General features: G+C 40.0%; 3 protein-coding genes across 11 annotated transcripts; 1 reads left to right on the forward strand and 2 right to left on the reverse strand.

The window, feature by feature from the left end:
- FAM221A (family with sequence similarity 221 member A) lies at positions 1–9,387 on the reverse strand. 2 transcript variants are annotated; one of them, XM_040073144.2, is made up of 7 exons: positions 9,296–9,387; positions 6,627–6,800; positions 5,971–6,161; positions 3,756–3,962; positions 2,836–2,946; positions 2,114–2,202; positions 1–415 (listed from the first exon to the last, which is right to left on the reverse strand). In XM_040073144.2, exons 1-7 carry the CDS (start codon positions 9,307–9,309, stop codon positions 353–355), a joined length of 849 nt encoding a protein of 282 aa, XP_039929078.1. In that variant the 5' UTR covers positions 9,310–9,387; the 3' UTR covers positions 1–352. The 2 variants fall into 2 exon arrangements, with proteins under 2 accessions (XP_039929078.1, XP_039929069.1); XM_040073135.2 differs by lacking the exon at positions 9,296–9,387 and adding an exon at positions 8,385–8,482.
- A 5,758-nt stretch (positions 9,388–15,145) lies between these two features.
- CCDC126 (coiled-coil domain containing 126) lies at positions 15,146–30,827 on the reverse strand. 2 transcript variants are annotated; one of them, XM_040084757.1, is made up of 4 exons: positions 30,769–30,827; positions 19,997–20,134; positions 18,978–19,381; positions 15,146–16,721 (listed from the first exon to the last, which is right to left on the reverse strand). In XM_040084757.1, the coding sequence occupies exons 3-4, from the start codon at positions 19,213–19,215 to the stop codon at positions 16,540–16,542; spliced, it is 420 nt and encodes a 139-aa protein (XP_039940691.1). In that variant the 5' UTR covers positions 19,216–19,381; positions 19,997–20,134; positions 30,769–30,827; the 3' UTR covers positions 15,146–16,539. The 2 variants fall into 2 exon arrangements, with proteins under 2 accessions (XP_039940691.1, XP_039940684.1); XM_040084750.2 differs by lacking the exon at positions 30,769–30,827 and adding an exon at positions 30,183–30,384.
- Positions 30,828–35,392: 4,565 nt separating this feature from the next.
- Positions 35,393–60,066, forward strand: TRA2A (transformer 2 alpha homolog). Of its 7 annotated transcripts, none has more exons than XM_040066607.2 (8): positions 35,393–35,618; positions 44,567–44,700; positions 46,264–46,429; positions 49,868–50,056; positions 57,438–57,553; positions 58,012–58,119; positions 58,829–58,896; positions 59,076–60,066. In XM_040066607.2, the coding sequence occupies exons 1-8, from the start codon at positions 35,583–35,585 to the stop codon at positions 59,084–59,086; spliced, it is 828 nt and encodes a 275-aa protein (XP_039922541.1). In that variant the 5' UTR covers positions 35,393–35,582; the 3' UTR covers positions 59,087–60,066. The 7 variants fall into 7 exon arrangements, with proteins under 7 accessions (XP_039922541.1, XP_039922613.1, XP_039922987.1 ...); XM_040066679.2 differs by having other exon boundaries at positions 58,015–58,119; XM_040067053.2 differs by having other exon boundaries at positions 35,400–35,618; positions 43,976–44,700.
- The last annotated feature ends 11,189 nt before the right edge of the window (positions 60,067–71,255 follow it).

Here is a 71,255-nt window from a genome sequence, read left to right on the forward strand (position 1 = left end):
ATAAAGAAAATGTATCATAAAAGTCTAAGAATAAGACACATCTTTTCTTTGTCCTCCTACAAGCTAATATTTAAATACAAGGTTATTCTCTCAGACTTAAACTCTCAGACATGCAACTCTCTAATTATGCTTCTCTGTTCTCAAAGAAATATCTGTGTAACAGTTCTGAAGATTAGAAACACATTGATTAATGAAACAATTTTATTACAATGAGATAATTAAAAATTAATTTCAGCAAAGGAACAAAACAACGGAAGAAATAAATTAATGAATACAAGTATGCGGGTAGGCACAGAGAAAAATACTCAATGCAATCATGAACAGTGTGCCAAACAATAAATATTTATTAATCTCATGGCTTCTTTGATGGCTCTGGATTCCTCTCTTTCCGTTTAGCAGCTTTCTCCATTTTCAGCTGTAACAAAAAAAGACACCAGCAGTGGTTCAAACGTTGACTTGTAAATCGGCTAACAATGCAATATTAAATTTCTACATCCAGTCACAAATTTACCAGGGAGAAAGGTACACAGCGTTATTATCCCAACCTAGCGCTGCTTACCTTTGCACCACAAGACAAAGGAGCACTTCCATGGTGCTGCAGCTCCTCCCCTGTGGAAACCAGGCTGCCTTATCTCTGCTAATGGCAATCCAGGTATTTAAGTATCCCTCAAGGCCAGTGTGCCTCGGGTTTATCTCTATGTCAATGAAAGGTGGAGCAGTTTTATAGCAGATGTCTAACAGGCACAGTTAGAGGAGCCAGCACACATAAAACCGCACAGGAATGGCGCTGAGCCTTCATCTCAGAGTCTCCCCACTGACCCACAAGGCCATGACTTCCTCCTGTAAGACTTTTTCTACACAACAGGCTCTTGCAATGTGGTAAAATTTATCAAAACACACATTTCACTCTGTCATTTTGTAGTAAAAATACTAATCCAAGCAAATATATCTGTTGGTTTTAGAAGGTACGATTTTTCTCAAGTACTGTTACACTGGTGAATAAAATCATATTTAGAGCAATTATATAAAAGGGATGCAAAGACTTTTGCATCCCACCTAACATTTATGCTGCTATTAAAAATGCCAGAAAAAAAGAATTAACGTGCTTTTTCCCATCATCAAACAATATCAAAAGGAAGCATGACCTCATTGGGATGTCTACAAATGACCCCACTGCTAAGCAAATGTTGTTGTCTACACAAAAATGCACTTAAAAACACTTTTCCCCCTTTGGAGGCTTGAGGTTTTTATCTAAAATTCCTACTACCTTTTGCAAAGAAAATAATTTTTTTGGGGGGAAAAAGAAACTGAGAAATTTGAATTTGGTGTTTTCTATGAACCAATGTAATATTTGTAACACCTGTCTGTATCTTGTGATAGTTTACAAAACAGAGAAAATTATTTTGAATTTCACAAAGGTAGAACAGCTTTCTCCTTAACAAACACTTTGTTGCAAGCCAGGAAGCAAAATAGCAGGACAGTTTAGATTTTAAAAGTTAATGATGCAGCATTGCCTTTGAAAAGAATTCATAAACAGTCGAGATATACTTCAGCTGAGATGGTGGAGCTAAGGGGTTAATGTGAGGAAAGAGCAGGTATCTAAACATGTGAATAACCTACACCACAGGTGTACACCGCCAAATTAAAAATAGTCACTGTGGTGGAGGAGGCACCTCTAAGTGAGTGATACAGATCATCTAAGAAAGACAGACCAAGTTTAGCCAAACTTAGACAGTCTTAAAAAAAACCCAAAATTATAAAATTTTTTTACTGAGGTAGCAAACACACAGTCCTAAATGTCACAGGGGAGTTTCTGTAATCTGTGTTGTTGTTTTGTTTTGTCTCACAGTAGAAGGTTTTGGTTTTCTGTAAAAGAGTTATCTCAATTAAAATCAGCCTGGTTAAGGTAAATGCCATCCCACACATGACTGACCTCTGAAGTCCTGTAGTAGCTCATAACTGTATTTTAAAATTTATGTGAAGAAGCTAGCTTTCTCAGGAATTGAGAAGGAATTATAATGCATTTATGCGCCATTTAAATCCTACATGTATGGGTTTTAGACATCCTCTTTTGAAAGTGAATTTAAATTAAGCAATAAATGTTGTAACTTGCCCGTTCTTGATAACGTTTTTCGAAGTAAGCCATGTCATCAGCTTCTGATTGTTTTCCATGAGAAACTTGCCCTGTGGCACTTGAACTACCTGAAAAACAAAACATAAACAAAAAACAAAAGCCCTTTTTTACTAATGATACTTGCTATTCCATTAGTTGTGTTTTACATTTGGCAAAACCCATTTGAAATGGGAGCTCACCTTTACAGACAAGTATAAAACCCAGCATTTGGAACCAAAGGGAAATATTTTTAGCCTAGGCTTGCACTTACTATAAATTGTCTTAAATGAGTTTAACAGTTATATTAATTGCTAAATTGTTGTACTAAATAAGGGACATAAAACAAGTGTAACTGATTCATATTCTACTGGCAGAAGGCAGCTTCACAGGATTGTGCTGAATATGCAAAAGCCATTCAGAATATGATGAGTTTCTAAGAGGAATTAAGAATTTTAAAAACTGATCCAATGAATATGTGACACCCTTGATGGGAAAGATAACAAACACTAAGAAAAAACCACTTAAGTTAAAAAATATATCACAAGCAAAAATAACAAGTATTAAGTTATTCTAAGCATTTGAAGTACATTAATGTCGTACTAATTTATCACACAGCAAAACTTCATTTTAACGCCCTGAGCATCCTTCAATTCATTAAAAAAATCAATTAATTTTATATTAAATTCTTTTTGTATAACATTATTATCCTACTTATACATCACCTGCCATTTGTGGCATGGTCTGAGCGGAACTCGAAGGCCCCTGAAATGCTTTTAGAAATGGATGATCCATGCTAGTAATGGGGGCTTCTAAAAGTTCAGCAGAAGGAGCACCTGTCAGAAAACAAGTTGAATGAAAACAATAATTAACTCCAGGAGATACGGTCCTAATACATATGCTGAGGTCAAAACAAGGTTACAGATTAATATCTACAACGGTTAGCGCAGACCCCATAAGCTGGAATTAACAAAAGCATTACAAGGATGGCTTCAAAAGGATTGAAAGGCTTTGTTTCTTCAACTAAAACAGTAATGTTTTAGTTTCTAAACTTCAGACAAATCCAGGAATCCAGATCAGAATTTAAAAAATAAATAATAAGTATATGGCAATAATAGATAAAACAGTATTTCGGGACAAAACGTGTGTTATTAATTGACACAAAATCACAGAGCAGAAACCAACTAACACGTCTGTTAAAAAGGTTTACCAATTACCTCTTTTTTTTATGCTGAACAGCTATTAACCTTGGAGTTTGGAAACAAAAATGCTATAAATATATAAACAAAGAAATACCTGGGCGACATTAGGCTAAAGCACCAACATAAATAGAACATGGACGTATTAGGTTACAGGAAGTATTATAAGTTACAGGTTCTCTCTAAAGGATATGCTGCATCTCAAGCAAAAGTAACCAGGTTGAACACCAGAATTGTTGAAAAATAGTTTTTTAATCAACTCACTATAGGGAGTAGGACAATGTGATCCCTTAACACCTTGAGGACAGCAGGAGAGGAACAGCCTTTCTGCAGTTCTATTCCTATTCATCCAATCTGCCTTCAAACTTTGAAACTCTATTTTGATTTCATGCTTCTCAAAACTTAGGTGGGGAATTAAAATTTCATCTCGGGTCAGCTGCACATACCTATTCCACTGTCATCGAGCCTCATGTAGCCTTCTGCTAGTGAACTGAAACCAGTGAGCCCTCCCATGGCAGCGTAAGGAACATCCTGCCCCACGGGCTTGCCCTGGGCTAAGCGCTCCTCTTTGGTCTCCACAACTGTTTCGTGAGCGTATGCTGGCTGACCACATGCACAGGTAAAGCAGCTGTGGAAGCCTGAACACTTGGTACCTAAGAAACAAATAAATGGGTGAGATGGTGATGGGATTTAAGCATCCAGCTGTATGAAAAGGCTGTACGAAAGAGAAAGGGTGACTCCTGGGATTAGATGATGGGGGCCATCCTGTCACAGGATATTACTGAGCCATCCTCTGAGGATGGAGATTCCACCTCTCTGAGCAGCCTGGACCAATGCTGCATCAGAAATTTCTTTTCTGATATCTAACTGTATTTCCAATGTTGCAACTTGTGTTCACTGTCATTAGCAACACGCCTCTCCATCCGCTTACAACGAATAAAAAGAGAGAAAGTTCTGACACTGGGTAAAGCTGACAACCTGCCATCATCTTGGCAGAATTCCCTTCAAAGGTGGATAGCATAGCTATATCAATGTTACAGGGCTAAGAAACTTCATATCACAATTTATTACACAAATCACAATTTAAATGTCTTTTAAAATTAGCAAAATTTTGTCAGTAGCAAATAGAGACTGTGGAAGCAACAAAATGGGTTCTACACAGGAGTATCATTAGAATGACTTTCAGAGGTTTTTTTAAGCTTACACAGCCTATGCAATTGAAATAGTTATACAAATGTTACGTGACATTCAGAAACTGTCTGCCCTAACTACATCTAAAACTGTCATCAAAGCCCCTCTGGAGCAATGATGTGACCAGGAAATTGAGGAAGTGATGTTGCAAATGTTTCATTATACAGATTACTCTGCTTCCAGCTCACAGTTCATTTCCTGGAGCCCCATGAAAGATTTCTTTAAGTCTTTTCTAATATGTTGATCACATTCTTGAAAATGTTAAAGGTTTTTTTCATACTATTTTGGGTGCTCCTCAGTAACATAACTCTATATTTGGACACAGAATACAGTATATGCAATATATACAGAGGAAAAAGCAGTTAAGTTCTTGTTATAACTTATCTTTCACGTTAGATTTATCAACACTGGACAAGACTAATATCATTACATTAAAATAAGACAAGTCCAAAATAGAAGCAATTCTTGGCACTTCACTACAAAATCTGTGAAGCCCTCAGAAGTGTCTGGTATGTTTGAGAAGCATTAAACAAAAGGCATTATATATATGAATATTGAAAACACTGTGTTCTATGGATTAACTCTGAATTATCCAGCTGCACATCTAAGATTTTCACATTACTTAGTGCAAATTCTTGAAAGAATTCTTGTCATATAGATATTTTATGGTTTATTCTATGGGATATGATTCTCAGCAAAAGCTGTTTATAGTTTTTTCTGTACAAAATAGAGACATTCCATGAAAGAAATTTAATAACAGCACAAAACTCCAGAAAAAAAAATCATCTTATATAACTTGAGGTTTCAAACATCTTTATGCATTATTTATTTCCTGTGGTCAATAATTACTCTGGTTTCACAACATTAACCTCAAACAACTGTAGCAAAAAGCTTCCTCTTAATCCCTTCTCAAAGTTCTTGCTGAAACTTCATTCCCACTCGCATTTCTGGACCCACAATCTCTATGTTCATGAAACACTTCGTTGGTGTGCTAGCAAGAGAATTACTTAGGAACAGAGTACTACTTCCTGCTGAGTTGAGAAAAGATATAGAGATATATAATGTTATAGTAGACTAGGCAATAGAGGAATGGAGTTCAACAGTTCTCTTTCTAGAACCACCAAGTTCAGGTAGAAAAGGCACGTGCGTGCAGCTGGAAGTGACAAATTGCAAGAGTGCTTTCACACTGTCCATCTTCAGGCATCTGTCTCCATAAGCACCACCAATCTGAAGCGTTCAGAAATTTAAACTCCTTCACAGGACCAGGGGAAAATAAGGATGTTATTCTAAACCCTTCTGTGCAGAAGGGGATGTCTTCCTTCCCATTTCTCATCCTTCCTCAGGGATGAAAGTACATGTTGGTGACAAGAGCAGCACACACCCAGTACCCTGGGCAGAACACAGATCCCTCACATGCTGTTCCCGTTGGGTTTCCTGGCAAAGGGTGCTGCAAGCCCAGCAGTAACTTACAGGCGTTGCAGGGAAAGCCAGGCGCCGCGCTGTGCTGATCAGCGAAGTGCTTGCAGCGGCAGCGGATGGGCTGGGTGCCGTTCAGGGGCACAAACTGGTAGGACTGGCACGGGCAACGTTTCACTCTGCAAGGCACACAGATAGGGCGCTCTTTGGGAAGCACCTCGTAGTCTGTTTTGTGTTGTTTATACCTAAAACAGGAAAAGTAATAACTTCTGTAACTTTGTTAGTAGAAAACTACCTGAAAGGCTTTACCGTTTACTTCACAGGTTTTATTTTGAAGTAGCTTTAACTGTACTATTTACTCTTAATGGTTAATTTTCAATTAAATGCATAATAGCAGGTGGTTTGACATCTATTCATTACATAAATATCACATATCCTTCTGTTTCATTTTGAAAGCTCTATCAGAACCAATCTGATCTACTTTAACTCAGGCCTTGCAGCTGAATTTATTGAGACTACAAAATCATTTTGGTCTCAAAAACGTATCGACTTTTGTGTTTACAAACAGTTCTTACTATTTAAAACCTAATTTTCTTAACCCTTAAACATTAAATAAACTTGCCTATGTGCTACTATAATGTGTCTGTGAATATTTCACACTTTCCTGATTTTTAAAAATACTAAAGCAGAAAAGAAGGGAAGCTACCCACCGGTGAGTGCAAAAGCACAGTGTCTCTGGTCCCACAAGCTTACAGTCCACACCAGTTGGTGATCTCCAGCTCACATACAACCTGTTCTTTAGCCGAGCTGGTAACACTTTTCTTTTGTATTCCTCGTATTCCTCAGGAGTAAAGAGCTTTCCTCCATCATCATCACCTACAATTCTGTATACATGGCATAAAAAAAAAGCCATTAGAAAATGAAGATGATAAAAGTAGGTTTCTCCAGATTTTTTTTTTTCAAATAATATATAACAGAACTTTTTCTGTAAATGCAAAATGAATCTTGTATTTCATATTACTCTTCTAATAATTTAACAGAACTGTAGCTGATTTTCAGAGAATATTCCTTGAATAATGCTCTATTAAAAAAATTTGCTCTGATGGACTGAAAATCTGTTCTAAGAGAGAAGGAAAAATTTAATACAGCAAAATATCAAGGGGTTTTTTTGGAAAAAAAAGCAATGAGCATCAAGGGTCATGTAACTGGCCAGCTCTGCCTCAGACTTCTTGACTGACCTTGACTTTGGCAAGTCACTTCACCCATCTACACCCAACTGTACTACAAACTTGCATCAGGAGATTAATCTTAGTCTAGTCTGAGTATTCAGCTGCAAGCAGGTAATCCTACTGCCATCCAAGTAACAAACAACACATCCAAGTTGTCTTCTGATTTGCAAGAAGACTGCTAGTTTCTGTAGCTGAAGCTGGTGGGAGCTGTATGCCTCAATTCAGACAGGTCCATTTGTTTAAGCTATCACTGTGTTCAAATTCAAGGCAACTAAACAGCTGGAACTCTGGAGCAGCATCCAAATTCTGCATTTATGGAAAAAATTAAGGACAATAAATAAAATATGTAAAATACAATTGAGAGTTAACTGCAGCACTTACCTGTGCTGAAAGTGATTTTATTAATGTCTGTAATATTTCAGTTATTATTTATTTGATACGTTAAAACGTGCTGAACTAGTCATTCTCTGTCAAGTATTCTGTGGATCTGGGCACTGCCGGCACTGTACAGCCCCAGAATAATGTGCCAACACAACGCTATCATTTGCACGTCAACCCAGCCAACACCCACTGAATCACTGCACATCTTGTGTAAGAAACACCACTGTGCCTTCCTCTGGTGTTTTACTCAAGGTTTTCCTAAATTAAATTAAGATCTCATCTCAGCACAACGACTGTGTTTATTTTTGTTCAGTCTTCCGAGAGGACTGCTGACAAGATTAGCAAAGACGCAGCAGCGTAGGGGGTTTATACGATGCAAAACTTTGAACTCATGATGCACATAAATCCCTGTGCTCCGAGAGAGCAGTACTGCTGGCAGGTTATCAAATAATGGTTTGGATTGGACGGGACTTCAAAGACCACCCAATTCCAGCGCCCCTGCGGTGGGCAGGGATGCCGCCGGTAGACCAGATGGCCTCCCGCAGCACATCTCACGCTGCCGGGCTGGCCTGGATGCGAGGGACGATGCGAGACTCCCCTGCCGACAGCCAAGGTTTGCAACGCGTCCCCAGCAGGGCACACCGGCCGCGGCACCTCCGACTGCGACGGCGCCCGGCGGGCGGTGCGTGCGGCTCAGCGGAGCCCCGCAGACCCCGAAGCAGGCAGCCCGGGAGGGCCGGAGGCGAGCATCGCTCCCGGAGGAATCCCGGGCCGCGGGCCGGCTACGGGGGATGCGACACGGCTGGCAACGCCCGTCCCCCGCCCCAGCGACCCAGCGCGCCGCCCCTGCGGCCTCACCGCCGGTACTCCGCGTACTCCTCCAGGGCCTGCGCCTCCGCCCGCAGCCGCTCCATGCCCGCCGGGCCGCCCGGGGCACGGGGCCGCGAACGGGCAGGGCCCCGGCGGCGCCCGCGCACGGAGCGGCAGCGGGAGGCACGGCCAGGCAGGCGGGGAGAGGGCGGGGGACCGGCAGGAGAAAGGTGGGGGACGGGGGAGGACAGGCGGGGGACAGGCAGGAGAAAGGCGGGGGACGGGGGGGATGGCGGGGGACAGGCAGGAGGAAGGCGGGGGACGGGGGAGGACAGGCGGGGGACAGGCAGGAGGAAGGTGGGGGACGGGGGGGATGGCGGGGGACAGGCAGGAGGAAGGCGGGGGACGGGGGAGGACAGGCGGGGGACAGGCAGGAGGAAGGTGGGGGACGGGGGGGATGGCGGGGGACAGGCAGGAGGAAGGCGGGGGACAGAGGGAGGACAGGCGGGGGACAGGCAGGAGGAAGGCGGGGGGCAGGGGGAGGACAGGCAGGGGACAGGCAGGAGGAAGGCGGGGGGCAGGGGGGGACGGCGGGGGACAGGCAGGAGGAAGGCGGGGGCGCCGGGCGGGGGCAGGCGGGCGGCTCTCCGCAGCACGCTCCGCGGCGGCGGCTGAGGAACGTGCGGGCCCGGGAGGGTGTGCGGCACCCGCGGGCACGGCCAGCCCCCGCCGCGGCGCTGGCCCGGCCGCTCGTTACCGGGCGCGCAGCGGGGCGAGGTGCGCCTTTGTTTTCTTCTGGTTTGCGCAAAGCAGGGAGCGAGGTGGTAACCCACAAAAGGCCAGGTCATCCGAACTTTACACTGTTTATTACGCTTTAACAAAGGCATCGGCATTCATTGGCTACAAATTGCATAATTTTTCTACTAATTAGAATTCAGTCCCCCCTTTGCTAGTCATACCTTTCACTTGTCATGCTGGTAAGCGCACAGGCAAGGTTCTGCCCTTTTGAGTCTGGGGTCTGTTTTGAGCAGGTGGTCACAATCGCCCACAGCTGGAATTACCTTTCTCCCAGTTACTGCTTAGTTCTGCTGGTTTCACTTGTGATGGCTCTCATCCAGACCATCCATTCATCTTGGAATTGTCTTCTCTTTTCCTTAAAACCAAAAACTTAGCCGAGCATACAACATTCACAATGCAATTGCTCAATCATAACTGTCCAGCTATAGCAACTGATTAGCAACTAAAAAAAGGGCAAAGTTTGATTCAAATCTTGAGGGGCTCAGTATCAAGGACAGGACACACGGGGTGTGCACACACTCTCTGGGAAGGCAGCTTGTGTCCCTCAGGATGGACACACTCCCTGAGCAGCGGTGCCAGGGCACGGCCACACACACACCGACAAGTGCAGTGCCACAGAAAGGCACCCCCAGTCTTGGGTGCCACCAGCCACACAGCACAGCACCCAAGCTCTCCCAGCGCCTGCCCTGCACCCACATTGCCCTCTGCTGCTGCTATTTAGACCACCACTTTTCTGGTGGGTAGGTGAGGAGTGGTTTTGGTTGGTCACCAATTCCTCTTCCTTTACAAAATAAAATATATGTTCCATTAGAAAATATGTTTTGCTCATAGTTCAAGACTACAGGAGGCCAACTGTGGGAAACATTCCGAGCCAAAGATGGTTCTTAGACTGGCAACCAGCAAGTCCCAATTCCTCTCCATATGCCACAATCAATGCAACCACATTGGAACAACCCCTCCAATGTGTTTTTAGTGAATCCATCACTGGCTGCTATTTCTGATACTGCACTATCTGTGTAAATGGACAGCTTCCCTTTGATATAAACAGACTGGCCACAAAGTGACCAAATAGGTGAAGAAAAAATATGGTACATTTTCCTTATCCGAGCATTAGGAAATTGGTATTTAAATTGTGCTCTGCCTGCTAGCACAAGCTATGAGCCTTCAGACTGTCAAGTTGAGATCCAAGAGAAAAGGCTTTTTCCATACCATACCATGGGAAAAAAAACCCAAAAAACAAAACAAAACAAACAAACAAAAAAGAACCCCAGCAATTCGATCTCCACATAGTTTTGAACTGGGCAAGACACCAGCAATGCAGCAGAAGGTGAAGAAGAATTTCACAAGGACCATGACAATGTTTTGCCAAAACATCCCTCGGAGGGAGAAGAAACAACAGGGACACTTCTCAGGCTCCCAGCAGTATCCAAATAAGGTGATAGGGCATATGGTTTGGGCATTTGTCCTGCGGCTATGCCACATGTATAAGGAATTTCAGCAGAGCAGACAGCACTGCAACACAACACACACGTTCTGTCACACTGAGATCTGAGCACGAACAGGTAACCCTCAAAAGCAGGAAAGATATAGGAGCAAATCCCCACTGCAGTCAATACATCTTTAAGTAAGCTTGTGGAAGAAAATAAATTACACAAAAAACCCCCCAGGATTTGTCAGGGAAAAGTCAGGAAAAATTCTTCCTGTGACCAAAACTTAAAAAAAGAAACAGATGGGGGAAAGGGGACCTTGAAAGCAGGACTAGAAGCTCTGCAGACAAATAGTTTGAACATACTGTGGAACACACTGCTCCACAGGAGCGGCACAAAATTGAAGATCTCTGAGCTACCTTATCTGTATGCACATTTTGCTGGTGCCAGAGATCCCAGCACTGCCAATAAAGCGGGATGTGTGGGGGGGGCAGAGTTCTGGCAAGCCTGGTTCACACAGAATCAGCAGAGCTCCCGTGTCATGAGTTGATGTGCCTCATCTATGCAAGATCTTTGTTAAAAACATCCCCTGAAATACAGCTTGGGTTTAGAGAGAAGAGCCAGACTTCTTAATAAGGCAGCTTTCAGAGAGGGGTAAAAATGTTAGTCTATGTCCCTCATGTCAGTGTTTATGCATGAACAGCCAGTGAGAACTTATTGAGAATAGGAAAACAAGTCATTTTTTTGTGAGGCATCTGTCCTATTAACTACTTCCCATCAAAAAAATAGGGGATTTTTTTCCTGGATTTGATCACAGCAAGTGTTTTGCAATACACAGAGTATTCAGTTTATTAGCACCATGTGCTAATAAGATACCCCCCCATCCCTCCCCCCCTGAACTGCTTGGATCCAAATCTAGATCAGTAGACTTACCTGGGAGCAGATACAAAATGTACTTTGTAACTCAGAACTGGAGTTCTTAGCTAATAAAGGTATCTCTAACACCATTTTTACTGTCATAGCATGAGTATTGGAATACATTTTGAATTTAGAAAACCAATTCCTGTCTCTCATCCCTTCTAGGAGATTGTTAATAGACATGCAAAATAAAATTCATTAAAGGCTGCTCAAAACAGATTTTTTTTTTGTAAACTACCAAAAATTTTGAACAGCAAGGAAGGGAAAAAAGAAGGCGTTCTGCTACCATGAAGAAGCTGTGACACAAGGTAAGTAAAGGGAACAGGGATCCAGATGGCACGTTTTACCTCCTGTAGTGGTGATGTAGCATACGGATACTGCTGGCCCAAGATCTCTGAACACATCAAAGTGGGTTGAACATATGGACACATACTTACAGTACAGCTCTGTGAGACCTAAGGTGCTGCCTACACACAAGGCAGCAGCTTAATGTTTCACAGGGTGTTGACAGTCTCTCTCAACACCCTCTGTTAACCCTCTGTTAACAATAAAATATGTGACCCTTTAATTTTTTTAAAACCTTTACAAGTTTGACAAGTGCTTAAAACTATTCTCAGTGAAACATCTATAAATTGAAGATAGTTACTTCACTAATGCAAAAATAATTAATTTAGGAAAAAACTGTTTTAATATTTTAGACCTCAAGTCACCATTTTGAAGTAGTAGTCAGTCATTCTATTTCTATGGATCTGGTCAATTACTATCTGATTAGCTCTTCTGGAAATGAGAAAAAATTAAGTGGCATAAAGCATAACAGAAACAGTTTATGTCAAATTGTTTCCTCCCTCCACATGTGTTATCAATATCCCAATATACTTAAAAGCAAATGCAAGCAGTACTCACTTTTACAAACTTCTAACCATGGCCATATACTATGCTACAAGAAAAATAAGTTTGTGTATTACTAAACCTAGTTTACAGTATTTTAAAATGTCAATGTTTTTCTTCAATTTTGCTATCAGACAAACGGAACCCAATTAGACACCAACTGACAAAGTAAGTTGCTGAATGCCACAGGGAATATGGAAGCTCATGTGCAAGCAAGGATCAATAAATAATGAAAGGTTTTTGCTGGAGGTACTGACAAACACAGTTAGGAAACTTGTAGTAATTAAGATCACTTAGAGATAATTCAGCAGCATGTGATACCACTGGTGCTCAAGAGATGTGATTCCATGAATGTATGTAATGTGAATGCTTTTTAAATTGGGCTTCATTCTAATAACCTAAAGGATATTTTCAAATGCCTATGTGCATCATTCCTAACAAACTGAGATTAGTGAAATACCCATTCAGTACTGGTCTTTTCCACATGAAAAACATAGCAAAAGTCTAATTCACTTTTTTGGCTGCTATAAAAAGAAGTCTCCACTTTTGCTCTTGCCTTTGAGGGTGACATGCTATCAAATACACTAAATTGAACCCCAAAGATAGGAGACTCTTTGTTTTGTAAAGTACAAAACGATGAAGGAGCACAATCATTAGGTAAGGAGGGTCATATTTGGATTGTTAATTGACATTCTATATCACCTTTAAAAATATACCAATTTTACGTAAGAATGTTTTAGACATTCAACCCATTCAATTATCAGTGTATTTTTAGGAATTAAAAGGTTTTCAAGAAAACAAAATAAACTGGGATATTAAATTTTATGCAATATTTCTAAAGAACTTCTTGGCGGAGGTTCCCAAATTTTACTCTGCCTCTGCATTCCCACAAACAAAGGCTGTGACAGCAGCAAATACCCCCAGAACATGTACTTGCACACATCAAAAAACATGATGCCGTTTGAAAGCCTCTGCATTAGCAAATATTTTTAATTAGGATTCAGATCTATCTAGCCAGCTTCTTTAAATGATCATGTTATTGAAAAACAAGGATTTAGCAGTTACTTGGAAAAGCAGACAACTGTGCAGTGTTTGATGCATAATACTGAGTGCCAAGGATACTGATATTTCACCACACTAAACATAAGAACCTATACATCCTGGGCCATGTTTCTGTATTTTTAAAATTATTTCATTTAAAACAGATCAGCAAATTTTTGTGATCTTAACAATGCATAGGCAGCTTGTTAAGAGCTCAGTTATTTCAGAGGAGTGTCTGTCCATCTGTCCATCCACGTATCTCAAAAGTTCTTTAATGTGGAACCACTCAGCACTTCTTCATATACAATTGAGAGAAAACACTTGGATATCTTCATTACGTTAAGATTACTATGCAGAGATTCAAAACTATTTATTTAGATGAGAAAAGCAACAGAAAGGACACGAGGATAAAGACAATTTCCCCAGATTTTTGTCTGCCAAGTATTTTGTTGTAGAACTCGAGGGCTGTATTGAGATTTTTGCTGTTTCTGTCTATTTAGACAGCAATCAATACACACTCTTCTCTTTCCATTTTTCTTCATTAGAACTTTTGTTTGGAAGTGGATCTTGAACTTTTTTTTTGCTACCTACATTAAGCAATCAGTCAGAGGCACAGGAGTACTGCCAATTACCTACTGAAATCAGCTGATAAACACTAATGAGGCAAATTACGGCTGGGAAAATTTAAGTCCCCTAATTTACCAAAGATTTAAAGAACAAAACCAAAACACTTCCCCATCCCCCAAATCAACAGTTCTTTATGTAAGAGAGATTATGCCCTCCTGCCTTCCAAAGAACAGAAGAAGAAAGAAAAGGAAATAATACTCCAAACCCCATCCAGACTAAGAACCAACCAACCATAAGGAGATTCCATATACACAAAACTGGAATGAGGTCACTTTGGGGGGCTTTGTGATGTCATTTCCAGAAATGGGAAATAAACAGCCGCATCATAAAAACTGCGGCACAGCAAAACTACTTAAATATTCCTCAGAAAGAAAAAATATGCTTGGCAACACAACTATATGCTGTGATACTATCAAGCATTTTGGACCTGGGGTAAGTTCTAGGCTTTCTCTTGCTTCTTCTTCACAAGCCCTTGGGCTCTTTACACCATCTCCTTCCTTTGTAAGGCTGCCACATCTCCCACACGTCCGCATATAGGAGGCTGCAGGCTAGAACATGCAGATATTTTCTTACTACTCTTGTTAATAAGAAAGTCAGCTGAGAACCTCCGTTTGTCCCCTCCTTACCCTTTTTAACCTTAGTCTGCACTTCCTAAGTTTAGTTTTGCCACTCTGAAAAGAACTGTGTGTTTGTAGCACAAAAGTTTCAGTTTGTAACAATCAAGTATCTAGGAGATAAACCAGACAGATGGATATAAAAATCAATCAATCTATCTTCATGTTGTCAATCTGCAGGTTCAAAAGAAGTTCTGCACATATCTTCTTTACTCTTATGTTAAACAGTGGAGTCTTCACCATAAAGATCTAAATCAATTCTTTTGTTTTCATTTCTTTCTCCCCCTCACCGAAGAAAGTTTCAGGGCATTAGAATTTCAAGAACAGAAGAACTCAGTGACTAAGAAGGAAGAATATCAGAAAGGGTATTCTAAAATTCTAAAAGGGTATACTAAAACTCAAGAGATGCAAAAATTTCCAATCCAGAAACTTGCAGCAAGAATGACAAGACCATTTAATCACGAAAAAGCCCCAACAACAAACAAACCCAGGAACATTTACAAGTACAATTAAAAATTTATTTTTCTCTTTCTGCATTGAAGTACATGTTTACACACAATGTGAGAAATAAAATCATCTGGATACCAAGTACTAAGACTGCAATTGTACTTTCCTTTATAACCATCCAGAATATCAGCAGGGAAACAGAAGAAAGGAAAAAAACATAACTTCGCCTGGTATATCACCCAGCGCCTCTGGTTTTACCCATCCCCAAAACCTCATTTACAGGACACTTTTGGCAAAAGTCCCTGAACATTCCATCCCCCCCAAACATTCAGTACAGTCTAAAAAACGGGTTCAGTGGCACTTCAACATGATTGCAGTAACATTTCAGATACAGTGCACCCACACTGCATGCAATTCACTTTGCTGTAAGGCTGACTTAGACATAAGGCAGAACTTTACCTTAGCTCTCAAATATTCCATGATTAGACATCCTTAAATGCTAAATGCAGAGATGCCTTGATTCCCTTCATTGCTTTTCCTTCTGATCAAGAAAGCAATTCAGGGAGATGGTGTGCTACACTAAACACAAACTGCAAGACATTAAAATGTTAAAAACAAACAGCAATGAAAAAAATAAACTGTATTCACATATTCCAAACTTATTTCCATCACTTAAATAATTTTATCTGCAATTACAAAATACACACATTTAAATATCTTTTTAAGAAATAATCTTCTAAGATATCACGGATGATGATTTGCTTTTGATAATCTAACTGCCCTATTTCTGGCATAAAGATAAACCTGGACAGTGTTACTACCTAGAATGTTTTCCTATTATAATAAGTTTTCTTAAATATACAGTAAATTCTCTTTAACTATTCTGACAGATAGTGCAAATAAAGACATTCTTTGGGTCACAATTTAAAAATATTACCACCAATGCTATCCTCAATTTAATATTGTTTTAGTAAATAAGTAAGAAAATACTTTAAGTGTACACATCTTCTAACATCTGTTTAGCAACACATTTTCCTCAGTTACCCTGGCTTAATGCATGTCACAAAAAATGAATAAGCTACAATACTGCTCACCTATCCAAAAGATATGTTATATTCATACTTAAATAAATAGATTTAGAAACCTACCTATAAGTTTCCATTTCTTTCCATGTATTGTTATTATCCAATGGCCTACTACATCTAATCATATCAAAATATCTTTATAGACAACAAAGATCACTTCAGAAGCACTGCTCAAAGGCAATGAAATAATGCTTTGAGAACCTAAGCACGTTAGGCCTACATAGATCCAAGCACATTGTAGAATACAAGAGTTTATGCTTGTTTTAGAGTCAACTACTGCTTTGCCCTAGCCAGAGACAAAAAGCTTATTTTAAACATTATCCATCAATGATGCAGAAACACAAAGTGGCCCTGTTTGCTATCTAATGTTACTTGCTGGCTTTGCACGTTTATTTGAAGTCACTGGCACCTGGTGGTTAGTTCCATTAGTGGCATTTGTTGCTGAGCCATTCACAACGATGTAATCAACTTTGTTTTCCAATTTCACGAGGCGTTGTAAGATGTCATCCAGAAGAACAGCAATTGTTCTCTTAAGATCAGCTGAAGATAATGGAAAAAACAAATTACAGCCTGTTATTTACTCTGTGTGGAAAAGAACTGCCATTTCAACATACTCACATCTTAAGACTAGCTATCCTCCCTACCACATTTTTTGGAAAGGAGTGCAGATTGGTCTAGAAGTACGGAATTAGAGAGAGGCTTGATTTTTCTTTAATAACATTTCTTATTTATTTTAGGGAAGGGAGATACCACCATAACAGGGAACTGTGAAGGCAGCCAATTAAATATTAGAGTATAAGAACAAAAATACTAGTTGGAACATTAGAAGTGGCTATTCAAAGGTATTATTTCAAATTTCATCCAGACAACAGCACTGGAATATTCAGTTATGTCATCTTTTAGCCTTGGATGCAAGAGAATATATCTAAATACTTTCCAGGATAAAATAGGTAGTTAATAGCTTTCCCCTAAATGACACAGATTTAGCCCATAGTAAAGCTGTTATTAGAAGGTATGTTATTGCTTCTTACATGAGCTGTAAAACAAGGGTAAAAAAATCCATTTACATCTTTATTGACTGAAAAATAAGAGAAAAGATGGTAAAAAAATTCTCATGTTCTGGAACACAAAACCAGTAACATCTTTTAACATAAAAATTATTTATGCTGTTGCCAATCACCATCTTCTTTCAGATTTGAAAAACATTAATAAACTTACTAGGTTTTACAAGGTTTTAAGATTCCCCTTACACATGAAGACCTCTACAAACTCTGTCTCCACCCCAGCCCTCTAATCAGTTCTTAACTAAGCAGAAAGACTGGGGACAAAGATCACAGGCAGCAAAGTGAAAAAAAGGAGTAAAAGAGATAAAACTAAAAATTAATAGTAAATTAAATTTCAAAAAAAGGAGCACCTCGCCCCAAAATGAACCTGTTCTTGTTCAGTAATGTTAACTTTGAAAAAATAATAAAAATTGCTTAACAATTCAAGCCAGAGCAGGGTCTGCTGTCAAAAGCAAAGGGTGGGTCATGTACTCTGTCGTATAATTTTGAGCTCAACAATTTAAGGGAGGGGATTATCAAGTTTTAATTCTCATGATCAGCAGGTAGATCGAGATGACTTAAGTTTATATCAAACTTCAGACAAAACCACACAAGACAAATTGGAAATACACTATAAGACTTATAGAGCAGGAAAAAGCTGCAGTACACAAGGATTTTGTGGGTTCTTTTAAATGACAGAAAAATTGAATTACACAGTTAAGGAAGGAAGTCCTTGATGACAAAAAAAAAAAAAAGGTGTGAGAAGAAAACAGGGAAAAAAAGAGAAAGCAGGCTCTTATTGTCATAAAAAGTAATTTTATGAATGAAAGGATTAAAGGTTTAAACACTTTTTACTGTCCTACTCCTCTTGGGTTGCTCCTGCACATCTTGCCATCCCATCTTGCTTCCTTCTTCCTTAGCAGCAGCAAAAAGACTTCAGACACATTTTTGCTGCTTGCACTCTTACCAAATGCCTATAAAGGGAATCCTACAACAGGCAGAGCCATTTCAGGAAATCTTAATGGGATCAAAATTAATTACTATGCATCTTTTGAGATATTGTTTTTAAAAATAAACATTTTTAGTTATCTTTTCAATATTTCAGAAGATAGTAAATACTGACAACCTGTTTATCAAGTTAGGTACATATTCACAAGACAGACAAATCAGAGATATGATGCACCAAGTATTACAGCTCTCAAGACAAGGGACCTTATCTCTTATGGCTACCTCTAAAACAAGGGGAGATTCTGCCAAATTCATAATTGCCTTGCAGTCTCCAGACTGTAAATTCAACTAGTATGTTGCTTTTTCACTGCTTTTTTCAGGAGAAGAAAATTCAAGAAATAAAAGCAGGAAGTTAGCAATGAGGCACTAAAAGAATCTGGAATGCTGAAGTGACTTAATATAAAACTTTGTCCCTGTATCAGGCACGTGCTTATTCCTCAATAGCTGAATATTCAGAAAAAGACAAATGTGCTGTTACTTCTGTAAGTAACTGTATTCATATACCTGAAGAGATCTAAAAAAAATCCTGGAAAGTAAAAATATCAAGCATGAGGCTTGATTTTGCAACTCATCTTAATCTTCAACTTCATTGAATAAACTAAAATCAAAACAGTTAATACAGAGAGGCTTTTTTCTGAAGAGCACTTACTACTTCAAAAAAAAAAAAAAAAAGAAAATTTGTAACTTTACAGTTTTTGGAAAAACGAATATATTCAAGTAATTAGTATGGCTTTTTTCTTCTTACCATATCCTGACATAGAGGCTCCACCACCACCATTCATTAGGTTTTTATTTTCTTCTGCCAGTGCTTTGACATATCTTTTACTGAGATCTAATATCTGTCCACGCAACTCTGCACTGCTTTGGCGTCTTGGATACTGAAAAGTGTAGCGTAGCAACATCAAACCCCAAATGATTCCAAAGACTAGTAAAAACATACTCAGTTTCTGGGACATATTTTTTCTTGAAAATGTTAGAAACATTTCTGATGAAGGCCACAGGCACGTCCTAATTTCAAGAAAAGTAACTGAATTTGACTTTGTCAAATTATATTACATATTAAACAAAAATAATATTTCTATGAGGTGAAAAATCTTCTGGCTGGAACATCTTGAGTATATCTTCTCATGTTTTAGCTGGTCTTGATTCCTGAAATTTGTAAAGTACCACTTGGTTATTCAAAAACTGCTACAGTTGTTGAGATTAAGAACAAATATCAATTTCCAAATACAGTATTATTGCATCATCTAGCAAGCAAGGTTTTTTATCCGCTTAGAGGTTCAGTTATATTTCCTTCTCACTTGTTATTTACAGGGTTTCCTCTTCCTATTTTTACCGATTTTTATTCTCCAAAAATCAAAACTTCTGTGCTTCCACAAAAATCCTTAAGTATTTTAAATACTGGAATTTAAACTGACATTAAACCCAAATGCATTTACAAGAAAGTGCAGTATCTAGAAGAGACCTGTATAACATTTCTGTACAACATTGTGATGAGTTATACACATACATCTACATATAAGATCTTGTGAAATGATTCACTTGATTCTTATTCTTCACTTTGAAGTACAGTGCAAGTATGAACAGATAATACATGGAAGGATGCTTTTCGGTTGGTTAGCTAGTTCAGTTTCCTCTCCTGGCTTTGCACATCATTAAGGTTTCTTACTTGTTTTGGCGTCTTACTTTGGAATAAAGAGAAAACCAAAATAAATTGGCACATTGCACTCAAGCATTTCACTTTGACTTTAAAAAATGTCTTACCATAGTACCCAATTCTGATCCTTCAACAGATTAAGGCTTCAGGAGGAAAGCAAATGGTAGGAAAGCTTCAGCAGTTAAATAACAAATGTTCAGACAGTTTCAAGTAGCTTGAGCCACTCATCTTCAGGGATCTCTGTACTGGGGGGGGGGGGAAAAAACCACAGAAAGATTTAAACAAAAAGTGAAGATATCTTTATTTACTTGGGGAGTAGCTGCAGTTGAAGGCTTCAAGATACATGCTTTTAAAACAGAACTACATTTTCAAACCTAATTTCAAGCACTTGTTAGGGAAGGACACAGAATTACTCTCCATTTTATTATGAATGCATAATACTGACTTCAACATACTTTTAAAAAGAAAGCTTGGTAAGAATCTCACTCAGCATCTCCTTGTGTTATAAGATAGTGACAACAGATGTTCCGGATTCATCATATATGTACACACACATATATTTGCATAGGCATCATTCTCTTACTAATTTTTACCCCTCAAACAGATCTCACATTTTTAGACTCTTTCCATGTGTATACCTACTATTTCTCATTTTTCATCCATCCCTGACACTACTCCAATTATTCAATACTTTCTTAAAAGAGAACTTCTATTATTTACCATCATCCAGATAAAGCTACTCATGTTACACAATAGTTACATTTTTCCTCACTATTCCCAGTTCTTCCGTACATACTACATGACACAAGCACTTTTTAGACTGAAGTTAAGCATGCAATAAAGTTCCTCACCAGACTTTCTGTAGTGGCACTTACACCTCAGTTTGTATCAGAATATTGAGACCAAGTTTCTCGTGCTGCTGAGCTCTCATCTAAACCTACCTCTGCTTCCATGGCACTTTTCATCCCCTCCCCAGAGCAGTTCCATCGGCCCTACGCCAACACCCCGCTGTCTGCTGCCAACACAGTGTCACCGCCAGCAGGGCGCCATGCCCTGCTTGTCGCTTACCCTTCTCCTTCACTCTTCAGATAATCCTCTCAACAGGCTAGCCAGCGTGCCTGATTCAAGTGGCAAATTGTTGAAGTGCCCTAAAATCAACATGCATATCTAAATCATTCTGAAAATTATTAACCCAAGGCAGGGGCGACATTAGGACTTGGACACCAAAGTTGCCATAAAGTAACAACCAGCTGTGTGTAAAATGCCCCATGGCAGCCACTGCCAGTACATAAACTCTTACTGCTGGGTGCACTAATGCAAGTGGCAATCCCGGGTCACTGAATGAGGAACAGCTCACCCTCCACCGTGGGGTATGACCGTGCACAAGGACAGACAGCCAATGCACAGTAATTCGAACTCCCACTGTAAATGCAGTGGGATGTACTTTGTTCAAGGAATGTGCTTATCCCCCCCCCCAACCATTTTAACATACTAATTCGTCTTAAGTACATAAAATAAGTGGGAAAACAGTAAAAAATTACGTTCCACAGCATGAATATCTGGAATTGTGTGGTTTAAGATTTCCTGAAACAGATCTTCCCTAAACATGCACTAACCAAAATTTCTTTTCCCTAGCTCTTTGCCAAATCCATGGCTCTGCACTCAGACTTAAAAGAATAAACTGCACCCACATTGTTATGTATCTACATAATCTCTGAACAGCATCAAAATGATTGAAAACTTTATGAGGTCAAGGAGAAGAGTATTCACGTGATGGCTCAGAAGACCAAACAGTATCTCTCAAGAAGACACGGTAAGTTTCAGTCCCCATTCCCAAAAGTCTCTACTTCTTCTATTAAAAAAAGACTGAAAAAACAGATAGCACTTACAAAACTTAAATTCAGTTCAGCTCTCCACAGATCTCCAGCCACATCTCCCCCTGAAGCATTTAGACAGTATCACTACAGTCCTTTGGAGTAGAAATAACTCTGCCATCACATTGTAAATAAGACCACAAGCCAGGATAAGAGGTCTAGCCAAGAGGAAGAGATTGAATAAACTCCTGCCAAGCAGCAGCAGGAATTGCAGACTGGGCCATCGCCATGTATATCTGATCCACAGTGCACACGCTGACTACTGAAACTAATGGAAATCAAGGACTTAACCTGCTGGGAAATTGCATAACACTGACATGACGCAAAGGAACTGGGAGCAAGGTATACCAAAATGGAAGGAACTATTTGTACTTGCCACTTTTCCTACAAAATTTTAAAGACCGTTTCCCCTTCATGAATCCCAGTGCAATCTCAAAGTTCTGGAGATTTGGTCTCCTCTTTCCCCCTGAAGTGCATGCCCTTCTAGTGACTTACAAGATACTCCCTGCAAGACCCTTGGGGTTAAAAAAAAAAAAAAGAAAATAAAAAAAGAAAGCTTATACCCACATGATTTGGAAGTAAGAAAAAAAGAGTATCGGAGCAGCAGGCACACATATTAGGAAGGAAATAGCAGAGTAAGGTGGATGGATTGGAACATTCTTGTACCTCTTACTGTCCTGAAGGGTCAGCACTTCTCTACAAGAATATCATAGTTTCAACTATGGCTCAGAAATGGACCTTTGTTTTCAGTAATTCAGAGGTAGTATCCCATAAGATAACAGCGCACATGAAAGAAGGTATGCTGCCGCTTGTGATCTTTAGTATCTTTCATTCTCTCAAGGCACACAATATGCTGAATTGGAAATCCTCCCTGAGCAGGAAAAAAAGTAAGCTGAGACTTCCTCTTCACACTGATTTATCCTGGATAGAAATGCTGGCATACCACTCTCAAAACCACAGCTGAGGGACTTTTGTGGCAAAGGGAAAGCATTGCAGAGAGCAACTGGAAAAAAGGGTGCATCAAAGCTAAATCTTATTGAAATTCCTACCATCTCTAATCACAGAGACTGAGACAAAAGAAACACAACCAAGAAAAGGAAGGAGTATAACCAGAACAAAATTTGAAAATCTGAGGAGAGAAAGAAAAGAAACAAAACTCCAAACCAGCAAACCCAAAACAAACCAAAATATTCAACAAAACATACCCAAATCAAACAAAACCCTTGAGCAGACTGCAGGCAAAATGGCAATCCAAGAATCCATGAAGAAGAGAATGTCTTCCAGATAATCCTTTCAATAAGCAGCTTAAAGAAACCGATGCAAGTGCCAGTTTTCCGAAGTACTTTAAATCAGCATAGTACTTTAAATAAGCATGCGTATTTAAATTATTCTGAAAGTTATAAGCCCAAGCCAGGAGCAACATTAGAACTTGGAGCTACAACCAATTCCTGAAAGAGGATGTGACACTAGGTTTGCCTTTCACAGACGTATAGAGAACTTGGTTTTCTTCACTGTTGCCACTGCTGATTGTCTAAAAAAAGTACTGCCAAAAACCTACCACTGTGGGTACAACTTTGTCCAGTGGTACCACAACACTGACATCCATCTGGCAACAAAAACAATTAACTGCGGCACTGATCCACTTCAAAATAAAATCATGTCTCTATCCCGTATACCGGTATTCCAAAATCAGTCATATATAAATTATATTATTGACTGCATGAAACAAAAGGAGCAAAGGCAAAAGAGCTACAGAAAATGTATTATATGTTCCATAACAAAGCAAAGTTATACTTAACTACTACTTAACTAGCATCACATTTCAGTTTGAATACTGACCCTTCTCCATGGAAACCAGCCCATACTTATAAAAAACCATCCTTCTCAAATTTTGTTTCAGTCTTCCTCAGATTCTGCATTACTCATTCCCAGAAAAACCAAGAGATTATATTAACATACAACACAAAAATGAAACGGTCTATAACACAAACGAATGCCTCATATGTGCTCTGAAACCACCTCAGGTTATCAGGTAAACAAGGCATACCTAAATCCTTAAAAGCTTATTGCACTTTACAGCACTGCCATTTCTGCCAGTCAATCGGCTCAAGAAAGACTGGCACAAACTCATCATCATTTTTCTAGCCTGCCCAAGAGACTCCAGCCTTCCTAAACCACTAAAAATGGTTGTAGGGCAAATTTAAACCTGTCTTGCAGAGATGATTTGTGTACCTTCCAGTTTTGAAAAATGTACAGGAAAGATGACCGTAGTTACTTGTAAGAGAAAAAGAAAGCAGCAGGTCCATCAGGTATTTTTGGTAGTTATTAATAAGCAGTTTGCAGATGCAAAGAATACAGAAAACCAAAGCCTGAGAGAAACCTATTTGATTCAAAGATCAAAATTACTTTTAAGAATAAAGCCAAGAAAAAATGCAATGAAAAGAATACTGTTAATGTACAGTCCAATATTTGGTCCTCTTGACCTCTTTGGTCATGTATTTTGAAAGACAGAAACCCAAATACTAAGGCAGTAGCTCCTCAGTGATACTCCAGAGACCTAGACAGGTCTCTAACAAACTCATATCTTGGGAAAGTAGGCTTGATAAGTGGAAACTTTACTCAATTACTTACTACCACAATATTTATCTGTTCCTCTGTAGCATCAACAATCTGAGGGAGGGAATTATCAAGTTTTAATTCTTATGATCAGCAGGTAGACCAAGAGATGACTTATTATGATCAACAACAACAACATGACACTGTGCATTCAAGAGCAGGTCTGGCTTTGCAATCAGATATTAACTGCATAAAAAGACGTGATTTATCAAGACAGATTAAAAAAACGCAGTCATATACAGTCATAGAAGTTTGCATCCAATTAAAGAGGAAGTGGAAAAAATCTTGTAATAGAACAAGACAGCAGACAGAAATCAGTACAAATAGACAGCACAAATAGAAGCTGACATTGATAATTATTATAAAATAATTGTACAGAATGAAATTTGAATTTATTACCATCTCAGTGGGAGCACAAAAAGTTTATGAAATTATTAACAATTTAAAATTGCCATATAAAAATTACACTACAAGAAATTACTATTAAATTCATGGCAACAAACATTCCTCAGTACAGAGAAGGTACTGTATCAGTAAACACTAAACTGCCTGTAAATATGCAGAGTGTTACCTCATTGCAATAGCCAACAAACATTTCAGGAAGACAAGAATCACTGGGCATTACAGAATACCAGGAAAAACATTTCCACAGTAGCATCAAGCTCCATTCCATTGTTTTCCCCTTTTTTGCCTCTGTTTGGAGAGTGCACTCTCTGGCCCATTTACCTCTGTGACCTACAAAGTATTTTGTTTTCTAATTTTTCAACAGAAAACTTTGAGTGTCACTCGGCTGATAGGAATCAATAGTGCTGAGCATTCTGAGTGCAGGCAGGCTGGTTCTACGTTGTTTGGAAAACCCTCAGTCATTTCTCTGAAGCAATGAAAATGGGAAGTCTAAAGAATGACTGACACACACCAAAACAGCACAGAATATATTCACTAGTCAAGTAATTTTAGGAGATTGAGACTATGAAATAAGCACCTAGAAGCCCAGGAGCTCACATGCTGAGACTTTTTGGAATGCCCAAAATGATGCTTGTGTTCTGGTAATTTGCAGTCTTAGATGGTTGTTGGTTTAGTAGTAGGTCAACAACCTGCACGAGGTGCAGCTAGCAAACAGGTGCCCAAAGAAGTGAAGTGTTTAACACAGAGCTCTGATTAGAACTGGTGCATAAGGAAGAACCACATTCCTCTTATTTTTGTGAGTACATAAGTTCTTGAGAAGATGCCAATAAACTAGTGTCCTGTACTAGCACATCTATACTGGTGATTGTTGCAGGCCAACACTGTCCTTTGGTTCCCAGGTCCATTAATCAGGTTCACTCAGACAGCACCATAAAAGAGCAGGATATTCTACACAGAACCAATCATTAACAGCAGTGCCAGTTCCCAGACAAGTGAAACCACATTTAGCTGCCTTTTGATAAAATTTACTCTCAGCACTTCAAGTATTCCTATTATTGCTGCTGTAAAATTTGGTCAACAGAAAAACATCTCAGCAAAGGGGGAAAAGAGGGTGCTGTACTGACAAAACCTCAGCAGAGCCTGATGTAAGAGCCCACCTAAATGTGCTGATGAAACTCAAGGGTCTTTCCAGACTGCATCATAGATGAGTAGATAGAAGAGACCATTTATATTAATAGCTGCTAGACTCAAGTGAAAATATCAGTACTATAAAACATGTTGCCATCTTAAGAACAGGTAAGAAAGCATACTTCTGGACAAAAAAAAAAAAAGGCTGTCCTATCACTACAAAGGCTGCTAGGCTGCAGGTTTCAGCAGTTCTGTACCACTTTCAGAGCATGCTGTCAAAAGAATCTGCCTTTGTGTCCTTTCCAGGACATCTATCTTTATACCTTCTCCTATAGCATGTGTTCCCTCATTCCCTGCTTCTACATGCCCAAGGCTTGCAATTACCTTGGCACACTGAGAAAAAAAAAAAAAAAAAAAATCCTTTTGCCTTATTGCTAGCTGCCTTTTGGGGAACACCTTTAATGCATGTTGTGAAAGAAACATGAGGTTTAAGGGAATAGCAAAAATGGGTAACTACCAAAAAAACCTATTCCTCTACAAAGAAAGAATAAAATCTTGTGTACTCCCAACTGTTCCTGTCTCTCAACCCAGGCAAAAGATACATGGGCCAAAAAAAGTCCCAGGCATCAAGCAGACACAGTGTTGCTGCTGACGAGCTGCTGGGACTACCTCAGACACATCTTAAACCAGGAATGGTTTTACCTCCTACAGGCTTCTAAGAACAGAACCAGTTAGTCTTGTAGATGAACTTCGAGTTGAGAGCACAAACATACTGCTTTCTACTTGAAAACCCACACAGCAAGCTTACAGTGGCTCTGGTATAAAATCATCCGAGAGCCCAAACACTAGACTACCTCTTGTCAGTATTTTAGAAATACTGGAGAGCTGTTTCTATTTAAATGCATGCATTCCTATTTTAATAGGTTTCATTTTATGCTTTCTACCAATAATTATTTTCATTTTGCATTGTGTTTAAGAAGTCTCCTCAAGTACCTTAGAGTACCTTTTTTTTTTCAACACCTTCCCCCTTTATTTTGCCTACTACTGCCAATGAATGCTTTTAAAATGAACCAGCCATTTAAAAACAGAAATTCTTTGTTCCTTGCCTGTGGGCAGTCAGCCAAGAGTCAAGATTTTGAGAGTGGAAATGGCTTGGCAAGGCTTGTGAAGAAAATTAAAGCAAGCAGGTATCAATAGGGACAGAGGGACAGTATGTTACGCTTGCTGAACTTCCCCTCCTCCCACTGGGACCATCTGCGCCCCAAAACATTTATACATTTCTGTATCAGATTCTTAAAAATAATAATAGTGAAAAAAAAAAAAAAAAATCTCAGCTTCATTTTCCCGGGGACACTTGCTCTATTTTCTCTTCATGCTTTATTGCCACCATTCAGGTCAATGTGGGACCCTTGCTCCTTGATAAGAGTCACTCATGACAGAGCACAAGGCACTTGCTTGGCTTCTCACCTCCCTGTAACACTGCCACAATTTATTAATTGCAGGCTGTAACAAGTACCCCCATAGTACTCCCTTGTGAAAATTTACAGCTGTCTCTGCATCACTCTTCCTAAAGCCCCTGAGACTCCGAAACTTCCTCATGAGACAATAATGTTGAGCTAATTTTGACTAGTTTTACAGAGAGCCAAGCCTATAAAATGATGCACGTAGGTTACTGATAAGAGAGGGACTTCCACCAAATGTTTTAAAGAGACCTAAAAGGAAGGTAGCTGTCATTAAAGACAATTAAGATGGAACAGGGAAGACAACTAACAAAGTGACAGCTGCAATGGGGAGAGATTGCCACGGCTCAACACACGTACAGACAGTGCACCACACAAACACTCTTCCTGTAGAACGGCAACAGGAAAAGGACTTGTTCTGCTGGGCAGAGAGGAAGAATTTAACTTGTCTGGTTTTCTTTCAAGAAACCTGTACAATTCAAACTGAGTATTAATCTGTCCACCAAAACTATGTTCCTATGGCAAAACTGCAATATAGACGAGGCTTTGAATTCCTGCTCCTTCCCAGCAGGCTGACCCAGGTGAAAATTCTAGAAAAATAGAATAACATTGGAGGAAATATTAAAGACAAGTGATTTCTGTTCTTCTATATCCTTTCTTCCACAATCTTATTTCTAGATTGACTTGTCAGCTCCACGTAGCATAATAATGGATTATGACAGACATTAGTTAACTGTAACACTTCAATGGTGTGCACTGCAAAGTACTTTATTATGAGCATTAAGGAAAAGGTACGCAGAAATTTAACTGGATTATTTACATAATGGTAGCTCCTATTTCTTTAATATTACTGAAGAAACCAATTTCATCGGAATAAGTTTTACATTCCCTTGTCTAGGACTCTAGTTCAGGCCCTATTTTACATGGGCAAAGCACTCATTCAGTTCTGAGAAATCCAAAATTAATGTCCTAAATTACATAAGCAAATGCTAATATTTTTTGTAAATTTTGTAAAGTTTTTTTTTTTTTAAGAAAATATAAGAGGCTATTATTAATAATGCTCATTTGAGAAAACCCAGCTCATAAAATGGTACAAATTATCAATCACAGGTGAAAGAGGTTGTTAAAAAACAAACAGCATATAAAGTACATTTTAGCAGTAAACTTGTACCAGGAAAAACAGATTCATTTGAGTGACTGAGCCTCACAGATCTTTGACAGCTACTGGAAAATGGCTATTTTTGATACTTACTAGTCTTCAGATACATTGACTACCCAGCTGACAATTTTAGTTGACAGCACACATTTATCCTACTTACAGATTAGGCAAGATTCAAGAAGTAGTCCCCTTTACTATTCTTGGAAAAAAGTACAAGTGATCATGAACTCCAGGGGAAATATCTTACTTTTAGCAGCTAAATGACATCCAATCCCCAAGATACTTCACAATTTGTGATTAGCTTATACCAATGCCTCCTTCAAGGAGATAACAGCCAAAAGGAATCTCTAAAAGCAGATACCACAAAAGCTTTAAAAAAAAAAAAAAAAAAAAAAAAAAAAGGGGGAGGGGGGAGAGGGAGAGGGAGAGGGGAGGAAGTACCTTTATTTCTAACTGTAAAAATCTTTAGAAAAAGGACTAAAGGAATTCCAGCATAATTGCTTAATTCTCTGGAGCTCTCAAGTACCTATTAAACAGCTACATATTCAATACCTAAAACAACAAAAAGAGGCCAGAATAACTTAGGCTTTATACACATGTGTAACTGCAGTCAAAACAGGAACAAAAATAACAATGAATTTCTACATTTGGTCTAAAAATGCAATCACACTGCTTGCAACACTACCAGAAGATGCTACTCACAATCTAATATTATCTTCATATTGTCTCCTTTCTCTGATATTCCCATGAGAGTAAAACAGCAATTCATTATATTTGTTTCAAAATTAACAGTATGTTAGTCAGGACAAATCACATGCACACTAGGATGTACATCATGTTCATATTCTGAGGGCTCTCTTAAAATTAAAAGGTGCAATTCCGACAAAGATTGCTTTTCACTGTGAAAAAACTCATCTGTCTGCCCCCAGTTCATCCACTGAGAGGGCAAAACAACAACAACAACAAAACACCCAAAACAGCAACTAGAAAGAATAACCCAATCTGAACTGTTCTAAGGAAACTCTACATCATGTCATAGCATAGAACAAAAATTCTCCCTGCTTGTTTTGTGGCACACAAACACAGAAATTACACTCCACTCTCGCTGTCAGTATCTTCTAGATGACAAGAGACATAAAAGAGAATTTACAGGATGCTACCATGTTAGGATAGGGAACCAAAGAGAGAGTTTATTAATAATGAATGATGAACAGAGCTACCCAAATAAGGTAGAGATAATAGTACGTTATACATATTTACCAAAATAAACTTAATCGAAGAAAAGTGCAGTTAAAACATCATCAGATGTTACAAATGAAAGCAATTTTATTATATTGTAAAAAGGAAGCGTTATTCTCTAACCCATGCTGTCAGGAAATTCCATATATTATAATCTCCTAAAACTAAATGTTTCAAATCCTGCAGACTTCATTCAATATTACTTTTTCCTATTACTTCACTAGTACCACCGAGACCAATTTCAGTGAAATATTTACCCGTTTGTTTTGGAGTTCTTCATGCAGACTTGCTAGCGCCCAAAGATCACTTAACCTGACATTGTTCAGGATCCTGCCTTCGCCTGAATATGATTTTTTTTTTTTCTTTTTTTCCTTCCTGTAAGTTTTATCACATCACTCTAATCACGCTTTACCTCTCTGGAAGTTATGTCCTCACAGCAGAAGACCTCGATCTTGCAGAGTCACTGCAGTCATAGCTTAAGACGGGAAGACCACAGCTAACGGCGAAGGAACCCAGAAAACCCTCGTTTGCTCCACCGCTTCCTCCCCACACAAGGACACTGCATCACAGCTCCGGGACGCGGATCCCGGTGGAAGGAACGCCGATCCCAGCACAACTCACCTCGCCGCGCCCCTCGGCGGGCCCGCAGCGACACCGCCGCGGCCGCCTCGAGAGCCGCGCGGGCACCGCCACCCGCCGGGAAGGAAGCCCCAAGGAGGGCGAGCCCGTTCCGCAGCTCCCGAAGGAGGGGCGGACCAACGCGGGCGCTCAGGCGCGGTGCGGACCCGCGTGTGAGGGAGAGCCGCAGCCACCCTGCGCCATCCCGGTCCCGCCCGAGCGTGCGACAACCCCGGCACTTCCCCCGCGAAAACACGGACGGACAGACGGGTCCCTCCCACGCTCCCGTCGCCCCGGCCCAGGGCGCGGCTCCGGGGCTCTGCCGAGGCCGGGGCCGGGCGCTCCCCGCGCAGCGCCCCCCGCCGGCCGCCCCGCGCTACCTGCGCTCGCCGCCTGCGCTCCCTCCTCCCGGCCCGCTCCGGCACCCGCGCGCCGCTTCCGCCCCGCGCCGCGCCGCGCGCCCCGAAGCCCCGCCCCCCGCCCGCCCGGCGCCGCGGCCGCCCCCCAGCGGCGGGAGGGAGCTGCGGCAGCGGCGTGAGGCGGCGGGCGCCGCGCCCGCGCCTTTGCGGGGAATTGGTCCTCATCCGTGCTCTGGGCAGCGGAACGGGGGCTGGGCACGTTTAGTCTAGAGAAGACAGAGAGGGGGGTGTCTCGTGATTGTATTTAAATGTCCTAAAGGCGTGTGCCAAGAGGATGGTGCCAGACTTTTTGGCGGTGCCCTGCGACAGGACGGCGAGCAAAGGCCGTGAACTAAACCACACGTGAAGTTCCACCTCAACATAAGGAGGGAATTCTTTGCGTTGGGGGTGGTAGAGGAACAGGCTGCCCAGGGAGGTCATGGATTCTCCCTCTCTGGAGACATTCAAAACCCAGCTGCACACGTTCCTGTGTCACCTGCTCTAGGTGACCCTGCCTTGGCAGGGGGTGGACTAGGGGATCTCCAGAGGTCCCTTCCAACCCTAGCGATTCTCTGATTGTTCGTGGCTGGGGTGAAAAATAAACCCTCCTGTGATAATCACCTAAATAAAATTCACTGTGAGTCCAGGACTGTGCTAGAGAGTCACCCCAGGCTCTTCCTGCAAGGTGCTGTTTAAAGGAAGCTGGTATCAGTTAAGGAAAGGTGAACATAAGGGCAAGGTAAAGAACACGTTCAACACCTGCAGAGTTGATAACATTCACAAGCACCTGTTGGTCACCTTATCTCGATCCCTTCAGCGTGCATCTCCCTCCCTTCCAGTGTGCGTCAGAGGCCATCTGGCTTCTCCACGCTTTTCAACCTTCATATTCTGCACAGGTTAGATGCGGGAAAAATCAGCATTTAAATGTGATGCTGTTCTAGAAAAAGGGATATTGATACATCAGAGTGGTTAGTGGCCTATACCTAAGTATGCAGACAAAACTCTTGGTAGATGCTATGCCAGCCGATGAATCTGAGATGTGTGGTAAAAACTATATGACAAAACAATATCAAGCACCGTGTTTCTCTTCAGTAACATATGAAAATCAAAAAGTATTTATATAGTCCTTGTATTTGTCGGTAATAATATTCTTGGTATCACTTCAAGGGGTAGATAAAAGCCCAGGATTGCAGGTATGTTGCAGTGTTCTCTACTATTTGTCAAAATTTAAAAAACAAAACAAAATAAAACAAACCAAACAAACAAACAACCCACAGAATTAGATTGCTGCTGCAATGTTATTTCATTCCTCTCCTGCCAATCATTATCTGTAGACCGTCCTTTCAAATTTAATTTGCATAGCTATTGCTCTGTCTTTTTCAAATGTGTATTAAGATTTTTCTCTCCTAATATGTTTAAACTGCTAAATGGTAATGGCTAGAGAACAGCACACTAATCAATATGCTCTGTGATTAGCATAGCTTCTGCCTCCTCACTTAACCAGTTAATCCTATAATCTGTATATGCAGATAAGAATACATGCAACTTTATACTTGCCTTACTGCCACTCCTATTTTTTCTCCTTCCTAATCCCTTACCAGTTTTTTATACCCTTTCAATTTAGGGAATGGGCCTGATCTAGGCCTGTCTTTCCCTCCCTCAAAGTGTACTTTTTTCCCAAAATTGTGAATACTCTATACTTACTGCATTAAAGCTAACACTATTAAACCAATGTTTTAATATTTCTTGAAAAACCTCTATAAGGCATGCTTGAAGAACATGCAATTACGTCATGTTAGTGTATCCTTTAGGCCATCTCTAGATGTTTTCTGTGTTCAAACCATCTTCCATTTAGGAGAGATGCTCCCAAAGACTCAGATCAACCTTGGAGTCTTACTAATAACTAGTGAAAGCTGAAATATTATATAAAATAATTATTGTCTTTATGGGCCAGGAAACTACGGTGAAGTCATTGTAGAGAACAATGAAGGCAGATAAGTTATGGGAAAAAATGTTGAAGGAAGCTTGTAGTTTTCAATTCAAAATGTAAAATGGATCAGACTTCTGAAAAACAGGTATTTGTATCAGCAACTGCCATTTTTATTTTAGGTTTGATTTCCAGAACCTTTTAGGATAACAGGATTGAAAAAATTCTGCTAGAATAGTGCAAATATCTTGAATGTGTGCATCAGGTCCAGTCTAACTCTCGGGAACTGAAATCACAGTGTGGACTGTAGCTAGATCTCATACATGCACATGTTAATAATGTATTCTCCTGACCTTTCCCTCCTTCCCCTGCTTGGTTTTGTTTTGTCTTTTAGTGTAATCATTATGTATTGTCAGTGGATCCTTCATATTAAACTTTTTTTGTGCTCCATTCCATGGTAAAAGACAGATCAGTATTTTCATCTCAGAATTTAAGTCCTTCATGCTCATTCTTTTTTGTTCCTCTAGTTAGAGTATAGGCAGCATCAGACAGGATCAGAATATGCCAGAACAGTATGTGATCTTGCATTAAAGTACTTTACTGATAAAGTTACATTTGAAAAGCGAGATGAACAAATCTATCTACCAGAGCTGAACAGAGGAGAGCTGCTATAAAAGACAGATTATGACATGGATTAAGGATTATTTTTGGAAACTGAGACATCAGCAGAGGCTAAAACTCAGGCCAGCCTCCTAGGAATGGAAATTTAATTGTAATTAAACAGAAACTGACTAAGAATTGACTGATACTTTTTAAGTAAGTGATATGCATTAAACTTTTACCCAAAATTAAGTATCTTGCAGACCTAGATGACAAGGAAGACTTTTCCTCAATATTGCCTTCTTTACCATTGTGAGATAATTTACTCTTCAGTCAATTATTTTCTTCTGAATCACCAAGGAAAAAGAGCAAGGGCTGGCACGTACAGTTCCAACACTCCATTTACAACAGAAGCTCAAAACAACATCATTTATGGTCTAGGTAGGAAGAAACAGAACCGTTAATGTAAAGAAGAATGTATGTCAAGATTGTTAGAACCTCAAGCTGTGGTGACCACTGGCTACCAGTGTTCCTGTGATGTCTCCACTAGAACAAAGCACCTGTTGGGAATCCAGTGCTTTCCTGCACTGACAGAGCAAGTTTAGCTGTTTAATCATCTTGGGAAGCTTTCTGACTTGAGGAACTTCATACCTGGTCTCAAATGCCTGCAAGGTATCAGCTGCTGTAGCTACTGGTGCATACTGGAGGAGGAAGCACCAAAACTGCACAGGATACAGGTTCAGGGAAACCCTTCCGAGGTGACTGAGCAGAAAGGATAGAGATTTTAATAAAACTGTGGTTAAAATGCAATTCTCATGATTTCAAGTCAAAATTTAGGCCTTTGTTTTGTAGAAGCACTCAAGACCAGATCCTGTGACTTTACCTCCACATGTGTACAATAAAAGCAGCCCTCCAGCCTTGCATATTAATTATCCTCTTACCATAACAAAATATCCCTGATGACACGGACCCATACAAATTCATATGGTTGCATAAACACATCCATATAAATGTTCATCCCCACACCGCTGGAGCAGAACCCCCAGAGAATGTGCTGCAGGAGGCAGAAGATGAAAGGGGACACAGGATCAAGGCTGATAATTTTCATGGCGTGAAGGAGCAGTCCCCGTAGGAGAGAGGAGGAGGCCTTTGTCCGTGGAGTGGCAGAAGGGGTACGGGGCTGCCCCGTGTTGTCCCAAAATAAGTTCCTTTCAGCCAGTGTGCGAGAGGCCGGCCACTCACAGAGTCGATGTATTTGATTTATGGTCAGTTCTGCGCAGAGAGGGATGCTGGGTGGGAAATCCATAAAGCCTTCCCGACGACTCCCAAAACTTTTCCCTATTTATACATTTTAGCAAACAAAAGCGCTAATGTTCTTTGGCTACAAGTTACCTGGTTCTCTTACTAATTAGTATTCTATCTTCTATTGGTTAATTATTTTCTGGCTTCTCATGCTAATTAGCCCGCATGCTCAGTTTTTCTCTTCTTTTGGGTCGGTGGGTTTCTTGAGTCGGTGGTCTGTGAGTCGGTCACAGATCTCCCCCTGCCGGAATTACCTTTTACCCAGTCAGCTGCTTCAGCACAGTCGCCAAGTTTTAGTAGTTTCATCTTGGGAGTCCTACCAAATGTACTTGTGGCCCGTGAATTCTGCATTCTTTGTGTCCACTATCACTGGTACATCCTTCCCAAGCTTCGTTAACCTCCCCCTAGGTCGGATATCATTGAAACATGTCCAGCCCTGAACCTTACCGAGGCAATTTACCCATAGCCTTTTTAACGCCTAGACATCGCCTGTTTCAGGAGTTAAATCTCCCTTCTTACTGATTAGGCTCGAAAGCTCACAAATATCAGACATCAAAGAACATTCTTTCTTAAGAGCATTTGTTTACATATTCCACATTTCGCGGCAACACCCGCACACCGGGCGGGGCGGGGCGGGCCGGGCCGGGCGGGGACGGGCCGAGGGGCAGCGCGCTCGCTCCCGCGGCGGCGGGTGCGCGCATGCGCGGCGGGTCTCCCCGCAGCGCTCGTCGCCTCCTTTGTGAGGGGCGGGCGCGGCCCCGCCCCGAGCGCGGTGCCGGGCGCAGACGGAGCGGCCGCGGCGGCGCCATTTTGCGGCGGTGCGGGAGGCGCGGGCGGGAGGCGGTGGTGCCGGTAATAGCGGCAGTAGCGGTAACGGTGGCGATAACAGCGGCCGTGGGTGTTATTGCTGCTAATCGGGACTAGCGTCCCCCGTTCGCCCCAACCCCGTGGCCAGGACTTTGCAGACATGAGCGACGTGGAGGAGAACAACTTCGAGGGGAGGGTGAGTGGCCTCCCCTGCGCGGGCCCTGTCGAGGAGGGGATCGGACCCGGGGGCGGTGGGTGGCGGCGCTCGGCGTCCTCGGGCCTAGCGGGGGTGGGGGCAGCGCAGCTTGGCTCTAAAATGGCTCCTTCAGGTACCCGAGGCTTGCCTGGGTAGTGGGTGACGGCCCGCGTCCCTCTCCGCTGCCCGCGTCTCGCTCACACGCTCCCTGCTCCCGTCGTCCCGGCAGGGTTCGGTTGCCGGGTCCCGGTGCTGCGGCCCGGCCTCTGCCTAGGCAGCGCAGGCTGATCCTGTGCAAACGGCGCTGCTGTAGCCCCGGGGTTCGTCTCCGCCGCTCTGTTTTCTTCCCGCGGTCCCGAGCCGCCTCGTTGCCGCCGGGCCCGGGGGTCGCTGTCCTGCCCGTTCCCGCTCCCCCGGCCGCAGCCGTACCGCCGAGGCCTCCTCCGCCCGAAAGAGGTGGGACCCCGCGTCCTTTTGTGCGAGGTGCGCGGTCTCTCCCGGCTCAGGAGCTGCCTCGGGCCGGGCCCTCTCCGGCCACTGGGGAGGTCTGGCCGTCGTTATTAAACCATTGAAAGTCATCGATCGTGCAGCTGAGGGCTTCGAACGAGCTGCTGTGGCTTTATAACCTCGTTAGGCTTGTATCTTCCCTCTGATGGCTGCGGGTTTTCATATACACGTGTGACAGGTCCTTTCCATTTTCAGTGTTTTTGTGGTTTTCTTTATGTTTTTTTTAGTGATGATCAAGGCAAGCAGGAATTAGAAGCTGCTTGAAACAGGAACGAAATGTGTATGCCTCCATCACAATTTACTTTTTTTTTTTTTTTTAAATTTTGCAGAGGTTTTCTTTTTGTTCTTCTAAGAGATTGTTTAGAGGAACATCTGAGCGTTCTCTTGGTGACTCTGATGATCCAGTGACAGCAGCCTTCCCGTTATATATATAGTTACTGACTGGGGAAACAAGCAATAGAATCTTGGAAGAACGGCATTACCTTCCAAAAATTACTTTTACATGACTATTGTTGCCATTTTTGTGGTGGTTAAAAAAATCCATAGGCTGCAAGTTCGTTACCTAGCTGTGCAATAGCTGCTATTAGCTACACTTGAGGTAAACAAAACCTTCTCATATGTTGATTGCTTGGACAAAAGGTGGCTGTGTAGCTAAGCAATATTGGGGAAAATAAACAGATCTCTGAAGGGGAAACAATTAAGTTTCAGAAACTTCAGCAGTGAGTATGCTTGGTTGTGTGTGGGGTTTTTAGGATTACATTAATCTCTCATTTTAGAGTCAAAATTTGTATCTTTAAGGATTATATTTTTTGTCTGTATTCCCAGTGTGGGTTATTGTTAGGAAAGAAATCAGGTTAATTATCAGAACATTGGTATTGGGCTCTTTGATGGATCTGTTTATGTTACAAACCTGTTACAGCTCTGTACTTTAAGTATTTCTCCACGCCACCTCCTGCCAAATGTAGAAGTAAAATGTTTTGGGAGTATATGAAGTCTGAAAAGTCCTACTGCAGTAGCAGTTTCTGTGACTTCTGCTTATCAGTTGTTTCTCTTTTTTCATGATGGAAAATTTACCTGTTGGAAAGAGCTACTGACTGTAGAGTCTTCATTTGGAAAACTTCTTTTGTTTTTTCTCCCTACACTTGAAATTTCTCAATCAGTATGGCATAACTGAGCCTAGTGGCAGGTACTTGATTGATTTCTAGTTGGGGATTTTATGGTTCTAATGAAGAACATTTGTAAGCCTTTTTATTTTTTTTTTCTTTTTCAGTAATACTGCTTTGTTGTAATGGTAATAAAATTCTTGAAATAAGAAATTATATTTCATACTAATGTTTTATATTTCATTTCTGTTGAAAGTGCTCACAGGCATAAAATTAAGCACGTGTAGTGTTTAGTCTGCTATTCCCAATTAGTTAGGGCTCTGTCAGGCACTGAATGTCTTGGTGCTTCAGTTTGTTACATCTAGGCATGGAGCACTGAGAATAAAGCAGAAGTTTTCATTGGGAGAAAGAACTGCAGAAATTGGAAGAAAGTTTGTAAAGAACCTGTTTTTGTGGAATTTGGCACAAATAAGAATTCTGAGTACCCTTTCAATTCTTCCAGCTTGTCAGTTTAAGTGCTGATTAGTGTGATGTGCTTTTAAAAACTGAATGCCAAAGGAGTAAGGGTGTTTTAAGTTTCGTTTAAGGGCTGTTATATTTCATCTGTGTAGATGCATATTGTCCCCAAAGCGCTCCAGTGAAAGTTGAGTATGAGCAGAATTTGTTTAAATTCTAATTTTATCGACAATAAGATACTGTATGTGCTTTGCCTCTAATTCATGGTTTTAAAATCATATTAACTAATCTGAACAGGAAATTTATAATTATGGAAATAACTTTCCAATGAAATTGCTTAGTTTGCACTCTTTGTAACTTCCATTTTTAAAATATTGGGTGAAGTCATTGTAGAGCTTTTCCTTCTTGCACTCACTCCTTTATTGACTTTTTTTTTTTTAAAGCCAATGTTAATCAAATATGCTCAGACTAATCAACATCTGCTCTGTTTTTGTGTCATTTTGTTTCAACTTAAGCAAGTTTTCTATTAAGAATGTGGCTGGTCGAGCAGAAGAAAGCCCCCTCCTCAAGCATGGTGATGTAGTGGAAAAAAATTGACAGAAGAATTAAAAATATAGTGGATGTGCTAGAGCTAAGTTTATGGACATTAAGAATAAAAAAAGAGATTTTAAACTGCGCTTCTTATCCAGTGACTTGGTTTTGGAAACGTCAGAGTATTTTGTCACTATCAAATGCTTTTTGTGAGCAGATTAGACAAATGAGGCTTTTTTTATCTTTTATTTCTGTCAGATGGCAGGCAACTCTTACTTCCTTTCATATTTTTTGTTATTTTTTATAGGCTACTGTTTATTTGGTGTTCAATCTGTGCTGCAGCTTTAAATGTTTCCTAGAGCAGTGAACAAAAGGGAGTCTGCACAATTCTGCGCTACAGTAGCTCCACTTTGATCAGAAACTTTGATCAGTTTTTTTCTTTTGAGCTTCTGGTAGCATTTGATTTCTGCAATCTTAACAGTTTAGTAGCTTTCTACCAGTATTAATGTGTTGTTTGTCTAAACAGGCAAAACCTTTTATCAGAACAAAGGTAAAATTCAGTTTAACAGCTCTGTATTGATTGCCTGCATTCTAATGATCCTGCTCTATGCAGGTTCCCACAGTGAGATGAGTAGTATAATATATACATCCAAGAAATGCATGATTTTGTGCGTGGCCCATTTTGTTGAAGGAAGTATGCATATTTCATGGGTACACAAGTGATTTTTTTAGTTTAGCTGTGCAAGTGCCTTATATTTGCTTCATGAATTTTGGATGCAAAATACTTAAATACATAGAAAATTACCTAACTGATCAACGTTGAGATGATTTCTTTGGCAGAAAAATACCCAACGGTGTCAGGGTCGGGCTTGCTTAGCTATTATATTCCATCTCTCCTGCAGTGGCAATGTGCCACCTCTATGGAAAGGAAGCAGTGTTGCTTTCCACACCTTTTCAAACACAAGCACAATGGGCTGCTAATGCTCTGGGGTTCTGCATTCGCGTGGAGAGTGCTGTGGTCACCCTGCGGCATCTAATGACCAGTGTGGGAGAGTTTTTTTTTAGAAGTCCAATTTTTTGTTATTGTTTTAATCAAGCTTAATAAATTCTGCATTGTTCTGGACCTTGTCACCTGGGAAGAATGGTCCTTTTTAACACAAATTCTTTTTATGGTCTTCCGTGTGTGGTAAAGGAATGACTACAGAACCTTCCCTGAAGAGGTGTATTTTCAAGCCTCAGTGAGAAGATTATTTCAAAAAGTTTATTGCTGAAGCCTTTTCTTCTTTTTTTTTTTTTTTTTTTTTTCCCCTTTCTTTTCATAAGTAGGCTCATTGAGAAATGCACAAAGTTTGCTTATGTTAGTAACTTCTAAAATACAGATGTCTTCAAGGTAACAACTTATGACTTATAATAGGCTTTTTTACAGAAGCCTATTATATGTACTATTGTAGTATTTACAGAAGAGTAGCTAATTAAGGGATCCATTTTATTTGCTAATTAAGGGTTTCATTTTATTTTTAGTATAGTGACAGATCACAGCATGAAGCAAAAAGGATTTAACTTCTCTCATGAGTTTGAAGGAAAGTTGGTAGATTGCTGCCAAAACATAATCTTGTCCTCATAAGTGAGATGTCACTAGCTTAACAGTTTTATCCCGTGAATGTGGGCTGCTGCTAAATTTATGTTTATTTTTTGACTGCTTATATTTTTCTGTCCCCTCTTAGTAGAGTTTGACTTCTAAGAATCTTTAACAGGATTGTTGGAAATGGCATTGCTACACCATTTGTCCTGTTCTTTTTTTTCACCCTAGGTCAAATGAATTTCACCTGAAATTTCTGTGTGATTGAATGTTTTTTTGTTTTGTTTTTGTGGGTTTTTTTGGTGTGTTTTGGTTTGTTTGTTTGTTTTTTTTTCCATTTCTCATGCTTTGCTATAGAAAGCTTAATTTAAACTTATATCATTATTTTTAGTTAGCATCTTGCTCTAAATTTAGATACCCTTTCGGTCTTATTTTGAAATTGTAAGATGAGAGTTAAGGTAAGGCATGACAAGATTAGGACAGAAGAGTAGTTTGAAAGAACAGGAGGGTTGTTTTGTTTAGTTGGTTTGATGGGGGAGTTGTTTGTTTTATTGTGGTTGCCCCCCATGTTCTTGATCATACCTTCTCTTGATGGGTGGAAAATGGAAAGAATACTCCTTCAAAACTTTACAATTCCCCTCTGCATAGAAGTGTTTTAAATGCTTTTTAAGTAGTAATTGCATTGGAAAGTAGGATTTATTTTGAAAAAGGCAAGGATTTTTAGTGGTAGATAGAACTTTTGAATTAATTAAACAGCTTGGATGAAATACTTGGCCTGACTGATGCCTGGCTCAGATGGATCATCTAAGGTTATTGATAGCTGTTCAGTATCTGGGATTATATGATTGTGGAGTAATGGGGGAGAGGAGGAAAGATCCTTTCCATACCACTTTGGTTTGTAACTCTTCCTGGGAAGAAAGAAGATAAAAAAGGGAACAAGGATTAAAAATACTCCTTAGTGCTCTTTTTAAATGCTTCTCACTGTGCATTTTATCCAGAGAATCAGTAACTGAAGCTGCAGACCTTAGATTTTTTGTTTGTCTACTATTCTGGCTCCAAGTTCCAATTCTTGGTGAATCATTAGTTCCATTTCCTGATGTGTATTTGAGGAACCACTACATCTCACTCTGCAGAAGCACACTGTTACAATTGAGTTGGGTTTTTGGTAATTATTATTGGGGGGGGGAGGGGGAGGGTGTATGTTTTTCCTTTGGGTGAGCGGGTTTTTTGGTGTTTTGGGGAGAGGAGTTTCCTGGGGAATAGTGTCACTGGCAAATGCAGGATTTGTTTTGAAAGGGAAGTCTGATATGAAGAATATTACAAAACTCTGCTTCTTTTCCTGCAGGCTCTAGTGACAGCAAATCTAGAGTTTGACATGGGGATAGTGAATTATCTGCCTACAAGTTTGTAAGGGTGAAAGTAGTGACTGGAGAGCTGCATAATGAAGCCAAAGGCATTAAGATAGAGAATGTTTTGTAGGAAGCTGGTGTGATGAGGAGCTGAGTTTAAGCTGAGTCTCATCTGTGGCCCTTAAATGACTGAGGAACTTTAGAACAGAAAGATAGAAAAGTGCAGAGGATCCAAATTGCAATTTTAGTCTTTTCTCTCCAAACAGTATTTAGTTTCTGTGGTAAAAACAGAGCTAAAATGAGAACACACAGGTTGCTCTAAGTCTGGTCCAAAAGTAAGGTATTTTAGTTCTTCGGGGTAATAGAGTTGTCTGGTTTCTTATGTTAAAGATGACATACTAGGAATGTTGAATACTTTCATCATGCATATTGCAGAATGGATATAAATAGTTCATGAAGAGCAATTGGGTTGGACTGTGGTGGAGACTAATATACAGCTTGCTAATTGCTTAATAATAGTGGGAAGTAGAGGAGAAAAACTTTTTTAAATCTCTCTTTGTGACTCCTGGAAGCTCTGAATCCCTTAATCCCTGCCTGTAGTCTTGGTGATATAAATCTAGGTCCATTTTCAGCATCGTCCTTAAGTCCTTAAAGTTTTGCAGGTTATTGTGATTCCCTTAGTCTCCTTTAGAAGCATTGTAGGAGTTGTAAGTAGGTTGCATCAGAAGATGAGATGTAATTGCTTGCTAATGACAATGTGCACCTGCTATCAGGTAATCTCTCTTCAGCTGCAGTTTATATCTACAGTTACTTGGCTGAGGAAGTTTGAAATCTCTGAGAATTTGCATTGTCCCTCTGTCTCTGCAGTTTTCAAGTTGTATATTTGGGAATACAGCCCCTAAGGGTCTTAAACAGATACTTCCCAAAGGAGTTAACCTATATGAAGTTGTGTAATGTTTGGTTTTGTCAGCTTTATACAGATTTGGTGTCATAGCTGATATTATTAAAGACTCTCTGGGTGGTATTGTAGGATGCTTCAGTTGAATAGCTAAGAACATTAGGCTGACTTCTGCGTTGTATGGGAGCAGTTGGGTCCATGGTATTTTCGGCACCTCCCTACACTTATAGATTGTGCGAGATCAGGGGGTGGGATGGGGGATTCCCTTTGTTCAAGTTTCCAGAGTTCTTTTTGAAGAATTGATCTTTCAGATGTAAAAAGTACGGACAATGCAGTGTCCTTACGAAGAAGGAGTGTCTGAGGAGGGTGAATTCTTTGTCTTTTCATTTAAGGGTATTTTCTAAATCTGATGTCACTTTGAATGTTTTTCTTTATTACTAGATCATTTTTTACTAGGGAGAGAAATACAAATAGTTCCCAGAGAAATTGGCAATTTTTGCAAGCGATGAGTTATAAAGAGAATTTAGGAGGCTGTCAAACATTGAAGAGTGCAAAGACAGAGGTGATAAAAAGATCATGTTAGTGGTTTATAAGAGAATTTTTTCTTTATTGCAAACAGTGGATTTCAAATGTCAAAACACCAGATTAAATTTGGTAATCTTTAAAGGCATGCACATTATTTTATTTCAGTGAAGTCCTGTAGTTAGTGCAGTACATTGCCATCTTCATAAGGGTAACCTTACACAGACCCTATTACAGCCAAGTTTGAATTCGGCCTTCATTGTTAAAGCTTGGCAGGCCTATCGTCCTAGTAGGTGACATTTTTCACGAGTCCTTTGTGCTTTTTACCGAGGTAAAGGGGAATGGTAGAGTGGCTCTAATAGTTGTTAGTAAAGAGCCTTTCAGGTTCTCTTTCTGCTGAATTTACTGTCTTGAAATATGAGGACAGCATCCTTGAAAAAGAACTCCAGCCCAAAGTAGTGAAGAATTCCAACTGCAAAAGAAAGTGCAAATCTGGACTGAGGTAGAGAAAGAAGGAAAAAAAAAAAAATTGTGGAGACAGTCAGGAGGAGAAATTCTGCAAATAAACATGAAATGTAACGCCTTTGGGAGGGGAACTCGCTGTGATTTTTTCATTAATTATTTTGTGAAGTTAAAATATATATAAAAATATATATGGCATACTATTCTGTAGGGGTTTTTATAGCTAAGCTCCCTAGAAATGCTGTACACTATAAAATGTGGGGAAATCTTAACCTGCTCTTTGTTTGCTTGTTTTCCTAGTTTTTCTCTTGTGTGCCTTACCATGCAAGAAAAAAACCTCTCCTGTTTTTACTTCTATTGGATTACTTTAACTATACAATTCTGCATCTTAGTTTATATGGATTATATAAGGAAAACAGGATAACAATGAGGAAGAAAAAGTAGGAAGAATAATAATTTATGTTGCTTATACCTATGTGCATGTATTATGCAAGTAAGTATGTGCATAGATAGGTTTTGACTGGAAATCTTTGGCCATTCTGTTGAATTGAGAGTGTCTTAGTAATCTGTAGGAGTAAAATTTGGGATATTCAATACTGAGAAGCACATAGTTATTATTTGGGCGGGGGGGGGAATCACTGATATCAGATACTTCAGTATATTTGTGCTAATTAGTATTTAGTGTATCTATGTATCTTATCAAAAAAATCTCAGAGGGGAGGAGGGTAGCTTTGCCAATACAGTAAAACACTGAGAACTCAGTAAGCTTATTGTTAGAACATAGACACTTATGCAGTTTTAAAGATATTTTTTTTAAAAAAGTTGTTTTATAAAATAGTTTCTTGCACTTTACCTGCTGGCTTTTCAATTTGGTAGATAACATCTGAACTCCAGCAGAGTTTTATAATCCCCACGTGCTTAAATATACTAAATGTTCTTTTTCCATTAAGGTTAATGTTCGTGAAGAAATTGAAGAGTTTTTTCCAAGAATGTGGAAGATAAATCAAGATAAAAGAAGGCTAATGAAAAGTATTAAAGATCAGAAAATTAAAATTGAATGGGGGAAAAAATTGAACAGAAGATTGGTCAGATAGAAGCACTTGAATATTTTTTTAAGGCTATAATGAATTGTTTGAATTGGGGAAGAATACACGAAGTATGAAAAATGAAAAACTCAATGAAGAATGAAGAAAAGTAGAAAGCAAGAGTGAAGTAGAATTAAAAGAATCTGGAAGAATGAATGGGTCCTAGGTTAAGTAAATGTATGGTTTATGTTCCAGTGTCTGTATGATCAAGTTGTAGATGAATTTGCATGATTACTTAGTTAATAGAGAATTGGTGATCTGGTTCAAGCAGGGATCTATTTGAGGCAAGCATACAATATTAACAGTGGGTTAGCGAAATGAAATTTGTTTTGGAGGGTATTGCCTAACCATTTGTTTTTCAGGAGCAATCAATATAATAGAATTACTGTACTTTAAATGTTAGGAGTTAGGCATTTACACAACCAATACCATTTTTAATACTGTCTTTTTTGTTAGGAGTCTCGCTCCCAGTCAAAATCTCCAGCTGGGAGTCCTGCTCGTGTAAAATCAGAGAGCAGGTCAGGATCTCGCAGTCCATCGAGGGCTTCCAAACATTCTGAATCGCACTCTAGGTCAAGATCAAAATCAAGGTACGTTCAGAAACTTACTCATGTCAGCTCAGTGTTACTGCTGTTATTTTGGTAGGTTGATGAAATTTCTTTTCCCCTGTTGTAAAAATTACAAACTTTTGGAGATGTATTAACAGGGATACGTTAATTTGCCTATTTGCGCTCATAAGCGGACAAAGTTGGGAAATTATTTCATGGGGACAAATAGGGAAAATACTGTAATTAGAAGCAGTAACATAGAAATCACAACTGAAATGTAAAGGTTTGTCTCTTGCAGAAGAGAGAGATTGGATTGCATTACAATTCAGTGGAGCTCCTGCTTCCTTCTCCCAAAATTGTTTATGGGGAAATTCTTGTATGGACCTCTCCTTTAGGGGAAAAAAAAAAAGACAGGTGAGACCTGGTGCAAAGGTATCAGGGTTAGATAAAAAGAGTAAGCTAACTGCTGGAAATATTGGAAAACAGTGTGTGTGAATGTTCCTGACATTCTTTCATTGGAGGCTTTAGAAACATTGTCAAAAACTATGTCTTAAATTTGGTGTGGATAGGTCTTGAGTTACGAGACTCTGAAGTTCACTTTTCAGTGCTGCACATGTCCTTATCTGTCCTTCTCTACCCAAGTATGGATGTGTGGAGGTAAAGCTTTATATCTCTTGGTTCTGACAGAGCTTGAACGGATCAGAAGAGAAAGGTCTTGGGCTTTTTTCTCTAAATGTGTCATGAGTATTACCTGGTTTATGCTACCTGTCTTCTCTGTTCCCTTTTACCAACATATTGATGCAAATGGGGAGAGCTATTGAATCTATCTTTAACCGCCAAGAGAGAAACCAGAAAACAGCATTTGTAGCACTAGAGGAGGAAGAGGAATAGTCTTATGTTGTTTATTCTTCCCAGTTCTTGGGAGAGATCAGTAATACATTTACTCTATTTATATGCTTTATACCAGAGCAACTGAAAGAGGTGCTGTGCTCCGAATTGTCAAAATTTAGCTAATGTTACAGTTTCTCTTCTTGCAGTGTTTAGCCAGATGATTACCTACCTGTTTTAAACAGCTTATTGTCAGCAAGATGTTTGCAAAGACGTGCTTGAGGAGTAGAGCGGGTATTGGGGTTTTGCTTTTATTTTTTTGGTCTAATTTTTGGAGTAATTTTGTTGGAGTAGTTTTCATGCCTAGACAAACTTCACTTGTAGATACTGCAGCACTGTAGTCCTGCCAGATTTTTCAGTTTTTCAGTCAGAATAGTGCTTTACAGTGTGGCATATCTAGTTTCTGTGTCACTGTGCAGTTGTAAGTTAGATAAGCAACCAAGCTGATGTAAGTTTAAACTCTGAAATTCCTGAAAACTGTAGTGAATATAATCCTCCAAGTATGCCAGAAGTACTCTCAAAGAGTTAAAAATGGTGCTACCAAGCAGGTTATTAGAGATCCATGCAATCTTTAGATGTGCAAGGCAGAAGCAGCATAATGGCTTTAATTGGAGACATCATCTAAAAGTATTTTTCTCTAGAAAATTTGTGGTTTACAGTTCGATACATTATGACCATATGCATATGACCTGACTAAAGGCCTTTTGTTTGTCGAAGATCCAGGTCCAGAAGACATTCGCACAGACGTTACACTCGTTCCAGATCCCATTCTCATTCCCATAGGAGACGTTCTCGAAGCAGATCATACACACCAGAATACCGTCGTCGAAGGAGCCGTAGTCATTCTCCGATGTCCAACAGGAGGAGGCACACTGGCAGCAGAGTATGTTATGTTCAAAAAGGCTGAGTATCAGGCAAACAATGGCTGCTTGTTAGTGTAGTCCAGGTTACCTGCAGGCTGAGCTTGACCTCCTGTTTTATCACTGGAGGATATGGTAATTGGGTGGGAGTGGGGAGTATGTATGGAGCAATCTTTGTCCTTACAGCTGAGCACTTATTTCTTGGGCCTGCAACTGGCGGAGAAGTAGAAATTAATTGAAAAACTCTCTATTGCAAGTCAGTGTGTGCAGATATGGTGACATGGGCTTCTGTCAGATCTAGAAGTTGACCTGTTCTGATTTTTTTTGTTACCATTCCAAGTATATGTAACCTTTACAAAAATGAGACCACCTCTGTGTGCTGGCAACCTGACAGTATTTGACATAGGGATCCATAGAAGGAAATTCTAAAGTGTTTATTTGCTTATAGAGCATATGTTGAAGGTTGCTTGTGATTTTATGCTTCTGATTATCTAACTTGGTTTACCTTGAAGTAAAACTCTGTTTTATTAGGTAATATGTAAATCTTTATAGTAGACTAGAAGAATTTACAGTTGAGAAAAGGAAGCACAGTAAGTCTTCAAAATGTAAATGAGAAGTGTCTCTTCTTGCATGAGCAGGAAAAAGTATAGCTAAACCAAAGAAAATCTGAAATACGAATCTTGTCATTCTGAGATTTTTCCCGGTGTCTTTTGTAACAGCAGAATGGTTGGGGTTGAAGGGGACCTTTGGAAATCAGCTGCCCCCCTAAAGCAGGTGCACCTGGAGCAGGCTCCACGAGATCATATGCAGGCATGTTTTGACCACATCTAGAAAAGGAAACTTGGGGACCTCTCTGTTCAGTGTGTTTCAGTGTTCAGACAGCCTCAGAAGTTTTCCTTCATATTTAGATGGAATGTACCATGTTTTAGTTTGTGCCTGTTGCCACTTGTCCTCTTGCTGGGCAGCACTGGATAGAGTCTGGCCCCATCTTTGTGATGCCTGCCCCTGAGATATTTGTATGCATTGATAAGATGCCCTCTGTCATCTCTTCTCCAGTCTGAACAGGCCCAACTCTCTGAGCCTTTCTTTATAAGGGAGGTACTCCAATCCCCTAATCTTCTTCATGGCCCTCCACTCCAGTTTCTTGTCTAATCTGTTTCAGTGCTTTAGCTTCTGGTTTCACATCACTTCAGGCTGAGCTAAATGAATGTTGCTGCACACAGCTACACAGCTGTGCCTTTTCTTGTTGAGGGCAGAGATATGTTTCTGATCCTTTTAGTTTTAATCTGGTTTAGTCTGCATTTTTTTTTAATTGATTCTGTCAAAAAGCATACAGGCTTTTTTTGCAGGCCTGCCTTGGTGAAGCAGATCACCAGGAGCAGGTAATGGCAATGTGAGGGAGAAGACAAAAGGGGGAAAGGGCAATACTCCAGCATTGCTAGCATGCAGTGGCTTAAGCTGTGGTGAAGCAATGTTCATTGCTTTTTATGGATTGTTGCCAGCATCTAATCACTATGTAGTAAATATTAATCTCGTATCTTGAAAAATTGGCAGAAATAGCTGAATTTCAAGTGAAAGGTGGAAGAATCCACTTTACTACTTTAGGAAATACTAGGATGCTTTGCTATGTGAAGATGTTTTTCTGCCTTGGAAATGACTTTGTGAAACACTATGAGTGTTTTCACAGTGAATTTCTCGATAATTCTAAGGAGTAGTTCTAGCAGTGTCAAAATGAAATTAGACAGATTTGAAATCCCCTTAATAACAAGGTCCTAAATACACCAGGAAAATCAGTAGCAATTTTGCCACTTCTTTTCTTGTAGAGAGAGCATGCATACTGCGTTAATGGGAGGCAGTACAAAAATCTAATACAAAAGCTGCCCTTCAGTCCTCCACAGTCAGTTTAGGCCTTCCAGTGGCACTTGGCACTTAGGGTCTGCAGAGTGATCTCAGTACTTCTCTTGCCTCAGAAAAATTAATAGGGTTTAGGTGTAAGAGGGATGTTAAAAAAGGGCAATAGGTATGGATGTGTTGAGGAATTTACCCAAACAATGATTTAAAAGACAGTTTTCATTATACTTACAGGAGTTCAGTAATAACATGAATATAGTTGCCTGTGCCATTAAGTATCAGATTGAAATATGGAGTCGAAATACAAATCTTGACATGTAGAATTAAAACTTTTGAATTACAAACTGCTGGGTCTTTTGCTCTTCAGCTTTAGTGAGGAACTGTGGAAGATTCATGTCTTAAAACAGACGTTTGAACTTTGACAAATGGAAAGAAAGGAACGTCAAATATATGAGTAGTGCAGGCATCTTATTTTCACAATAGGTTTCTGAATAAATGCACTGAAAAAAAATGACAGGAGATCTAAACTTTCTCAGTCTTTGAATCAGGCTGAAAAGCAGGCTCTGAGGCATAAATTACTATGCATAAATGACTTACCTGAAACTGAAATACAGATTTCAGTTGTATCAACTTCCAGTTGTTATTTTGGCAGACACATTAAATCTATGTGCCAGTTGCTGGTGTTTTAAATTGCTGCATCTAGTGTTAAAAGTGCCAGAAACCTAACTGGAAAAACATGTTGATTTTGATCAAAATAATTCTTACAGTGGATTTTATGTTGGATACAAATTCTCTGGCATGTAGAGAAATTTTGAACCTAAAAGAGAACTTGTACTTTGTACTATTACATATTTGACTTTGTCTAGTTGAAGTGAAATTAAGTATCCCACATCATGTTAGAGAGTCAAGAGTGTTGTGCTAAAGAAATACGCATGCTTTTGGATTACAGTTTCACATAACTGGCCTTCAGCACTTGTTCTCTCTAGATGAAAGAAGCGGGTGCCTTTCATCTAGTTTACAAGTGGAAAGATTAACTTTCAAATGTAAATATTGACTTTCAGTATAGTTGGATGGGAAATGCTGAGGTGGAGGAAGTTTCAGTAGAAGGTAGATTACAGTTCAATTGTCTGTGCTTAGGAGCTCAAGTGCTCACATGCAGTGTGGGCAGCTGGAGGCACTGTGCAATCTGTAGTGCCTCTGATGCCCATGCAGAAGGGCTGAAGGTGGGAGTTCAAGCTGGCAGACCTGTTCTCAGCACAGATTTGTATGTGGTGTCTGCCTCTTGTAGGTAGTTTCAGTATGAAATACTAATAACATGGATTCCTCTTGTTCTGTAGCTTTTCTGTAAATCAGAATGCTTAAATTTTATCAGCTGAGGTTTTTACCAATGTGAGAAATTTGTCATGGTCTTTTTTTTTAATTAAAACCATCGGAAGTAGCTGCTTTTTGAATTCCAATTAGAATGATAACTGTTAAAGTGTTAAGCTGTGTATTAACCTGTTTAGTTTTCTTCAGATTAATTTTTTTATATAATTGATAAATTTTGATATAAATATATATATATTTTTTTTCTCCTAAAATTAATTAAAGTTGAACATTTGTGTTACCAGGCTAATCCAGATCCTAACACCTGTCTTGGAGTGTTTGGGCTCAGTTTGTACACTACTGAGAGAGATTTACGTGAAGTCTTCTCCCGTTACGGACCTTTGACTGGCGTCAATGTGGTTTATGATCAACGGACTGGACGATCAAGAGGATTTGCTTTTGTTTACTTTGAGAGAATTGATGATTCTAAAGAGGTAAATGCATGCTTTGCTTCTTTAGGTTTGCTCTTTATGCAGTATCTTCATTAATTGTCTGTAAAAAAAAAACCCCATTTTTGAGTATGTGTTCACTCACACTGAGATTAATTTAAAATTATTAATCTTTGTTCAAGCAGTATGGCACTTCTAAACAAATGAAGTATTTGAGTTCAGTGTTCAGATGCCTGGGCAGATTTTGAGCATAAGCTGTCTGTATTAAATCATCAGTGAGCACTGAACTTTGATTTTAGTCTGTTATTTCAAAATGCAAATAAATCTTTCATGCTTTTATGTGTAAAGTATTTTTTTAAACTTTTTGGAAATTAAAGTTCTAAGTTGTTTTCTGAACCAAAATTCTGGAGATATTCCCCTTGCATTTTCTCCTCTTAGACATGTCATTGTACATTTGGAAAACATGGGGGTTTGTCTTGATTTGTGCCTTGATCAGTTGCTTTCCTGGTTGTTTAACAGATAGCTGTTAAAAGCTAGATTGAGTTGTTACTATAATTGATATGTAAGGAAAGAATCAAAGAATATGAGCAGCAGGCCTGTGTTATGATTCACCACAATGTACAGTAAGCAGTAGGTTTTTTACCCTTGTAATGATATCGTGAACTTTACCACATTTACTGACATTTGTAGATAAAGTTGATATTAAAAGTTTTTACTTTTAATATACCCTCTAAAAAAAGTCTTCAAGCTTGCATTGTGTGATTATCTCTTTCTTTGGAACAAACTGAGTCACAGATTTCATCTTGTTTATAGATCAATAGTTTGGGCAGATGTGCTGTTTGATTCTGTGTGTATTTGATAGGTTTATTTATAAGGAGGTATTAAATACAACTTCTCTCTTTATAGATCATTTAGCATTGAAAGCAGGGAGGATGATAACTGAAACCTATCAGGAGCTAAATAATGAGAACTCTGCTACTTGATGATATTTTAATGAAAAAAATAGTTTTGTGGATTACTTGATTGAACTATACTTAGTTCTTGTCTTTGACTTCTGGTATGATCCAACTGAAAATCAGTTTATGGAAAGAGTAGTCTTTGTAGATGTATATATGTGTAGATGTATATATGTGTATATATATGTATAGATGTATGTAAAAGAACACAAAACTTCCTTTAGTGTCCCTTCTGTATTTTCCTACACTCTCAGTTGGACAGGTTGGTAGAGAGGGTCTTGGGATGTGGATGGCTGTATATCCATCTGGTTTTAATTGTCTGCTCTCTTTTGACTTCTAGCCGTTGCACACTGAATTTGTTGGGTTTTTGAAATAGTGGCTGTTTGGTAAAACATTTCACATCCAAAGTATTTGTACAGTATTCATTGGCACACTCATATACCAGTCTTGTCTGTTTTACAGCTTCATATGTCTGTAGAAGTAGGTTTTTTTTCCTGGTTGCCCCGGGCAATGGTCATGCGTGATGCCATGGATTTCCTAAAATGTTCCGTGTAAATAGCATGAAGTAATTTGTTTAGTATAAAGCTGTTTTGGCAGATGCTATGAAACTGGAATGCAAAGAAAACAAAAAGGGATGTTGCGTGCATTCAGAAATACAGAAGTAAAGATTAGGGCCTGAAGCAGGATCTGAAATAATTTGGAATGTAATTAAACCCATTTTACTTTCTTCCAACGGTTTGGTGCTGTGAGATTGGGGGAAAGGATGCAAACCCTCCCAGCACCTAGAACTGAAATAACTGAAATACTTTGGCAAGAAGGATAGAAGAAAAACTTGTTTATTTGACTTACTTCATGGGCCTTGAGGACAGATTTGAAGATGGCAATAGGTGGCAGCCAATGTAGAGAATGGGGAGATACATAAATGTAGGAACATACATACAAATACATGTGTAGCTATAAGTGGGAAATTTTGTGACAGGCCCTGTAGGAGAACACTGAAAGAAATTAAATCTGTTGGAAGATAGTCTGAAAAATTGAGTATGCATAAAAGCAATGTCACTTGAATTACTTCTGTTTTGAGTAAGTAACTCCTCTTAAAAATAACAACTTAAAAATCTCTAGCCAACCACCAGAATCCCAAACCTTTAACCTCCTAAACATCTAAAAAAGAGATGAGATGTTGAACTAAATTCCATCTCTTTTAAAGATAGGTGGATTAAATGAAAGTAGAACTCTACAGAAAAATGAGGATTTTCCATAATCTTCACTATTGCCCTTCAGGAAGGCTAGCACAGCAAAGCTTCTCAGGAGGCATGCTCTGAAATACAGGTAATGCTAAAATTTTACATCAGATTAATTGTGAGTAGTTATGTTTAAACTTTCATAACTTAAAGATAGATCAGCATCAGTTGTGCATGGATTCTCTCGCAGCTGAAATCCATCAGGATCTTTGTACAGTGTCCATATGGTGGTAATGACATTTTGAGTTGTCAACTAGCTCAATGTATTGAAACTGCAAAGCCAATGTAAAATAGCATTTCTTCAAAGTGTTACTTCTCAGTGTCCTAAAAGCACGGAAGAAGCAGTTTTATTTTTACTTAAACTGTTTTAAAGTTTCAGAATTCCAGATTATGACACCATAGCAGCCTTGTTGTTAGCTGTTCATGAGCTAATAGGAACACAAGCTTAGCTTTTGATAACTACTACACAGAGAAGCTGTCAAAGCATCACAGTAGCTTCAGACATTCCACTATAACAGGAAGTTAAAGAAGTTTTCAAAGCAGGTGTCCAGTCTAGGAGATTACTTGTAGAATATGTTTTTAGTCTGTTTGAAACTGCTGAGGTTAAAATGAAGCTTCATGATCAGACAGAAGGTTCCTTCTCCATCAGATGTCTTTTATTGCAGTGGTATAGCATTTGCAAAATAACACTCAACTGGATTCTTAGGTTTTGACCCATGTTGAAGATGCTTGTGAACACTGTCTTTAGTCCAGAGTGTGATAGCAGACAGTAAATGTCAAGGACTGATGGATGTCTAATGGTTGTCTAGAAACATGAAGTTTTGCTGTGATACAGTGTTCTTGTCTGTCAGCTTGTGCAAAGCCTGTTTGAAAAACTTGTCATTATGTACCTATTTTTAGAATGGGTATAGTGGGTTTCATTTTTTGTCAAGTTGTTTTATTTTAAAAAGTTGTTGTTTTTTTTAAATCATTTGGTATTCCTTTTTTTGCCTTGGGTGGTGTAGTGTCTTGTCTTGGCCACCCTTTTCCAAGTCCTCAGAGTAACATGTGCAACATGCAAAGGGCAATATCTATAAACATCTGTTCAAGACTTGTTTCTCACACTCTTACATAGTTTGCAGTATTGGCAACACTGGCACGGAGCCAGTGTTGTAATGTTGTTTGGCAATATTTTCACTAAATTATAGAGGATCTGCCCATCACATAAGGATTTTCTTCCTGTCTTTAAGAGGATCACAAACTTCTAGGGACTAGGATGAGAAAAAAATTAAATTGATGGGGGAGGAATTGATTGTGTCAGGGTCTTACTTAACAGTAAGTTGAGAAAATCATGAGTGAAAAGTGCTGGCTGTTCTAGGGATGTGGTTCTTACTACAGTTGCCAGGGATTTCATATGCTGCTAAACCAGCTTTTCAGTAGCTCAGACTGTGAAGTGTTAGTTGTTTAAACTTGAGGCTACTATGAATGTACTGTCTGTAGGAGGAACTCATCTTAGAAGCATCAGCTATAGCAGCTGTTGGCAATATGGAATTTTCTAATGTTACTTAGATGTTCTTCAAAAAGTTTTGACCATCTTCCCAGAACCATTTTCTGAGGTACTGTTCATTACCATCATTTAGTTGTCAAAGACCAGAATAATAATGGAGTTTATCAGTTCAGTTTGAAAAGCATATAATCTGTGGGGGAAGCAGACTAGCTTAGAACCAACATTACTGAATAAAACTCCCATGGCTTGTTGAAGAAATGGTTTAAGTATTTTTCATGGTATGAAAAACAACCCTTGATACACCAGAGAAGAGCACTAGAAAGTCTCAGATCTTTGGAGTTACAAGTTACAGACTTCTGGAGACTCTGAAATACCATAAAATTGCTAATACTTGCAGGAACATTGTTCTGGTTCTCTAAAATCCTGTATTTCTTGACTCTGAAGTTCTACAGTATGCTTTAAAGAGAGCACATTGAATCTATCAATGCTTAAGTTCATAATTGTATGTGTTTAGAGGTAATAATTGACAATACTGTAATTTTTTTTGAAATCTCAAAACTAGAGAATGTAAATGGGAGTGTTGTTCAAAAGTGAAATGGACACTTAAATTGAGCTTGGCAGACTGCAGCAAGTGTAAAAAGATGTTTCTTAATTTCTTTCTTAATTCCATCAGATTTTTTTTTTTTTTTAATTTTCTTTCAGTTCTCAGGAAATCCAGAACTAAATGAGTGATCAATATCCTAGAGGAGGGATCTAATCCATTATGTCTTTCATCCCTTGCTCAACCTGTGATAGAGTGGAGGTGTTGTTTTTATGAGTGGCATTAAATGCAGTGGAGAAGAGCTTCCAGTAAAAATCAAAGAAGAAGCCCCCAAAACTATAGTGGGGAAAAAAAAAAAAAAAGGCAGTACCTCGTGTAGTTATTTTTAAATCATTTCATTTTCAAAATAAGTCACAATATAAAATGTTTTTACTATTTTGGTGTATTCAGTCTGTATGTTGCTTACTTTGTAGTGATGTCAAGTTATTGAAATAGTTATCCAGACTGAAAATCTTTAATTTTTTAGTGGGTTCTTGATTGCTTAACTAATACCAGCCACCCGTGTAAGTTTGTGCGTTTAATTAAAAGTTGTGTTTCCAAACTTGTTTTACTATAACTAACCAGTCATACTTGTAGAAAGTATTACGTACTGTATTAAATATCAAATGACTTTGAAATCTTTGTTAAATTCAGTGCTTTCTGATTTATTTGAGCCACTGGAGATAATACTGTAGTTCAGGAGTTGCTCATTTTGTCAGACTAACACTTTATAGATAACACTTATTATGGATAGTCTGCTGAAAGTTAAAACTTTAAAAACGTAATCCAAGATTGAACCTATACCATTTCCAGTCTTAATTCTGTGTTCTGACTGCAAACATATATGGGTGTATTGTGACCTACAAAAATCAAGTTTACCGTAGAGTTTGCTGCCAGAATTAATATTATATATTTATAGGAATGCTGTTTTCTTGCTTACTGTCCTCTTGCAAAAGCCATGGAAGTCTTTTAACAACATTCAGATATTTTGGAAAAATCTTATCATTCTGACTGCATCCCCAAATGACAACAGTTTTGGCTTTCCTGCATTTGGGGATGCAGTCAGAATTATAAGAGGCTTTATTGTTTTTTGTCTGTCTATTAAAGATTTTCTTTATTTTAAATTTTGGCAGTTATTGCTGACAGCTTGCTGAACCCTAAGGAAGTTAATGTTTTAATATTTGGTAGGACATTAGACATTATGACCAGGGTGTCAGGAGTTACATGCAGTCTGGTAACCATGAACTAATCTTTATCCACTGAAATGTAACACATTTCCTGGTATTTCTAAAGCAAACAGGCAACTTTCAAAATCAGTTCTTAATTTCTCTTGCTGGTATGTTGCTCTTCTCTGTACTAAGAAGTGTCAAAGAACTCTTCCTCTTGAAGAGGTGTTTGTTGGCTTAAGTAAATAAGGCACATATGCCAGATGTTCTGGATTTGAGGTGGCTTCTTGTCAGCTAAGCTTACTATTCTGCAAGTTGTTGACTGGACTTAAAAATGCCATGCGGCAGAAAATTTCTTCCAAGTTAACTTGCTGCGTTTCCAGAAAGATGCTTTTCATCATGAAGGTTTATTTTCAGCCAGATGTTTGCAGCCTTCATTGTTAGGTTTGTGCACACATACTATGCACAGCTTTAATTTACGTCATCCTTGTGGGGAAAAAAAGATGTTAAGGCTAGAACACTAAAGCTGAGGAGCGTGTTTTAGTCACAAAATACACCTGAGTGTATGTTGAAAGACTTGTAATGCTCTTTGCTGTGCCCTGCAGTTGGTTAAATGTAGTTAGTTTTGTACAGGAACACAAATCACTAGGTGGCGATATAGTATGGACACAAACAGCATTATTAAAATACAAACTAATTCTCAATAAATATGTTAGTGATCATCAGTCACTTCTAGTTTGGGCACAGCGGTTAAATCATGTGGATGTCAGGTTTCTGTATCTCCTTTATGCCGTGTGTAAATTCAGTAAGGCTCTTGTTAGAGTTGAGATTTTTGAATAAATAATTCATTATTAAAAAGAAGTAAAAGGAATTCTCTGCTTAGAGGCACCTTCATGTTTCGAGGCTGGGTGTTGTTTCTTGCAGATATAAAATAGTGATGTGGTTATGTTGTTTAACTCAAGACTGTAACAGTGTGTCTTCTCCACGCATTAAAATTAAATAAAAATTAAAATAATCTGTATTGGACTAAGTTCTGTGCTTAGTGTTGAGAAGTAAGTGGTGTGTATTGGTATTTCAAAGGTCCTGTAGCAGCTAACAAAAACTATTAAAATTCAAAAGCAAATTCTTAAAAATCCTCTCAAGTCCATAATTAGCTGTTAAAATTAACCATTGTGGATTTGTTGGAGTTGGGGTTTTTAGGTTACTTTTGCATTAATATAATTCTCGAAGGAGTACGCTGTGTTCATTTGAAAAACTTGCTTTGATGGTTTGAGTTTGTCAAAGGCCCTTGTATTGATTCTGAGAGTGGAGAAGCTGGGGCTGGAACACCCAGAGCGCGTGCAGGGGCTGCGGGCGGCTCTGAAGGCGCGGGCGTGAGCGCAGACCCTTGTGTGTATCACTTAAGCGAGCTGCTATTGTGAGGGGGAGTGGGGAGGAAGGTTGTAATTAGGTATCCATGTAGGCTGAACCCGCCATTTTACTAAGCTCTGCTGAAGTAGGTCCTTGTAAGGGAGATGGCAGGAGGCTGGGAGAGCATGAAATGGCAGCCGACGAGCAGTAATCCGGCCATATGCACCCTACAGGAAGCCACTGTTTTGCACAGCCTTTGAATCCGCCCGTCCCCTCTGGGTCAGAGACGGCGGTAGGAAAGATGCAGATTTCAGAAAAAAAAAGCTGTTTTGGCTTGCAGTTTACCTTTCAGATGAGTAGAAGATAAAGTCTAGGGAGAGTGGCTGTGTTAGTGGTTAGCCTGTGCTCCCTTAAGAAGGGATTGAGAGTCGCATTTAGTTCGGCACCCCAGTGCAATCCTGTAACACCACCGGCAGGCATGGGGACAAGAGATGAGCCGGTCGCCACAGTGGGGCACTAGTAACCAGTTTAAACAAGACAAGTTCCAGGCTTGTTTTTCTGGTGGAAAATAATGCGTTTGTACATAGCCTTCCGTAGTTAGCAGTGGGTTGCAGATTTCACATCCCTGTTCCTTATCTCTCCTGCAGGCAATGGAGCATGCAAATGGAATGGAGCTGGATGGCAGGAGGATTCGAGTGGACTATTCGATCACCAAGAGAGCACATACACCCACCCCAGGCATCTACATGGGCAGGCCAACACAGTAAGTTCAGTGGATTTAAACTGATTGCTGGATTCTGGTTGAAGATATTACTACTATAAAGAATGCAGTACTGTGGTTCACATACCCTTAAATCCTGCTGTAGTTTATTGTATGTTTACTTATAAGAATCTTGAAGGACCTGTTTTTAAAAAATAATATCCAGCATGATCAATTAATATATCCTTAGCCTGCTGAAATACTAAGGTGCCCATTAGCCTTTGATTTTGATGGGAATTAGAGTCAAATCGCTCGTTTTTCTGGGAGTTTTTGAAGGTGTTTTTATTTAAATATTTTCTCTGTAGATTTTTGTGGCTTAGTCTTAATTATCTGATTTACTACAAGATCACTTAAATAAATAAAAGTTATTTTATGTCTTTTTTAATCTAAGAATTCAACTCAAGGTGAAGAGTGGATATATGAAGGGGGTTTTGTTTTTGTTTTTTCTTTTCCCCTAATAGCAGTGGAGGAGGTGGTGGCGGTGGAGCAGGTCGTCGTCGGGACTCATATTATGATAGGGGGTATGACAGAGGATATGACAGATACGAAGAATACGACTACAGATACAGGTACCTAATCTTTATTTTCTTTCTGCAACAGTGGATTTGTTGATTTGTTGAAAAGTTAGACAACAAAACACATTATTCCGTTTGTAGCAGTATTCTGCATTCATGCCCGTTATGTGCGAGAGCCTCATTCCCTTAGGTTTTGTGGGTTTAAAGTAGTCAGAATCTTTAGTGTTGGTGTAATTTGGTTTTTCTGTTGGGTAAGGGGTTAATTTTGCTGTGTGAAGGAGGTGTAGAGCATGTACCCCAGGAATCAAGTGGACAGATAAAAAGGGAACTCGTTTTTCTATGCTGTATATAGAACCAGGGACAGCTGATACACACTGCCGTTTAAAAAGGGATTATTTGTAGATGGGATTTTTAATGCTTGACATTTCATAACCATCTAGCTGTTTTGAAAGTTATCTGGTTTCAGAGAATGTTGTTCAACAAGAATTGTAGGCATCTGGAAAAGCACTTCATATGTTTGTAAGGCTAGTGAGAGTTTATTAAATTCTTTGTTTGGGAATATATTAGAGTTTAAACACATCAAATAGAGAAATATAAAAGCATTTGTTAAATAACCATAAGCCACAGCCAACTAAAGCCGAAATCATTCATGCAGGCCAAGTCTTTCAGTGCTAAGGAAGTGGTTCTGTTCTGTAGAAGTGATGTGAATAGGGCTTCTTTCATAATGCATGTTGTTAGATTTCTTTTTTAATTTCCTTTAAAGGAGACGATCACCATCGCCTTATTATAGTCGATACCGATCGCGATCAAGATCCCGTTCCTATAGTCCAAGTAAGTAAATGCAAGTGAATAAACAGAATCTGGCTGACATAAACATTGTTACATGAATTGGTCAATGGGAATTCTGAATGTGAAAGCAAAAGAAGCTGGGCACAGTCAAGCTGAGATAATGTGTACACTTAGTTTATGATTGTGTAATTACTAATTGTGTCATCTTTTGTTTTTTCCAGGGCGTTATTGAAGATCGGAAGAGTTACAGTTGAGGACTTGATTTTTAAATACAAAGTTCAGATCTTTAGCATCCCTACTGCTTTCCCTTCCATCTTCCCTTTCTTGTCCTTCTTCCAGCTCGTTCACAAGTCTTTGGTTCATTTAGAATATACATATTTTCAGTTGAAGTATTCCTATTTTCCATCCCTTCTTATTGTAATACTCTTAAATATTGTAATTGTTGTAGTTTTTGTGTAGTAAAACATCCTGAGCAAAATGAAATAGAGAACCCCAAAGTGCTGATACATTTTGGAAGTCATTCCTATTTTGTTTTTAAAACAGTTGGACTCCTGACTAATCAGAAGAGAGCATTGATATTTTTAAAGCTTGCATGTCATAGTAGTATACACACTCGGATACTTTAACATAAACCTGCATTTCCAAGTAACTTGTTAATCTTTCTGTTAAAATGTTTACCTATTACTTTGATAAACAAGTAATGACTTTGAGCCTTTTCTGTAATGATAAATTTGCTTAGATAGTCATGAACCAGAGGATTTTTTTTTTTTTTTTTTAAATTTTTTTTTTGGTCAAGTAGTTGCTTTGAGAGTAGACTATTTGAGCTAGATCAGAATTTGATATTTGACTGCCTGGGAGAATAGATCCTTGTACACTCAAAATTAAGGCTGTGTGTTTTGTAGAAAAAAGTTTCTGGATTGCTACACAGTGGATAGCAGTTGAAATTAAAATTGTTAAATTCCTGGGGTCTTTGTGGTACTTGGTTGAATATTTTCCCATAATTGGTGCAGGAGAAAAAATATTTATTGAACATAGCAATTAGTTATATAATTTGCTGTTCATGAAAGAAAAATATGCCAACTTTTTGGTATTGAAATAATGATGGAGCAAGTTTTGTTTCCAGTCCTTTTTGAACTTTTGGAAGTATGGATGGAAAAACCTACAGCTACATGTAAACCTTTTTTTTCCCTCAATAAAAGTTAAGTCCACTGAGATATGGTGGTCTCTTGTCTTTCATTCTGTATTTTGTGTCACTTTGGAAGATAGGTTAAACTATACTTGATGCTGGTGTGTGGATGATAAAGTCAGCTTTTACTTGTCTTTTCAGGAGCCTTGTCTTCCCTGAGAATCAGTATGTGGTTATATGGGATTGCTAAGCAGTGTGGGTAGTCCAGTTTTCTCTTGTGACTTGCTGGAGTTGGGGTGAGTGGTTGAATGAGAGAAACACTATTGATTGTTTGGCTTTCTGGCAAGTGGCTGGTTGAATGTTGATGTTGCCTCAGCAAAAGGAATATGACCACAAAGCCCTTGCAGCAAATTTTCATCCTGATTGTCAGGGAAGGCCACCAAAAGAGTTTGTTATGATTTTAAGAGGGTAAGTGTATGAAATGTAATTGCATTAGCTATTTCTGAGTGTTGGTGCCAGGAACTATTAACAAGTAGTTAAAAGAAACACCAGCACGCATCTTAAAATCTGATAGAATTTGCCAGGAGGAACTGGTGATAAAACAAGTTACCACTCAATGCCTTTGAATCCATGATGTCTTAACCATAAATTGCAGTTGGAAATTCTTAGTGAATTGAAAGCAGAGTGGCTGAAGCACTGAGGTTAAACCTTTCAACTCTGGTGGATTTGCCCATATTTACTGGTAATCCAGGCAAATTAGGAAGTGTTAAGAAAAATTTTCTGTCTAAAGTCTCAATCTCACAAGATAAAGAATTGGTATATTTAATTTTGGTTTTGTTCTTTCAAAACATGGTTAGCCAGTGTCACAACCAGGCAGAAGAAGGGCTGGAAGGAGGATCCAGGGAAACTACAGGCCTGTTGACCTGACCTTGCTGCCCAGGATGGTTATGGAGCAGATTTCTTGAGTGCCATCACACATCCAGGACAACCAAGGGATCAGGCCCTGCCAGCGTGGGTTTAGGGAAGGGTGATCCTGCCTGACCAATCTGATCTCCTCCCGTGACCTGGTGACTCTGCTCAGTGGAAGAGGGAAAGGCTGCGGATCTTGATTACCTGGACTGCATCAAGGCCTTTGATAGATACTGTCTCCCATGGCATTCTCCTGGAAAGGCTGGTAGTCCCATGGTTTGGACTGATGCACCCTTCACTGAGTAAAAACAGTCTGGCCCTGAAGGGTGGGGAGGAATGGTGCCACATCCAGCTGTTAGCTGGTCACAAGGGGTTCCCCAGGGCTCAGCGCTGGGACCAGTCCTTTCCATATCTTAATCAGTGAACTGGACAAGGGGATTGAGTGCACCCTCAGCGAGCTTGCAGATGATGGCAAGGTGAGTGGGAGTGCTGATCCACAGGAGGGTAGGAAGGCTCTACAGGGGGATCTGGACAGGTTGGATTAATGGGCTGAGGTTCACTGAGGTGAAGTGTCAAGTCCTGCACTTTGGTCACAGCAAATCCAGACAGTGCTACAGGCTGGGGGCAGAGTGGCTGAAAAGCTGCCTGGCAGAAAACGACCCAGGGCTGCTGGTCCACAAGTTGGCTGAACATGAGCCAGGAGTGAGCCAGGTGGCCAAGAAGGCCAATGGCAGCTGGGCTTGGATCAAGGATAGTGTGGCCAGCAAGATTAGTGGTTGTTCCCCTGTACTCAGCGCTGGTGAGGCCATGCCTTGAATCTTGTGTCCAGTTTTGGGCTCCTGAGCTCAAGAAAGAGTTAAATGTTGGAATGGATTCCCTGCCCAGGGAGGTGGTAGAGTCACCATCCCTGAAGGTGTCGTGTTCCAATGTGGCGCTTAGTGCCAAGGTGCTGATTGGTTAAAGGTTGGACTTGATCTCAGAGGTCTCTTCCAGCCTGAATCATTCTGTGTGAGTTATGGAAAGCAGTGCGCAGAAACTTCGAGGCAGCCAGATGCAAAAGCATGGGGAGTAGCTACAGTGCAGGTTGAGGGAGGCATTCGGACTCAGGGAATTACAGTAACAGGGAGTGAGAGAGAGGTGGCTACTTACTGCGATTTATGGTATTTGTGGCCTGTAATTGTCAAGGCTTGAGAAGTTGCATTTGCCAGCTAGGGAGCAGTTGAGCAAATATGTTGCCTGGGAGCTGAAGGAGTGTTGCGATACCTAGCTTGGAGAGTGTTGCTTCCAACAGATAGATCTGTCAACCTAAACATCCTGCTTAGCGCAAGTCCATAGAAAGTTACCGGTGGTAGCAGCATTGTATCACATGGTTCATTTTGTGCTTCACGTTTGGTGATGTAAGGCAGTCCACTTGATGAGCAGGTGAAAGTGGTAATTCTAACTGTCCTGAACATACTTATAGATGTCTGAAATGTATGCATAATTGCTGGACTTAATTGGCCATCCCTAAGACTGGCAGTCCTGAAAAGGAAAGGGTAATTTGCAGCTGTTTCCTCATTTGTGGGTGGGGTTTTTTGAACTGAGATCACTTGGGTAGAGTTCTTGGGTTAGCAGGTTTGTTTGGTTTTTTTTTTAGCTTTTGTGGCTTGCATTCTCCCCAGGAATAGGAATCTCATCTCTGCTTTGTTGTGAATGGATTCAGGAACACTGTTTCTTTAAGCTCCAGGTTCTGTATATGAAATTAATTAGCTGAAGTAATTTTTACACTACTTCTGCAAGCCCAGCTACTGAAACATACTTACTGTTCTTTAGACATTTTTGTGCTTTCAGTCTTAGGTGAATCATTAAGTGTAGCCAGAACTCTGAACAAATACTACACTTTTGCAACAAAGTGAAAACAAGTCAACCTAACAAAAAAAAAACAAAAAACAAAAAACAAAAAAAAAAAAAAAAAAAAAAAAAAAACCAAAACAAAACAAAAAAACCCCACCACCTTGATATTACTCTGTTAGTACTGTCCACTTTTCTAATACACAAGAAGATGAAGTTCGGAATGAACTGGAGGGAATATTTAGATACTGACTTTAGACAAACCTGACGTTTATCTAGGTTTATGTACAGCCTCAATTCTAGGCATAGCAATGAATGCAAGATAGAGAATGCAAGATAACACTTGCTCTCAAATATGCCATGTTCCCAAATGCTTCCAAGAAGTGGCCACAAGAAGTTCACAACAGCTGCTACCCAGGCTAGTCTGGGGCTGTGTATGTAATGGAAAATTTGCACCCCATGACAACAGTTAAGAGACATACCGGTTTACATGTGGAGACAGAATACCTTCCAAGAGGGGGTGTGTGCATAAAGACAATGTACATGAGATGAAGTTTATTAAGACTTGTTTAGTCATTTGTCCTATGTAACTATACTTCAAATCTGTAGTGACATTAAGACTGGGTATTGCAGTACTCAACAAAGCATTTGACTGGTGCTGCACGATGTGGAAATGGTGAGGCCCAGGCAGCTAGAGCATGCTTTTTGGGAAAGCACCTTCTGCTGTGTGGCTTCACAAAGTAACAACAGGTCAGGCAGACTTAACACCGCTGCCACCCTTTTCTATCAGTCTTACTTAGCTGCTGCAGCACCCTAGAACTAATGTGAATAACCAGAGAAGAAAAACAATCTGAGATAAAAATTTTCTGTTGCTTTCAACAAAAGCAAATTTTTTTTTGGCTGGGCAAATGATGTGAATGGATTTCCCTCATTCTCACAGTCACCGCCCTTGCCATTTAAACAACAGTATAAAGGAGAACACAAAATGCACTTAAACCACCTCACCTGCAGTACCTGTAGATAATTTCTTGCTTGCTGACATTTTACTTCTGCATAAAATCTTTCAAGTAGCACTGCATCTGTACATGGACAGGTAGGGACTGTTAGGTTAGCTGAGGAATGTTTTTCGTGTATTTCATAGCCTTGTATTTGTAAATACAACACTTCGATCAAGTAAAGGTAGAAAAGAGTTTGCCTTAAGTAGGTCAGTATGTCCAGAGAGCACAAAAAAATAACCATCATCATACTGTCTCAGTTTGAGGTAACTTGTTATTTAACTGGAACAAATAAACCCTAATACTTTTCCTTCTATTGCTTTAGATACAGAAGTTGAAATGTTCATTAAAACTGGCAGATACACTAATGGCCGTGGAAAGGCTACAAGCCACTTTGGCGGGTCTGTTGCTGAATTTCATGAGGAAGTGAGAGACCATCTTACAAATAATGGTTTCTTAACCTTTGTGGTAGCAACTGAGGCTACATTTTTGATATCTAACAGCAGATCTCTTTCACATTCAAGTAGCAACTAAATTGTTTCGGCAAAACATGAATGAAGATCTTTGTCAACAAAGGTCTGCAAACCTTTCCTTAAGTCAGTTCTTAACAAGCAGCTATGGTGCAAATAATTGTCCCACTGTGCAAAAGGCTAGTGGTGCTTTCTGTGTAAGATTATTTTTTAAGCTTAAAACATAGTTGTTTCTGTATACCCCCCCTTTTTCTCTTTTTTTTTCTTTTGTTTTTGGTGGAGCCTTCCAACTGTGAAGGTATCCGATCCATTAGGGATCAAGAATGGAGGATTGTGGCTACCCAGAGCCAGTATTGGTGTAACAGTTCCACCAGTCTGATCTGTGACTCCACCCTCGTTCTTCTTCCAGTACTGCATTAGGACAAGGATGCACCTTCTGCACAGCATCTCAAGTTCAGTAATTTTGAATCTGCCAAAACTTCCAGGCTCAATTTTCTCGTGCTGACCCAGTCCCATAATACTTGGATTATGGCAGCAGTGGTAAGCAGCGCAGGCACAAGGTAATCCTCCACCATGCTTCTTTGTCTTTCAAGATTTACCCCAATCAAAGTGCAGACAGAGTACTCCTCAAGTAGCTTTCAGGTGTATCACAGGGGCTTATATAGACCTTTATATTTGCTTCAAATAAATAAATAAAATCTATAAACTAACGGGTAGAACAGTGGATCTGTTCTTTGGTGAGTCCAGTCTTGCAGCTTTCTAGGCGGAGGAACCATGGACCCCTTTTTCTCGCTGTTCCATTTTTGCTCCTGTTCTCAGCATGATAAGTAGTCAAACTCTTGCCAGTTTGGTTTGTGGCTCCAAGGTTATGAGGAAGATGTGTGTTTGCAGTACTACCTCAAAATTTTAAGATATCCCTCTTTGTTTCATTGTAGAAATCCCATAAAATTCATGGAAATAAAGATAATTTGATGGATGCCTAAAGGTAGCTCATGTTTATGCCATATATGGTGCTGGGATTTAATAATTTGCAGTGACTGTACTGTCTTTTACAGGTTCTGTGGAAGCAGATGCCTGACTCCCACGGCAGTGCAGGAGAGAGGAACCATGGAGCATTGATTACTAAATCACTGTTGATGATACATGATTCCACTACACTAACAACACACATCATTACAAATATTGTCTAGTATCTCATCTCACAATAAACACACAAACTGCCTTCACCAGGGAACATTCAACTGGCTGACAACTGTCACGTGCACTGCTGGGATATTTTGGTGTGATCTGAACTGTGGTAGGGTGGCAACAGGGATGGAGGACTTTGCCAGCCAGCAGCTGTCTCCTTCTTCTCACCTTTCACAGTCCAGCATGCTTTCCTAGTGCTCCTATTTCCTGTCTCCTCCTTGATCTAGATGTCCGCTTTCCCCTTTCTCTGGACCACTGGATTCAGTGCAGGATTGGGCAGAGGGGAGTATCATCTAGGGAACAAAAAGGTGATCTCTTTCACACTGAAAAATCTCAGATGACAAATCCCATGGTTATTTTACAGCTGAATTCTCTCTGGCTGGTGATGCTCTCTTCCAGGCAGAGCCACTAATTTGGATTTCTGTGTTGTATCTTTAACAGTTTTGTGTGATAAATGCTGAGGAACTGGTCTCTTAAAAAAGAATTAAAAAAAAAAAAAAAAAAAAAAAAACACAACCAAAACCCCACAAACACAAAGAAACAGCAACAACAAAAACAAACTCAACCCCCCCCCCAACCACTTATCCTCATTCCCACAACAAAAAAAACACCCCAAGCCCCAAGGATTTTACAGTCCATCAAATACAACTTCAGTCTGACAATTTGTTTTTCTAGGAGGCATTAATATTTTTCTTCCTTCAGAGCAATTAATTAACTTTAGAGGAAAGTTAATTGCAGGTAGTCAAGCTTCCCATTAGCTAAACACTGACTTGCCCAGCTGCTGCCCCTAGCCAGGTGTGGGGTTGCTGCTCAGCGCCTCTTGCTCTCACTGGCTCTGTTCTCCCCCCACTGCAAGGTGTGGAGCACAGGAGAGTGTGCTGAGTGCTCTGTTCCCCTTGGCAGAGAGGGGGGAGAAAGCAGAGATAACAGGTCCTAACCCGCATTTCACATTCCAAAGCCTTTCCTCTTCATGTATCGGCGGACATCTGAGCAGGGAAGTGCCAGCCTCATCCCACTGGACCTTGTCCAAAGGAACATCCAGCAGACCTGCTGCCTCTTCTGAGCAGGTAGGGCAGGGTTATTTTCCGAGCTGAAGACCAGATTCTTGCTTGTGTCCAAGTGTCCTTCACATGTTTACAACAAGTATAAATAATATTTAAAGTGTCTGATGCCAAATCTTCTGCTTGAGCAGTGACAGAAGCACTAATAATCACGGCTGTTGCCATGCGGCCGGCGTGGCTCTGAACATCCCTCCAGTGCAGCTGACTCTGCCGAGGGTGCGTGTGATACCATCACATCTGCTGCTGGCACTTGAGAGAAAGGTAGCAAGAGCAAAAGTTCACTAAAAAACCCCCAAAATCTCTGGTGCTGGGCTCACACACAGAGTAGAAAGTAAAGTGTAGGGGCTTTTGTTGTTTTAAAATTAAACATTCAATAGATGTCTAGATTTCCAGACTGTTTTATATACAATGTGTTTAATTTCTGTCTGCTGCAGGCTAGAAGGGAACCCATGCAACAACTCCTCTGTGAATTTCATAGAAAGGAGTTAAGAACAATAGATCTTCAAAATATAAAAAGACAAAACCTTATGAAAGTTAACAACTGGACTGACGATTGATACAGCGGAAAATATTCCCTGGAAAGGAAAATCCATACTGGGATTGAGTCACCTGATGCGGTGGGAATGTAGGAGAACTGGATGGGTGCTCGGGTAACCTTGGAGGGAAGATTTGCTCTCAGTTTTCCACTTCTGAAGTTAATAAATGCTCTTCTTCCAGTGTTTTTTTGGTTGTTTGGTTTTTTTTTTTTTTTTTTTTTTTGTCTGTTCCAGCTTCTGAAGATGGTGGGCGATTTGCAAGAGGATCTGTGAAAGATGATTAAACAATGTTATATAATCGAAAAATAAGTTTATAAAATCTAAGCTGATGCAGAACACGTGAGAGTGGCCTTGTGCACAGGGGTAGCCTTAAGGACTGGGCTGTCAAGCAGGTGTCACAGGAGATGAGTTTTCAGAGGATCCAGCTCTGGGACTGAAAAATACAAGAGGATTCCTTCTCAAGTGGATTCAGCAGATGAAGGAACAGAGAGCTTTCTCTAGTTTGAGGAAGGGGTTGAGCCCCATGTCTCTGTCAATGCTTATCCCACCCCACCTGCGACGTCCCCAGCCCAGTGCTGGTGGGGAGGCCCCTCCTTGCTGAGCACCCGTGCAGTGCCTGCAAGCTGCACATTGCAGAGCAGTTGGAAACGCAGCCTCAAACACCAAGACGTCTTCAAAATATTACAGAATCTACTTTTTAATGTTCCCTTAAACTTCTACAAAGTTTAGCACGTCTTTGATTGAGCCACAGTGTTATTTCAGGTCTCCGAAGCCAGAGAAACCTGAGATCTTAACCGCAGAAATCAGAATCACTCAGGACAGTGGTTATCCCTGGTTTAATCAAAAAGCAGTGGTACAGCCCAGCCCAGAGGCTGACCATACAGTCTAAACCTCCTGCCAGTAGCACTCAAGTGGTTTTTGGCTCCCTCTCCCCTACTGACAGCCCCCTAACTCCCCACTGTCAGACCAGGGGTCCCTGGGTTGCAGCTGTTCCCCATCTTGAAATCTGTGGGACTGCTGTGGGCAAAACCTGGGTGCTCCTCTACCCACCACCAACCCTAGGAAAGATGAAACATTTTCCCATTTCTCTGCTGCCAAAACTGGGGCTTGAGGATTTCTAAGCTTGAAGATCTCCTGCAGCTGAGCACTGACTGATGCCAGCCAGGAGCACCTTGGGGATTCCCCATCCTTTGCCCTGCCAGTCCCAGGTGAAGAGGGAGAGAAATGTGCTCGGTCAGAGACTCAGCAGCTCCATCACCTGCTCTGGGGCAGCTTCCAAATCCACCAACCACACTGTGCTGCAAGCCCAGCTGCTCCAGCGGCTGTCTGAGCAGGTGGTATTGTGTTTGAGCTGTGGGGAGCAGTATTTAGAAAACTTGAATTGTGGCCATCTTGTTGTTTGAATCCTTTGGAAAGAAGGTGCTACTTGTGCTCCAGATTTTAATTTCTTTTTAAATGACCGGAGGAGCCCAGAAATGAATGAATAAAAAAAGTTCACTTTTTCCTCATGGGGGTCCCTGGTGCCCATCTCTGACAGGAGAGCACAGAGAAAGAGAATCTAGGTCTTCTTCTGTCCCCTTCCATCTGTGCTTAACCCTTGCCTTGCCGTGCCTCCAACGTTTCCTTTTCAGTTTGAGAAAGAGAGTTCTGTGTTGCACCTGTGAAGAAGACTCACTGGAGCCTTCATCCAAGGCACAGCCATGCTGCAACACGGCAGGGGCTCCAGGCAAGCCTGCACAGCGCGGGGCTCGGACCCACACCTGGGAACTTCTCTGGGCTGTGCCCAGGTGGAACACCGGGTGATAGTTTGGCACCTCCACGTGCACCTCGAGATGAGCAAGGTGCTGCTGGCTCTCCGTGCCTGTGTGCATCTCAGCGGTCTCCAAAAGCAGAAATGCAGAGGTGTTCGCTCAAACCCTGGTGAGTAGCACAACCAGGTCAGATACTGTTCAGACAGCACACATGAAGTCCTGAGGGGAGAGACAAGAAGAGTGAACTCAAAAGGCTGATGCCTGGCTAGACTGTATCAAAACCTTAAACTGGGGAACACTTTGAATTAAATAAATCATTTTATCTGAGTTCCCAAACTGCAAGAAGAAACAACTTCTCTGGGGAATAGTGGATTTCCAGCTACTCACATAGAGGAAATCTTCATTACCTGTTGGAACTGCACAACCAGGGATGCAAAAGCAGCATCTGCCTGCTTCTTTGACTTTTTTCTTTGTGACTGTTGCAATTCTTCTTTGACTAACAATATCATTAATCAATTCAATTAACTAATAGAAGCAGGTAGCTGGGAAATTGCTAAACCTATGAAGGATATGCCTGTTTTTTAAATGAACTCCCCACAGTGGGCAGATTACTCGCTTACTTCTTCCTTTAGCATCTTCAAAATCTTTTTTCACAAGTGAACATTCTACAGTTCTCAGTTTTTCCGATTCTTGTTGTGGCCACTAGTGTCTGACTTTCTGGGGCATTGTAAGCTGCGCAGGAAAGGAGAAAGTGGGCAAGAGATCTCTAATGCGTAAGAGGGGTAAGGAAGCAAATATAATGAGAATTAAGTAGATAATAGGGCTGGAGTATCCACAGTGGGGGAAGTGTGGGGGAACCAGTCAAATGAAGATTTTGCTAAAATTTGCAGCAAAACAAGCAAACCAAACCCTATCTAAAAGCAAAACCTTTGTTTTCTAACCATGGACCTATCCCTCTGCAAGGGATCCTGAGCCCAAACTCCATGGAGGAATGAATAGAAGAACTGATGGCTTTGCACTAACCTGACTCAGTACATTGGGGTTCCCATGCAGAAATGTACCTTTGAGGAGATGGAGAGCTTTAACATCAGCTTTGGACCTTAGCAGGGAAAGAAAGCCACTGTCAGGGAAAGGTTTTATTTAATGAGCTAAGCACCACAGAGATCTGAAGGAGGCAGATCTACAGACAACGCCACGGAGAAGAGTCCTGTAGTAAGGCTGGAGATGAGATTTAGGTTATTGATGGAGGTACATGAACTCTCATGTCCTGCCCTTAGTGATACAAGTTACTCAAAATTTTTTCTTATTGTTACACTTTGGCATGAGGAGAAAAAGAATGACTCCCCTATCATGTGGTCAGAAACCCACTGACAATCCATAGCAATTGGGACTCCTTCTTCCTGGCAGGACACAGCAAAAGTGAGTGGGGGAGCAATTCCTTGTGTCACCGGGGGCAAGAGCTTGGCTTTTGCTTGTCTGAGTAGGACCAAAATCTGATCTTTTAAAGTACTTTTTTTTTTTTTTTTTTTTTTTTTTTTTTTTTTTTTTTTTTTTTTTTTTTTTTTTTTTTTTTCTTGACAAAAACTTCTGGTAATAGCTGTTTTTTAAGGGAATTTTAATGGCAACTCCCTTTGTCTTAGAATAGGTGAAGATTCTTAAGTTCCTGTGGCAACTGTTAGTCTGCTGAAACAGTGGTGATCTAATGAGAAAGCAGGAGGAAGAGCAGGATGGGGAAGAGGAGGATGGGAGCAGGAATGTATCCATTCCACAACTGGTTTCCTGGAGAAAACTGCAGCTTCTTCTGACTTGCTAGAGCAATAGACTAGGAAAGATGGCAAAACAATGTGTAACGGTTATTTATGTTCTTAATTTTATATATATATATTAAAAAAAAAAAAAAGTGAGGTTTAGCCATCTGCAACAGACAGTTTTTATTTATATAAAGTGCAACCTTCTAAATGGCAATGCTTGGTTCCAAGTCCACTCATAGAGACTCATCTGCTTTTCCCTCCTCTGCCCTCCAGAAAGCACTGAATACCATTTTTAAACAGCAAGCTTCCAAGGTGTCACAGGTGTTACCCTCTAAAGCAAGCAGCCCAAATGACCAAATATCCCCTTTGAGACAGTGTCACTCTGTCTCTGCACACAGATGGTCTGTGTTGCCCTGAGGATGAGCTGGCAGAGAATAAGCAGAGCAGGTCTGCTGGCTTCCCACCTCTGCACTGTCTCCTGAGTTGAGACATTTTTGCCTCTCACCTTCTGCACCCAGTTCAGCCACTGGGTATGTGAAGTTAAGCAAAATCTCTGACACTCCAAGCATTTAAAGTAACTTTTTTGGATAACCATGTATTTTTACATTAATAAAACCATTCCCTACATTAATTTTTTGGCAGAAGGCTGAAGAAGTTGAAAAATGCCTCAGGAGTGCTCTAGCTGTTGAATGCTGCGAAGGTGCCTGTGCAGCCTTCACAAGTTTGGAAACCCTTGTTTCTTGAAGGTGATTTGAGTACAGGATTCGCCCTTTAGTCTGTGCAC

The sequence above is a fragment of the Hirundo rustica genome, chromosome 1 (genome assembly GCF_015227805.2).
Source record: "Hirundo rustica isolate bHirRus1 chromosome 1, bHirRus1.pri.v3, whole genome shotgun sequence".
Classification (NCBI taxonomy): domain Eukaryota; kingdom Metazoa; phylum Chordata; class Aves; order Passeriformes; family Hirundinidae; genus Hirundo; species Hirundo rustica.

Coding starts and splice junctions, on each gene's coding strand:
- TRA2A (XM_040066607.2), top strand. CDS start 35,583: ATGAGCGACGTGGAGGAGAACAACTTCGAGGGGAGG. Junction 44,701..46,263: donor AGGTCAAGATCAAAATCAAG/GTACGTTCAGAA, acceptor TGTTTGTCGAAG/ATCCAGGTCCAGAAGACATT. Junction 57,554..58,011: donor TACATGGGCAGGCCAACACA/GTAAGTTCAGTG, acceptor TTCCCCTAATAG/CAGTGGAGGAGGTGGTGGCG.
- CCDC126 (XM_040084757.1), bottom strand. CDS start 19,215: ATGTTTCTAACATTTTCAAGAAAAAATATGTCCCAGAAACTGAGTATG. Junction 16,722..18,977: donor AGCCTCTATGTCAGGATATG/GTAAGAAGAAAA, acceptor CATTATCTTCAG/CTGATCTTAAGAGAACAATT.
- FAM221A (XM_040073135.2), bottom strand. CDS start 8,440: ATGGAGCGGCTGCGGGCGGAGGCGCAGGCCCTGGAGGAGTACGCGGAG. Junction 2,947..3,755: donor GCTCGATGACAGTGGAATAG/GTATGTGCAGCT, acceptor GTTTTCTGACAG/GTGCTCCTTCTGCTGAACTT. Junction 416..2,113: donor AAAAACGTTATCAAGAACGG/GCAAGTTACAAC, acceptor TTTTTGTTACAG/CTGAAAATGGAGAAAGCTGC.